The sequence below is a fragment of the Clytia hemisphaerica genome, unplaced genomic scaffold (genome assembly GCF_902728285.1).
Source record: "Clytia hemisphaerica strain Z4C2 unplaced genomic scaffold, Clytia hemisphaerica genome assembly, whole genome shotgun sequence".
Classification (NCBI taxonomy): Eukaryota; Metazoa; Cnidaria; class Hydrozoa; order Leptothecata; family Clytiidae; genus Clytia; species Clytia hemisphaerica.
Genome location: NW_027104591.1, coordinates 887,186 through 956,364, shown reverse-complemented (window position 1 = coordinate 956,364; position 69,179 = coordinate 887,186). Strand labels below are relative to the sequence as shown.

At 35.1% G+C, this 69,179-nt stretch overlaps 7 protein-coding genes across 7 annotated transcripts; 2 read left to right on the top strand and 5 right to left on the bottom strand.

Annotated features, from left to right (window-relative positions):
- Positions 1-10,144: 10,144 nt before the first annotated feature.
- On the top strand, positions 10,145-13,878 carry LOC136823724 (ras-related protein Rab-5B-like). Its single transcript, XM_067079896.1, has 6 exons — positions 10,145-10,298; positions 10,795-10,878; positions 11,353-11,504; positions 12,117-12,239; positions 12,642-12,735; positions 12,903-13,878. Exons 1-6 carry the CDS (start codon positions 10,217-10,219, stop codon positions 13,016-13,018), a joined length of 651 nt encoding a protein of 216 aa, XP_066935997.1. The 5' UTR covers positions 10,145-10,216; the 3' UTR covers positions 13,019-13,878.
- A 3,532-nt stretch (positions 13,879-17,410) lies between these two features.
- Positions 17,411-18,744, bottom strand: LOC136823656 (DNA damage-regulated autophagy modulator protein 1-like). Its single transcript, XM_067079830.1, has one exon. It carries the CDS (start codon positions 18,382-18,384, stop codon positions 17,548-17,550), a length of 837 nt encoding a protein of 278 aa, XP_066935931.1. The 5' UTR covers positions 18,385-18,744; the 3' UTR covers positions 17,411-17,547.
- A 258-nt stretch (positions 18,745-19,002) lies between these two features.
- On the bottom strand, positions 19,003-27,841 carry LOC136823627 (putative lysozyme-like protein). The gene is made up of 13 exons (XM_067079804.1): positions 27,722-27,841; positions 26,882-27,082; positions 26,386-26,547; positions 26,001-26,166; positions 25,402-25,544; positions 24,768-25,025; positions 24,324-24,589; positions 23,908-24,100; positions 23,252-23,381; positions 22,675-22,862; positions 20,656-21,255; positions 19,988-20,027; positions 19,003-19,576 (listed from the first exon to the last, which is right to left on the bottom strand). The coding sequence occupies exons 1-13, from the start codon at positions 27,774-27,776 to the stop codon at positions 19,549-19,551; spliced, it is 2,430 nt and encodes an 809-aa protein (XP_066935905.1). The 5' UTR covers positions 27,777-27,841; the 3' UTR covers positions 19,003-19,548.
- A 3,001-nt stretch (positions 27,842-30,842) lies between these two features.
- Positions 30,843-36,237, bottom strand: LOC136823623 (uncharacterized). Its single transcript, XM_067079800.1, has 7 exons — positions 35,949-36,237; positions 35,313-35,558; positions 34,320-34,552; positions 33,724-34,039; positions 33,164-33,468; positions 32,549-32,732; positions 30,843-32,106 (listed from the first exon to the last, which is right to left on the bottom strand). Exons 1-7 carry the CDS (start codon positions 36,004-36,006, stop codon positions 31,868-31,870), a joined length of 1,581 nt encoding a protein of 526 aa, XP_066935901.1. The 5' UTR covers positions 36,007-36,237; the 3' UTR covers positions 30,843-31,867.
- A 1,508-nt stretch (positions 36,238-37,745) lies between these two features.
- On the bottom strand, positions 37,746-39,355 carry LOC136823655 (serine/threonine-protein kinase mos-like). Its single transcript, XM_067079829.1, has 2 exons — positions 38,575-39,355; positions 37,746-38,055 (listed from the first exon to the last, which is right to left on the bottom strand). Exons 1-2 carry the CDS (start codon positions 39,257-39,259, stop codon positions 37,823-37,825), a joined length of 918 nt encoding a protein of 305 aa, XP_066935930.1. The 5' UTR covers positions 39,260-39,355; the 3' UTR covers positions 37,746-37,822.
- Positions 39,356-40,506: 1,151 nt separating this feature from the next.
- On the bottom strand, positions 40,507-48,659 carry LOC136823671 (26S proteasome regulatory subunit 7-like). Its single transcript, XM_067079842.1, is given in 14 exon segments — positions 40,507-40,765; positions 42,013-42,074; positions 42,448-42,544; positions 43,077-43,155; positions 44,686-44,809; positions 45,066-45,153; positions 45,468-45,527; positions 45,529-45,633; positions 45,815-45,910; positions 46,485-46,697; positions 46,940-47,031; positions 47,829-47,910; positions 48,089-48,126; positions 48,534-48,659. Coding segments are annotated over 14 exon segments (1,305 nt in total). The 5' UTR covers positions 48,607-48,659; the 3' UTR covers positions 40,507-40,669.
- Positions 48,660-65,788: 17,129 nt separating this feature from the next.
- Positions 65,789-68,051, top strand: LOC136823651 (cdc42 homolog). The gene is made up of 4 exons (XM_067079828.1): positions 65,789-65,941; positions 66,059-66,131; positions 66,664-66,773; positions 66,996-68,051. Exons 1-4 carry the CDS (start codon positions 65,837-65,839, stop codon positions 67,281-67,283), a joined length of 576 nt encoding a protein of 191 aa, XP_066935929.1. The 5' UTR covers positions 65,789-65,836; the 3' UTR covers positions 67,284-68,051.
- Positions 68,052-69,179: the final 1,128 nt, after the last annotated feature.

The following is a 69,179-nucleotide window of genomic DNA, read 5'->3' as shown; positions in this document are numbered from 1 at the left end:
TATAGGTACTTTCGCTTTCGTTTTCATGCTATTAATTCCTGACCCTTTGAGTCTTAGTAAATATTCCGGTATTCCAGCCTCTCCGGACGGACTGTTTTCAGCGCCGGGGTCGAGTTCCGTTGGTTGCGTTGGTTTCGATCGAAATCAAGCGTTTTGTGAGCTCGAATTATCAATGATTTCAAAGGCTATATTTGAACGATGAAAAACTTAAAAAGCTATAAAGACCCTAATTTGTAAAGTTTAAATTCTCTAAAGAAATAAAATTGAAAAGAAAGAGGAAAAATCGCATCGAAAACCCAAAACCGAAAAGCGAAGCAAGAAGACCATTACGGCAATCATTACGTCACACGCATGCGCAGTAAGGTCGGGAAGCACTCAAATTTGAGGAGACACAAAACATTACAAGACGAAACATTGAGGGAAAAGTCAATTTTTGTCAACTTTATGCTCAATGTAAATTTACATTCGAGAGGCAAGGAAAGTAAGATGGCTTTCTGCTTGATGATTCCTTTTTCGATGTTTGGTTTGATCTTCATTTTCGTATGCTGTGATTTAAAAAAGTTTTGTTTATGTTATATTATGCACCTTTTACTTTTTCTTTGCTCTTGGTAGGTCACTCCTCCTTTCCTTTTAGAATGACTTTTAAGCCTTATTCACTATACTTTATGATTCATTGCAGGGTGCCAGTGCAATGTTGAAAACCTCTAAGATGACGCCTTGTGGCTTTGAGACTTTTTGAAATTATCAGTTTTGTTAAATAGGAAAAACCTTTAAAATTCCCTGGTAAAATGTNGTTGTTTAAAGGCTACGGCAATGTTTGTTTTTTTATTTGAGTGCGATATGGTTCTTATTAGAGACTTTCATTTTACAGTTACAGGATAAAAGAATAATAAAATAACAAAACGAGGAATAAACTAATGGTCGGCTGCCGAGAGAATCAATGAATATGGTCGGCAATGAACTGCCGACCATACGCACTCTTTGGTCGGCTTTTAGGTCGGCACTGCCGAATGCCGACCTGAAATTCGAGGGCTGCTTTATGATTCATTGCAGGGTGCCAGTGCAATGTTGAAAACCTCTAAGATGACACCTGTGGCTTTGAGACTTTTTGAAATTATCATTTTTTTTTTTTTGCGCATAGTGGTTAAAAAATGAAGAAACGGGAAGCTAGCCAGTTTTCTGTCTGAACATCACAGATAAAACATCGGAAACATCCCAGAAAGATGTGTGAAATCTTCTCAGAAAGAAATGACAGCAGTGTAGAAGCAGTTCAATTTTTGATCTTATCAAAATCAGTTTTTATCAATCAGCCACTAAACAAAGGAAATCTTCAATAAAAAACAAAACAAAAAATTTATTGGTAATCATCTCAAGACTGTGACAATGGCAGTTACATCAATATGCCTTCTTACCTGTCTTTTAAAATATAAATAAAAGTAATCACGAAAAAGGACGCGAAAAAAAAAGACATAAGTGTGAGAACAGAGTAATCAAACTCGTTAGAAAAAGTACCATTAGAAGTCATAAAAAATCAACCTGAATAAATGCAATCGGAATTCCAGAGAACTTCATAATTCCCCAAACAACATTACATTACTATGTCAAACTCCCATTACATAAATTCTACAATAACGTCAGAGTAGACTATGCTCGCCACCGAAGAGGTTTATTTGGAAAGGGTAATTACATTTTATTGTTCGCTTCTTTTTTAAAGATTGGCCGGGTTGGAAAAGTATCAATTTCTTTGTACATATTTTACCTACCCCAAATATTTAGGAGGCTGAGTTTTAAACAAATTGTCAAGTTGAAACGAACGATAAATGTATCAAGGTCTGTTTTATTTACCCCCTGGTGACTTAACAAAAGAGACTTAACTCGATGTTACAATCCAATTATTGAAAGTTTTTTCATATTGACATTTTCGAGGCATTTTGATGTAACTGAATGGGTTGCCATATAAAACTTTCACAATGGTTATTAAGGAAGACTATGAAGAACCATGTCATCCCATATATAAATACAATACCGTGAGAGGTCCTAAAGCCGACAGCCCAGCCTAATCCCGACCCCCCAAATAACTGTTATGAAAAAAAATTCTATGTTTACAAACATTCCCTCTCCAAGTTGAACGATAAACTATTGCTAGAACTCTCGAAACAAAACATCTAGCAAGATAGCTGTAATGTCAAGATGTCAATTAATGTAATTAAAAAGTGCGAGTTGTAAAAATAATTACCTTTTATTCTGGATCAGTTGCTCATGTTTAAAACGATAACAGTTTTGTAATAAAAGTGACTTGTGCGGGAAAAATAAGAAACAACTTGGACTGGTTTCCATCAAGAAACAAACAGACTAAATTGTAAAAATGGCGCAAAGTTAAAAAATGGGCGGATGCGGTAGCACTAATTTGAATAACAAACATCGAATCAATGAGGCGGCAACTATCAACGCCCTCTTTACCACCTATAAGTCAGGATGTTTATTTACGGAAGGTCCGCAATCGGACAGCTCTTCATTTAAGTGTACTCTTTGACGACATATATTATCTTTACTAGAATAGGAGCAAGGTGTCATGTAATACATAATAATTGTAATATACGTCGTCTATTTGTATTCTTATCATGTAATATATAATATAATGTAATATACGTCGTCTATATGTATCCTTACACAAAGTCCTGGCCCCGCAATCAAGCCAAGTGCCAGTGTAAAGTAATAGAAACCAGGCTTGATTACGTAACGTTTCAAAATGAGCACGATCGTACACAGACCTCTTTTATATTTTTGTGTGCTTTGGAAAATCAAAACATCCCGTTACTTTTTATGATGCTGTTCTCAACTTCAGTTGAGTTAGAATCTGAGAATGTCTGTGTGTGTGTCTGTGTGTGTGTGTGTCTGTGTGTCTGTCACCAAAACTTTGGGGCAGCCTGGAGACTTCAAAAATGGTCCGATTTGGCTGAAATTTTGCACACTTGATCCTTAGGCAAATCCCTGGGGGTGTTTTTTTCATTTTTTCAAAATTTTAATTTTTGGGGCCTGGGGACGAGTTTTTCGCCAAAACGAGGCTAAAACTTTGGGGCAGGCTGGAGACTTCAAAAATGGTCCGATTGGGCTGAAATTTTGCACACTTGATCCTTGGGCAAATCCCTGGGGGTGTTTTTTTCATTTTTTCAAAATTTTAATTTTTGGGGCCTGGGGACGAGTTTTTCGCCAAAACGAGGCTAAATCTTTGGGGCAGGCTGGAGACTTCAAAAATGGTCTGATTGGGCTGAAATTTTGCACACTTGATCCTTGGGCAAATCCCTGGGGGAATTTTTTTCATTGTTTCAAAATTTTAATTTTTGGGGCCTGAGGACGAGTTTTTCGCCAAAACGAGGCTAAAACTTTGGGGCAGGCTGGAGACTTCAAAAATGGTCCGATTGGGCTGAAATTTTGCACACTTGATCCTTGGGCAAATCCCTGGGGGAGTTTTTTTTATTTTTTCAAAATTTTAATCTTTGGGGCCTGGGGACGAGTTTTTCGCCAAAACGAGGCTAAAACTTTGGGGCAGGTTGGAGACTTCAAAATTGGTCCGATTGGGTTGAAATTTTGCACACTCGATCCTTGGGCAAATCCCTGGGGGCGTTTTTTTCATTTTTTCAAGATTTTGATTTTTGGAGCCTGGGGACGAGTTTTTAGCCTAAACGAGGCTAAAACCCAAAATGCTATAATTTTTCTTAAGCCATTAAGTTTACAATTGGGCCTACGAATGATTTCAAAGATACTGAAGTTGAGCCAGTGCGGTTAGCACGTTCGACAGTTACTACTGTTGTCATTTATGACGTTGTGCATATTGCAATAAAAAAATATGTTTTGTTATGTTATAAATAAGAAGCAATTATTGTTATTTGGTTCAATTGGTTTAATGTATCAAATCTCTCAGTTTAGTTGACGCTTTGGTTTCTTCGTTGCATCACAGCGAAAGGTTTGTTTTTATTTTAGTTTGTATCTTTGAAAGACCCCATCGGCTTTTGGCTGGGCTGTCGGCTTTAGGACCTCTCACGGTATAGAGGAAATGAAGAACCTTTGAAAAGCTTAAACTTTCATCTATTAATTTTTATTAATTCATTTCTAAGTGTGACCATGACAGCTTGGTAAGTTTTGTTTGTTTCCATTTTAATAAATGACTCTTGAGTCAACAAAAGAAACCAATAAAAGATCAAAGAGAAAAACCGTTAGTGGGAAAAAATTATTGTTCGCCAATCTTCGGGATTTGCAATACTCAAATTAACTTATTGGGTTTCGTAAGCTTACCTATAATATTCTGTTTATAAATGGAGACTCCCAGGATTGGCAAACACGAAGAAATTGTAGAAAAGCTAGAAATTTACCCCTGGAAAGTGTTTTAAATTGTTTTATTTTGTTCAATCACAGACACTCATGAAAGCAATTATATTATTCAATCACTGAAATACACTTTTTTTATAATAACAAAGAGGCTCAAAATCTCAAAAAAATTAGAATAATTTAAGAACAATGCCAAGTCTGAAATTATAAATTTCAAGCAATTTAGAAGTCAAAGTACTGTCGTTTTTTATAAGTTTCCCATTTCCACATGGTATAAAGTTGGTAAGCTTTGGAAAGTTAAGCAGTTTTGTATGGGTAAGCACAAGATTTTTCTCACCTTTAGAAACAAACCCTTTCCAATCCAATGCAGGTTAGCCTGGGAAAAATAGTGGAAAGGTTTCCAAAAATTGATAACAATCTTAGTGCGGAAATGGGAAACTTATAAAATACGACAGTAGTGAAAATTGGATATAACGCCTGAATGAAATACCTCAATTACATCCTATAAATAAGAACAGAATAAGAACAATTTGAGGCTCAAATTGACAAAAAAATAAGAACGGTCAAGCTTTAGCAAAATTTGGCTCTTATTAAAAAAATTGTATTAATTGTTTTATTTTGTCCAATCAAAAAGTCAAGCACTTTCATTCATCCAACCAGAAAGGTCAACAATCTAACTCTTTCATCGTTGTTTAAAAACTAAAGATGAGAAAAAATTCAACTGTTAGAATCACCAATTGAAAAAGTCTGAAAAAATTAAAGATGGCGTTAATAGGGTGACAGTTCTAAGACCACTCAGTCATCCAAGGTGCAGAAAAGCTATCGCCAAAAATAAGGACCAGCAGGCATATTTCCAGGGGTTTTCTGCTACCGTTATCGTAACTGAATCTTTAATTGAGTTTTGGAACTCAATCTTTATGAAAAATAAAATTAGCTATGGAAAAAGGTAAATTAATGAAAAATGTCTTCAAATATTTAATATTATAGCACTTAATTCTGCAAAAAGGCATAATTTTCTTGGGGCTTTGCCCCATAGACCACACCAGGACTGTCCTGGAACAGTTCGTTTGGCTGTTTACAAGGCCCCAGACCTCCTGTCTGCTTTTTTCGAGCCTAAGGCACATTCTGAAACTCAATCTTTTGATTAAAAACGGTAGCAGCTCCAAATCCTGAAAATTTGCCTTACCAGTAGTAACCTTCATCATATGCAGCAATCTCATTGATTGAAATAAAAAAAGATTGTTGTCTGCTGTAATCTCAAAAAAACAACATATCAGCAGTGCTTCAAATAAGAAAATTTCAGTTGGCTGGTAATTTTTCAAGTTTGGCAAGAACTTGAACAGGGGGTCTGGAAGTTGCTCTATTCGCCCTCCAATGGGGGTTCTAGAAGGTGGACCCTCTTAGAAAATAGTCTGAAATAACCCCTAGATTGGCTAAGCACCTATTTTAATCTGTTCCTCTTTTAAATAGAAGTGCTATATATATGGTATGATTTTTTATAAAAACAAAACTAAAGAAAACATCTTAAACCAATGTTGTAAATAAGAAGGAACAAACTTTTTAAAGCAGTTATTGATGGTTATTGTCATAGTTTTGTAATACATACCAGGCCAAATTTTATAAAGGCAAGGCTAGGAAAATGGTCTGCACTGCATACTTAAGAAATTATGATTGACATGATCAAAATTACAAAAGAAGCCTGTAAGCCTATATATAGACTTATGAGACCATTTCCCATGCTTTTTTAGCGTTTGGTTATCAAAGGAATATCAAGATCAAGAAAAAAGCCTTTTTTATGAAAAAGTAGTAGAAAAAGTGCCCTTTTTGACTCTCAATAGGCGCTGCTCTGCCTTTTTAAAATTTGGCCTGTTTATATTCCTATAGCCTTCAAATTTTAACCGGGACAAAGTGAAAACTAAGCTTCAGAATGGCTGGTAGAAAATGCCAAATTACTGGTCATCAGCCATTATTTACATTGTATCACTGTACTGTATATAAGGCAAAAATAATCATCTCTTTGGATTTCAAATAGAAACTACAAGGGAATATGTTCAATGTTACATGGCTCGCAACCCCCCCCCCCGCTCAGAACCTAAATTTGCCATATAAGAGGTGGGAGCTGCTTGTTTTTTTTCCGACAGGGGGGGGCCTCTATCTTGGGGGGGGCTGCATTAGTTATGTAACTCTAGGCAAATAACCTCCAAATATTTTCTTACTGTTGGTTTTAATTTCTCTAAACCTTTATGTTTTCATGCAAAGGTGATCTGATCCTTAAAATGCAAAAATGAAGACATTCTATTGCATTCTCTAAAAGTGCACACACATGTAAAAAGAGCTTTGTGAATGCCATAAAATTTATCTTCTATACTGGGACCTAAAATTTTATCAGGCTGGAGGGACCTTCTTCTCAGGGGGGACCTAAATTTGGCGGGGGGACCTAGAACCCCAGTTGGAGGTTAAGAATTCACTTAAAAACACCAAGATAATCTTTTAGTGCACTTTTAAGTTTGTGTTGCGCCGTGACAGAAAATCCAGGTCGGTGTTTTAAAATTATCTCTTCTCCAAAGAGAATATCAATCAACTTGATATTTATATGACATGTTCAAACAAGTCATCTGATGATATTTTAGCTATCAAACTTTAATTTTAGACTTAGTCATACCTTAGAAATAGTCAAGGGAAAAATATTAACAGATTTTTTTTCAAAAATGTTTCACTCCAATTGTTTTCCAAAAATGTCCATTCTTTTAAAACAGTGCTAATTTTTCAGTATGTGATTTTTGATCTTGGAAAATACATGCCTTAGGAAAGATTTAACAGTTTTGATGACAACATGTTCAAATAAGATCAGTGTTTTTTCCAAGCACCCCAAATGCCCCAGTTAGACGGTGGCATTAAACTCAAATTCAAATTGAGTTCATTGATAAATTCTATAAATTCATTCAATTTTAACTGTTTTAAAGTGCTAGTTAAGACAAAAATATGCTCAGCTTTCTGAACCCCCCACCAGGGCTAGCCCTGGACCCACAGGGGGGCTCAAGGTGCCCCCAGCCTCTGATATCGCAGCTTACGCCTTTGTTAAAAACTCAATTTGAAAGTAAAAACGGAGGCATTGCTTGGTGCTTGGAAAAATCCCTGAAGATGAGAAAATATATTATTCATATTTGTGAATTTCACTGTTTCATCAAATTTGGGCCAAAATGGGCCATTTATTGACCTTTCAAGAACCAATATCTTTTCAGCACATTCACAAAACCCTGTGATGTTATATATCATTGAAAGCAAAATTTTAAATAGATTCTGGATATATAATTCAAAATTGACAATTTTGTTGGGTGAGAGCTATAGTGCTTTAAGTAGTTTTTTCAGCAGCTGGGACGAGCTTTTTGCTTATTGCTAATTTTATGTCTTGATTCGCGAAAGTTTATGCCCTCAAAAAATATTTTTCTGTTAAATTCGCGAAAGTAAATGTTGTGAATTTCGTCTGCGGGAAAGTTTCTGCTCGCAAAAGTTTGTATGCCTAAAGTAATTCCACACAAAGAAACCAACAGGCTGTAACTGAAATGCTCTGTTTAAAATGGACTCACCCTGGAGGACTGTGACTTACTTTATGTCATCCACCCTCTCCAACTATCTTTCAAACTAAATATTACTTTCAATTGTTATATTTTTTTCTTCAAGAACAATGCATCAAAATTATTGTAAATGTCTCTTGGCTGTTATAATGACCAAAACAGTCATATAATTCAGTGGTTTGCACTTTCTACAAAATCAAAGCGAAAGTTTTTGTTCTTAATAATTTGTGGATTTCCTGATTTTCCAATATTTGATAATGCGAAAACCTTATCTTAAACCCTGTCTTTGGTGAAAAATCAGGCCTAACCATAACTTTTTTCATGCCAAATTTCAGCTCTCGAGCATATTGGGAACATTATTTTAAACTCCCCTCAAGCAAAATTACATTAGATTTACTCAAGCTAAATTTTAACTTTCTTGACTTAAACAAAAGCTAGAAAATGACCTGATTTTTAAGCACAACTTGTCATGACCCACTGTTTGAACATGTTACCTTTAATAAGCCTACTACCATCTTTGAATCTTTGTTTAGATTTTGATGACGTAATTTTCAGTACGATTTCAAGTAGGTCGGACAAAATGTCCGATCAGGGTTTAGTAGAGGGCATTTTGTAAAATCGCTCGACTGTTCTGTTAGAAGCACTTGTTATACATTTTTGGAAAGCTAAGGGGTAGGGGAATCGAAATTACTATGTTTCCAATTTTTTTTTCGGACACTTTGGTGTGATTTTCGGACAAATATGACGGTCTCAGGCAAAAATCATAGGGTTAAAAATTAATGAAAATTTTAGCTCGAGAAAACTGAGACCTGTTGTATATTTTTGGAAAGCTCTCAAAAAATTAAGATTAGAGATATATTGCAAGTATAGGTGATTTCAGTACCTAACTCGAGATATCGAGCTTCAAAAAGTGCAAAAACTGGACAAAATAGCTGTTTCTGGCTGAAAAACACGGTTTTCAAGGGCTAATAACATCAAGCATAATTCAATTGTCAATAAAACTGATTTTTGCAACCAAAATTTTCTATTTATTTTTTCCCTACAACCCTTCCCTGTCCCCCAATCAACAATCAATGATGAATTTATTGCGTTATGCATTTTCGCTAAAACGCTATATTTTCTGACTGATTTTTTCCATTTTTCTCATCGCATTGCTATCTAACTTTCATCATCAGGTAGGTCCATTCAGCATCTAGCTTGTTAGCTTTAAAATAGTTCTAGATCAATAAAATACCTTTGGAATTATATTTTTGACATTAACAACCAGGCCATATTTTAGAAAGGCAAGGCAGCGTCCGTTGGTGGCCAAAAAGGGCACTTTTCCAGTGTTTTTCCACTAAAAAGGCTCTTTTTACCAATATTTTAGTAGCTCCAAGAGGGGCAGCGTCCGACAAGCGGACGCTTAAAGGGCATGAAAAATGGCCTGACAACTGTTTTTCAAACATTTTCTTTATGTTTTACAGTAATTGAAGCTGACCTGTGACCTGTAACCTGTAACCTGCAACCTGTAACCTGCGGTTTACACTTACCGCAAACAATTCATAAATCTTTGGGGGACTTAAAACTCAGGGGGACCAAATTTTTGCCTGGGACCTAAACCCAGGCTGACGCTACATGGGATAAATTTTTTTTTTTAATTTTTGCTGTTGAAATTTAGCGACTTGAATTAAAAGCTGCAAGAAAATGACGTATGGACGAAAGGCTAATGTTGGGTTTGCATAATCTAGGAATTGTACTATAATAGTGATGGTAAATACCTAAGATAAATAACTGAGGAATATTTCTGAGGAACTTCACATTTGCATTGGAAGGAATCCGAGCTGAGAAAGCAAGAAAATAAATGTTGGTTATCCGTGTAGAGTTTAACCAATAATGAAACATAAACTTGAGGATCCGAAATTTTTAAACTAATAATAATTTGGTTTCAAAACATTGGTTGTGATAGACAATGAAGCCACAACGCCAAAATTTTGACAACTTATTTTGTGAATACCGTGTCAAATCTTGATTTAAAAACTTCAGGTTCCAGTCTTCCCACAAATTCTGAGATGAATTTGGTGAAAACAAATCTTTTTTTATTTCAGTGATGTAAAGCCTGACTTTGTCACAAACAACCATGTAGTAGAAAATTACATATGTAGACAGCATAAATGCTTCTAAACTCGGCTTTGAACTCCCTAAAAGACAAAAGAATCTGAAAGAATGCTTATATGTATAAATTTAAAATGAATTTTTCTTTTTAGAAAAAAACAAGCATAAGTCAAAAACCGAAAATAACAAACCTTATACATAAAAATTCTTATATATAATATATTATGTCAAGACAGGGGACGCCACAACGCCCAAATGGAGGAGCACCACAAGGAAAAATACAACCATTTAAGCTTGTTTTACTCGGTAAGTCTTGTTGGACTCTCATAATGATGATGGACTCTCCAGTTGATTCCCATGTAGTTGATTTTTTGTGCATGTCAGGTATTGAAGTTAGGCCAACAACCTGCATTGTATGTTTGTTTATGCTGTTGTCAACTTGAGCTGTGCTAAACGCAGCAGATCACGATGTGTAAACCAGCTTTACACCAAGATACCTGTCAACCCATGTCTTATCCATGTGACCCAAATTACCTTATTTTTCACACCCACATAGGCAAGCATCTGGTGTAATTATTGTATGAAATTTTAAAATGTCAAGTGCCCTTTGTCCTAAATTTCATTTCTTTGCCATTCTTTGTCACTGAAACAGACTGAAGTTATGCAATGTTACCAGATTAAAACAGAAGTACGGGCTTTCTAACAAATAAGTTTAAAATGTACAGTTTGAAAACATAACTGGAAATTTTACTCTGTCTCTCTTATAATTTGAGACTAATTTTAACCTCTTCTTACCTACCAGGTGAATCGGCTGTTGGAAAATCCAGTTTAGTATTACGGTTTGTTAAAGGACAGTTTCACGAATATCAAGAAAGTACAATTGGAGGTTTGTAACAAACAGCACATCTATATTTTTCCATGAGGACCAATTTTGCAATACTGATAAAGATAAAATAGTTTTAAAAAAATGCAACATTATCGAATATTAAAATTAGGAAAAGTGATTAATGTTGCATAATCTCCCTGGATTCTGGGGGAGGGTTGAGGATTTTCAGATTTTTAAAAAAAGGTAGGGGTTGGGTTGAGGAAAAATTTCCAGTGGGGGTAAACCTATGTAGTTGGGGTGAATTTTTCAGGGGGGTTAGAGGGGTCTTGCCCACTATGTGTTGGAAAAATTTGGAAAATTTTTTCTTGCCACCCACAGCACTCGCAAATTTTACTCAAAATTTGCTTTCTAATCTACAGTCGACCATTTTAAACGTATGCTTGCATGTGCTTTAGCCTCTAATTCATGGTTAGATTTGTGCTATATTATGTGACATGGCATCTTTTTATGACATTTTTTTCTCCTTTTCTACAGCTGCATTTTTAACACAGACAGTATGTTTCGATGACACCACCGTCAAATTTGAGATTTGGGATACAGCAGGACAAGAAAGATACCACAGTCTAGCGCCAATGTATTATCGTGGATCACAGGCTGCAATTGTCGTATATGATATCACGAATCCAGTAATTTTGATTATATTTTCTATACCAAGTATAACACATGGAAAATTATTAGAGTTTGATGGCTAACCATGTCCAATGTGCGTAGTATATGCACCCCCCCATACAAGGGGAGGTTTTGTTGATTTCAGTTTCGAATCTTTAGGTGGCAACTGATTTTTTAAGGTGGGTCTAACGTGATTTTGTAGTAAAATTGATCATCATCACTCTCTTTTTCCATTTTAATTTTTCGATTTTCAATCTCAAAAGATAGCCATCAAAGCCTTATTCTTTTTACTGGGCCACCTGGCACTAAACTTATCCTTTAAGACCTTTAAGAGTGTTCTACAAATTGTAAAAATGACCTCCCTTCTGTAATAATTTCAGGAATACTATTGCCCTGACTTTGTCATTTTTCAGACCAACACCTAAATGGATATAATCCAAAGTTTTAGTACAAATTCTTTTCCAAAGTTGAGATACTTTGATTTGAAATTTGTACAAATAGAAATACAAGTCAATACAAGTCTTCAAACCATCTTCATGTTGAATTTCCATTGGTTTTAAGCAAAGAAAATTTCAAAATGAAGTTATCTATCCAAAATTATACATTAACGTACTGCTCTTCAACCTTAGGAGTCATTCACACGAGCGAAAAATTGGGTCAAAGAATTACACAGGCAAGCAAGTGCTAATATCGTAATATCTCTGGCTGGAAATAAAGCTGATCTTGGAAATAAAAGAATGGTCGAATATGATGTAAGATGGCTTTATTTTTTTTGCTGACTTTTAAGATGTTGGATTTGATTTTGTAGAAATATCAGATGATATAAGTTAATATGATGATCTTTTTTATAATACCTTCTTGCTCTCTTCGTCATCAGATGATGCTTTTAGAAATAGATTTAGCTTACCCTCCAATAATTATTGATTTCATTCATGACAACAAGTTCAGTTCTCCTGTATTTTGTTGTCAACCAGAAAAACAATTGATTGATTGATTGATCAACGATTGATTGATTGATTGATTGATTGATTGATTGATCAACGATTAATTGATTGATTGATCAACGATTGATTGATTGATTGATCAACGATTGATTGATTGATTGATTGATTGATTTTTTTAATGGACAGTTTTAATTTTATTTTATTTTATAGGAAGCACAAGCATACGCAGAGGAAAACGGTCTACTGTTCATGGAAACGTCTGCAAAAACGGCTATGAACGTCAATGATCTGTTCTTAGCTATTGGTATGTGCATTGAAAAAAATCATTTTCTCAAAGATTCTTTTTTTACGTCGAAAACTCTCAAATTTGCTTTCTTCGATTAATTTCATTGCCAAGTTTAATTTTCGTAAGCCGCTAAACTTTGACATTTGGCCTTATGGTCTATTTTAATTTTCTTTTTTTTTCTACAGCCAAAAAATTACCCAAAAATACAGATTCACAAGGTGGTGGCGGCCAACGGGCGGGAGGACCTGGTATCGCCCTAAACGAACAAACGGAACAGCAAAAGTCTGGTTGTTGCAAGTAAAAAAGGAGATGAAAACAATTGTGGTTTGTTTTTACTGCTTTGCTACTGCTGCTGAATCTATTTTTCTTGTATCATATTAATATAAATATTATTAAGAGATCGAATATCGAGTAAAAAAAGATCAACACCATACCACGATGACTTGGTCGTTATCATTTAAGCTTTCTTGATAGACTATAGAAAGGGCAGAAAAAATCGGAAACCGGACTTGGATAAAATGCCATTATAGATATCAATTCAATTACACATGTTTCAAGATTTTTAGTAACTTTAACAGTCATTATATTCAAGAACAGCCTTTTTCCCTAAACGATATTACATGCGCTGATAATGTTTCTTGTCCATAAAGGGTATGCGTTTTTTTGTAAAAGGTATTTAGTGTTTTAGAGGTTATTGTTTTTTATACAAAAACTAACAATTCCATTTTTTTTGTTGAGTCAGTCCCTTTTTTTAAAGGACAAAAAATTTAAAAGTTGGTAAACATTCCCAAAATTTCATCCACACAATCATAGAAATTACTTATATTACTTTTAGTATTAGTATATTATTTTTGTTGTTTTTTGTTTCTTTGTCAATTTGTTTTCATAATTTTATTTTAAGATTTTTTTTTCAGAAATTAAGTTTTCTCGCTCCCTTGTCATGTAAGGACTTCAATGGCATAAGCGCATTCATCCCTTAACTAAGTACGCCCCCAACTAAATAACAACAAAAGTATAACATGTATAAAAAAAGTTGTTTTATATATATTGCCATTTTTGAAATGTTATTTTTCGTTGCTTACCTGTTGTTTTTTCTATAGCTACATTTGTTTTATTTTTGTTTGTGCCTAATTTTAATGACAAAGAACTTAGAAACTATTAGATCAATGAATGTTAATTCGATTTGAAATTCTAACGAAACTGTGTATAGTTGATTAAAGTCAATAATTGATATATAAAAAGGGATGAAAGAATCTTAAATCTACTGTCAATAAATCCTACAGACAATAAAACAAAACAAAATAGCCTATTGATCTTTTAGTTTTCATTCTTAATTATTCTGATTCTGCACTGCTTAGTTTAGCGCTATTAGGATAAAGGAAATATAAAAGTTGTAGCTTAAGGCCATGTTGATGGCTAACTGTGATTTAGACCTTAACTTTTAATTCTACTTACACGCATGTGGACCTATAGATTTAGAATATCTGGGGACGATAATCAGGGGGGGGTCGGTAGTAAAATCTCAGACATATATGAGTAGTAAAAGGATTTTTACGAATTTTTACAAACCACCACCCAGACTCTTGGAAGAGGTATTTTACTACCCTGGTAGTAAAAGTTTTTGGGACAATTTGTCATAGAGACCACCAATTTTTTGGTTGCTTTTCAGAATGATTTTACAAAAAAAGCTAAAAAATGATTATTTCTGTGACACATTTTTCACTTAGTGCAAAAATTAATGTTTTGCCCTTAGAATTCAAATGTTTTTTATATTGACAAAAAATTCGAGAATTTTTTGTTTACAGCAAACAACTTTCCAACAGAAAATTTTTTCAAATTATAAAAATTTTCAGATTTTTTCATAAAAGTCATCTAAAAAATTAAAAGAATTACAAAATTAGCAAAAATTTGCTAATTTTACCAGTTTTAACTACCCAGGTAGTTATTTTTTTTCAACATTTAACACATAGATACCACCCATTTTAGTATTTAACTACCCTGGGTAGTAAAAGTCTTTTTCAATTTTTCGTCACACCACCACCGTAGTAAACGTCATTATGTCTGAGATTTTACTACCGACCCCCCCCCCTGCGATAATATGCACAAACTTTTGATTTTGACATTGATATTCGAGAGTGATTTTTATATGCCTGTCAATATAATAAGCCTTCCAACAGAATTCAAGTGGGATTCAAACTTTTGCACAAAGAGATAGAAAGATCCTTTTTTATAGGGTGGCAATTATTTTTTAACCTTTTCAAATATTATGTTTTTTTTGTGCCGTGAATCAATTGTAATTTAAGAGAAAATCAATAAAATCGTCAATTTTCTTCTATTTATTATTGTGTCATTTTCTTGATTTTCAATCCTAAATTTTTAGTTGTTAGAGGGATGACAGTCCACCATTTCTTTCGTAAGATCATGGAGGTAATAAAGATATAGATTGAGAGAAAACGTCTCGGTAATGATCTAAATGGTCGTTGAAATCTTTTATAAATCTATTCAAAGCGGCTTTTCTTTGATGTACCATCATTGGAAGAAAAAAACATCAATTTATAACTTTATAAGAACAGAACGAGACTATTTGGTTGATTTTGAAAAACTTAATTTTGCCGAAAATCCTTGTTAAAATGCGATTCGAAATAGTTTCAACTGATGTAACACTAACAGAGTATATTATTTTCAAAAGGACACATTTTTGGGCTGGCATTTTGTTAACATTGAGAGTTGCATAACATTATCATTGGAAGTTTGTTATCTTAAAATCTTCACGTCTAAGTAGGCAGCGGTTTTCATACTCTGACAAAATGATCGATACAAGGTTCCTAATCGTAACACGTAAGTCTTTTTTAAATCTATCGATGGCTTTATGGGCAGCTTCCCCTAGAAGTTTGGAGTATTGTGCTTATTATGTGAAGTTTTTTTCAATTTTTCATGACAAGGCTATTATATTTCAAGATACTTGTTAAAAATGTAATGTCTTTTCATTCATCTTAAATATTCCCACAAGTATACCCAAAATTATTATCCATATAGCGGTCATTAAGTAAGCCATTAAAGATTCGAGCGGCGGGCGGTATTGAAAGGTTCTATAACTCAAATAGTCATACCCGCGCTGAGAAAACTAAGGCGTCGTGCTTCAGAGGGCTGAAATATCATTAACCGCCCTGGGCGATAACGTCATTTGCGGCCCGCTCGGAACTTTATTGAAGTCGTTGCATTGAAGCGGTGAGACTAAACCGACGTCAGAAAAAAATACTTTTTGGTCATTTGCGGCCCGCTCGCAAGGGTACTCAAAACTTGTTGAAGTCACTGCATTGAAGCGAAAAGACTTGGCTGACGCTAGAAAAAAATGTTGTTTGAATTTACGATATGGATAATAATAGTAATAGCGTTAAGCTTTCGTTCGTAGTTGTAATTAATTCTGCCCTTGCAGTTTGATTATTAGCCCTCTAGTGCCATTTGCGCCCCCCGCTTAGCGTCGGGCCCAAATGGCACTCTCGGGCTAATAATCAAACTGCACGGGCAGAAAATAACAACAACGACCTCAAACTGAACGCTATTGGTATATTAATCATCTTATTCCCAAAGCAACCAAACAGCTGTTTGCTTCCGATGATAAATCAGAATAGAACAAAAGGCATTGACTCTCCATCTATATTTTTATTACCTCCATGGTAAGATATTTTTCACCAGGTTATAGGGTGAGATCTGACTTATGGGCCCATTTCTTTTTTTTTTTTACGTCGAAAAATTTCGAATATTCCTAACTTGAGTTTTATTAGACTAGTAAACTAATCGGTTATTATTTATTGCCTTATAATAAAACTGTCAATCAAATAATGTAAACGCTAATTAAATATTCAGCGCGCGTGAGAGAAAAGGAAAATAACCGACTAGAAGCTACTTCCAACGCCTTTTTTTCTTCACCTAAAATCGTAAGGAGAGACATACAGATTTCTGTATGTCTGACCCGTGCGGGATTGCATTTATTTTTTTTTCTGTTTATTGTGTTTTTGGAAATACTCATTTATTTATATATTCCCATGTTCAATGTTACTATGAAATATCATTTAGTCAAAAAAGTTGGCTGGATTCTCAAAAACCTAAAAAAAGTTGTAAAATTAAACAACGTTTTTGGAGGGAAGAAGCTTCTAGTCGTTGAAATTCAGAAAAGAGACGCAACTTCACCCCTTCGATTCTTTTTATTTGGAGCTTGATTTTTTGTGTATGGGTCTGTTTTCAACGACTAGTTTACTAGTCTAGAGTTTTATTTGAAAGCCTAAAAGTGTTTTTATTTTCACCATTTTTTTGACACTATTCTTGAATAGAAAGAGTTTGTACTTTAGTAAGTGAATTTGTTAAAATCATCCAAATATTGGAATTTCCGGGTATTTGAAAATTTTGTAGGAAACACCTCACCAAAATCCGGGATTTTCATCTCGTTATTTGCGTAAATGCGGGTGACGTCTAGTATAGTATAGTCTAAAAATTGTGAAGCCTGTGTCTTTTTTTTAATAAAATATTTTACATACAGATATAAATCATAAACATAGAAAATCAGAAAAAAAAGTCAAAATTGAAATCTGGAAATCTAGTCAAATGTGTCAATTCGTCAATACCCCCACTTGGAAAGTTGTCAAATAAAGGAAATAAACTACAAAACACACACACTGAAGGAAAATTTCATAACTCAAGGAGGCTTTTCCCAAGTTGGGGCAGGTAACGGCATTATTATTTTGTTGCAAATAACTGTATCTGTATAAGATAACCGCAACTATGATATGTCATAAAGAAAAAGTAGATAAAATGTCAAGTATGTTTTTGTAATCAGACTGCAGTACTGTTGTAAACCATTGGTTTTGAGTTCAAGTTTAAGGTTTCATCAATACTGACGTTGTCATAGGAACGAGGGTCCAGGCTCTCGTACGATTTTTCTTTCACGTGTTTAGCATCAAGGACAGGAACAATATCACGAAAATCAATCCAAAAAGTTAACATGAAAAGCATCTTAAGAATAGCAAAAGTCCATTCGGAAACCTGCGCAACATTGTACTCTAAATATCGCATTTCTACAGATGGTATAATGAAAACAGCAAAGAGAAAACCAGTGATAAAAAGTCCAAAACTGCATATAAGACGAAAGATAAAAAGTCCATTGTGGTCTTTATAAGATATGCGGGCTTGAAGACAACAGTAAACAAATGTTCCGAAAAAGTATCCGGTCGCCCCGAAAAAATGAATCGGTTTATGACTCGATAGTTGGAATGAAATTGCCATAAATTTACCAGTAATTAGTATAAATGCTGTGATAATCGAGGCAAGGTTTGCACAATCTCGATCGACGTAGAAATTGCGGACTTGTAGATACCGGATGATGAAAATCAACAAACTGACACATCCACTTAGAATCATACCGAATGTAAAATAACTGCTTTGTGGTTTACAGTCGCCAACATCAGATATGTAAGGTGGGAAGTTCGTATGTAGAGTACAGTTCCGACCAGGATTTTCAACTTCTCGTTCGTAAGTCGCTACGATGTAGGCAACTATAACAGTTATAACTGATATTGAAACTGTAACCAAAGGTAAAGCCATTATGATTCGTCTATATCGTATCAAGGAGGGTTCGGTTTGATTGATATCTCTGCTGACATGATTTGACATCTTTTTAATTTCCTTTTTCCGATCGTTTGAAATTTTAATGTTGTATGTGCCAATTTTTCAGTGTCAGGTCGCGTGTAGAAAACTTTCCAGTTGTTTGTCCTTGAATCAGCGTCTACAACTTCGTCCTGTTCAAATCACTCATGTATTTTTCTTCTTGAAACAAATCCATGTTATAACATTTCGTCCTCTCCTCTAAAAAGCTATCAATGTACCAACATAACACGATCTCCTTCTTGTTTGATTTTTTCGAGATTCGACTTGTTTATTTTTTACCAACCAAAACTTCTTTCAAAAACTTTTTAAATGGTTTCGTATTTTGTATATTTGCATATTATGTTTACTTGCTAAAGAGAGCAGATTTTTGTTAATGATTTCTCAACCACAGAGGAACACCCAAAGTTTGTTTTTGCAATTATAGAAAAGCATCTTTAGGTTTTCCTCTGATCCTTGGAGTAAAGATTCACCACTTGGCATTATAAGATCACGAATTTTTCCGACACACTGTAAACAAAATAAAAAACGCTTCTATTTCAAATACCCCTGCATCAGCAAAAGTATTCAAATTATCCTCAATTAACAAGAAGCAAGGCGTTACAAGGGCTATTAAACTCAACTTTTCGAGGGCATTTATCAATTTATGGTATATTTTCTATAGTGTGCATTAAAAAAATCTGTAAAATTTACAAAGTGATTAAAATTTCATCTAAAATAATTAAAACGTAATAACCAAAAAATTATAAAAAATATTAGTCTATCTGTCCAGTCTACCCTGTTTTCTTTATAAGAATATCCAGAATTTTTGAAGTCTTTGAATGTTCTTAACATTATCAATTCTATACCTGCTAAAGTAATCCATAACTAAAATTGAAATATTCAAGTAATACTTCTATTGCTTTCCCACAATGCTTTTCGCTTCTTGCGTGCTAACCATATCAAAGAGTAGCATTTTACAGCAAATGGTTTCCGCTGAGCCATCATTAATCATTCCCCATTAATTAATCCATTCAATTACTCCTTTGACCCATTGTCATAATAAGTAATTTAATCAATAGAAAGCCATTATCGATGCTAAGTAATTAATGCAATATATATGTCAGCAGAAAGTTCGTCACGAAGTGGTTTAGACGTGCGACGTCATTATATAGAGAGACGTAATACAGTATTTTAATCTCTGGCGATCTTCTTCGAGAATCTAAAAATAAAAATGGTATCATCGTCAACATTTATCGACATCACTTTGATGGCATGAAGAATACCCAAGCTCTGATTAGTCTACAACAATGTTTTTCATCCGCAGACAATAGGTTTGCAGCTCGACAGCATGCACGACTGAGATATAGGCTTTCAAAATTGCACTCTTTAGTAGAAAAAAAAATCGTTAAGATTTGTAACCTTACAATGAATTTTTTTTAACTTTTCGCTGACATTAAGTGCTTTTTGACTATCTTGAAAACACACCCTACCGCTGATGCTGTCGTCATTTTGCCTAGCTGCCCCTAGCTGAGTCTCTATTCCATCTAATGGAGAGAATAGTCGGAAGTGTATCACACACTTATAAATCTTACCCTAAGAAGATTATGATGTGTTTTAGGGTCAGACGTACCTTCTTGAGTGAAGTTTATGTAAAGTTGATCTTCGTCTTGCTACAAGAGAAAATAGTTAGGTAGGAGTAGAAGCTAAAGAGATAAATTGAATCTGCATTCATCAGAAGAATATGTCACTTCGTTGTTACAGAATTTCCATCTCTGGTTTTTCATCTCCAAATGGTCACGTGATCAGTAAAAAGTAAGTATATTCATCTGGTGGCTGTCGGCGGAGCCGGGAGTGAGGGAGTCTATCCCCTTTTCTATTTACGCTAGACCTGGGAGATCGAATGCTGAGGTGGAGCGCCACACCTACTCTCAGCTCCCATTAACTTACCGCTTAGATCAGATTACCCAATCTAAGCTACTCATCCGCTGAGTTGGCGGTGACCGGGGATCGAACCCACAACCCTGAGATTGTAAGGTGAATGCTCTACCGACTGAGCTACCCAGCCATGTGATCAATGCGAATTCAAATGGTCACGTGATCAATGCGAATTCAAATGGTCACGTGATCAATGCGAATTCAAATGGTCATGTGATCAATGCAAACTTCAAAAAGTCTGATCTTTAAAATTTAAGGATTGCTTTTAAACAAAAGTGTTCGTTTTTATGAAAAATAAGAAATTAAGTATATAAAGACTTTTGAAAACTCCAGCCTGTAGACATCGAAAATAATTTTTTTTACCAGTTGCAGCTTTTTCTTTCATTTCCGTGAACAATGTAGCCATTCCGTCATCTCCAACAGAAAGTGCTGCTGGTGATTTCTTCTTATTCTCCACGACTTTCACGCTTGTTGAATTGCTCATATTTGACACTTTCCCAGAAACCATTGCAGCATGTTTGAGTACATTCTCTGATTTCTTTTTAGCATCAGTAGTTATATTACTAGATGTACTGGAATTGGTTTTCGATGTCAACAGCTTGCCCACTGATTGATCTAGAATAGCTAGCGTCTCATTTATATGGACCTTGCTTTTGACCACAGCATCCCCAATGGAGGAGAAAGTGGTTGTATTCTTCGAATTTGAAGAAATAAAGTCTTTAGTTTGGTTCGAATTTTTAATCTCTGGTACTGAATTATTTAATTTGCTTAATCCAGCATTGAGTAGATTGCTTTTGGATGCCGCATTTTCGTTTTTAGTTAAATGGTTGACTTCTTCTTCAGCTTTGCGACTAAGTTCGGTAAGAGGTTTCGAATCTTTGAGAAAATCATTATCTGAGATGGTACTGTCGGCTACATCGTTTTCGGTGACTTTCATGCTGTCTTCTTTACGTTCTGAAGCACCTGTGGAAAAATGATTTAATATCCAACTCGGGTAAATTAATGCGTGTCCAAATTTTCGTTAATTCTTCGGACCCATCATCACCCCTCCTAGCATAATAAATTATACCTTTAAAGAAGCGCATTACGATGTAGAACATGAAAATCGGTGTTACTTAAATTTAGGTTTGGCCAATTTTGCGAAAAACCGCAAAAACCAAAAAATGCTGACGTCAGCAAAACTTGTTTTTTAAATAACTCCAGTTTGGCTAATGGTATAAACATGAAATTTGGACCAAAGTTGCATATCAGTAATAAAAACATTTTTACATAATCATTTTTTTCAAATTTTGCTGATGTCAGCAGAAATCAGCAAAATACGAAAATTTGCAATAAAGTGCAGACATCAGCAAAATTTCAAAAACATTTTTTTTCAAAATGATCTTTTTAATAATGTGCAACTTTGGTCCAAATTTCATGTTTATACCATTAGCCAAACTTGAGTTATTTAAAAAACAAGTTTTGCTGACGTCAGCATTTTTTGGTTTTTGCGGTTTTTCGCAAAATTGGCAAAACCTAAATTTAAGTAACACCGATTTTCATGTTCTACATCGTAATGTGCTTCTTTAAAGGTATAAGTTATTATGCTAGGAGGGGTGATGATGGGTCCGAAAAATTAACGAAAATTTGGACACGCATTAATTTATCCGAGAATACAGTGAACTCTCTCTTATTCGATTTTCAAGGGACAAAGAATCTTCTTCTAATTAGAGAAAGATTCGAATTACAGAGAGCATTTTATACCACTTTTATTCCAGCTGAAGTGACCGACGATTTAAATCGAATCATAGAAAGATTCGAATAATAGAAATTCGAATTAGAGAGAGGTAACTGTACTCGAATACTTTTACAGATCAAAGAATCCTACCCTACTGGAAAGAGGCCGAAAGGAAAGAGTGCACCCAAAGACAAGAGCGCCAAATTACCCCTCAGATACTACGATACTAAATCAAGAAAAATATGACATATCAACGTTAGGTAAATGTAAAATCAAATTGGCGAAAGTCTTATTATGATTTAAAGGGTACGCTATCTTGAATCGCAAGTGAAGTATCGGATACTGTATAATAGAACCAAGATTGAATCTCGCATTTAGTGATTAGTAATAAGTAATTAGTGTGCTCACATACTTTGTGTCCCAAAAAAAGCGGAAAACGAAAAAATATAAATCTTAATTATTCTAAGCTCGGTTTAGATAATGAGTTTTGAGGATTTTACTTCTATTTAAAAATTTGTCCGCTTTTTTTGGGACACATTTTATGTCAGTGCTTGATTTGTCGATTCCAGTCTATGGTATAATAAAAAAGACTCGGACGGCACATGGTCACACGAAATCTTTCAAAAAGGCCCACAAGCGCAAATCTACAAAAAATATTAACTTACTAGACTGAAGTGATCTAGCTTTAGTTTCTTCCAGTTGTATTTCTTTGGTTGCAATCATAGCTGCTAGTTTGAGGTTTTTGATGAGTAAACTTTTGATGGCATTGTTTCTTGCTTTTCGTGGACTATGCTCGTCTGCAGTGCTGGTTGATTTCTTGGCTTGTTCGTCCTCCAGTTGAACGATCTTTTTACTGTTGGGTAAAAAATAGAAAGCCTTCATGCAATATTCTTAGTTTGGTGTGCCGACTCGACAACTCTCATTCAATCTTGAACGAAACCTTGATTTTTTTAATAAAGACTGATGTACATGAGAGAATTGCAATAGGTTCATTTTCCTCTAAGCTTTCATCTTCTTCTAAATTGTTATCATCAGATTAATGAGACATGGATGTAACAAAACCTTGATCGATCGGTGCATGCGCCGAATTTTTTAACAATAACAACTTCGACAACGTGTTTAAATGTCAACACCTGATACTGACAACAATACACCATTGACATAAAAGTGTCAAAATCTATTTTTCATCAGAAACTTGAGAGCTTTTATCATCATGTTAAACTAACAGGTAAGTTGTCTTACTCGAGTAACTTTAGACGTTGTCTCAACATTACTAGTTTCTTATTGTGGTCATTCTGTTGATCTTGGTGAACTTTTTGGGCATTCTTCGTTGCAGCCAAACTCAAATGAGCGCTTCCAACCTTAGACGTACCTAAAGGAAAGGAGATTGAAATAGTAAATACCATTATTTGCTAGAGTTTCTGCACCTGGCACTGACTATTTACTGAATGAACTCCAATGTAGCTCACTAGACAAATTTTTGAAAAAAACAGAACATTCTTTAGATAACTTGGAGTTTCGTCATGAGGTGGAAATAGCTTTCCAGCGGTGTACGGAGAAATTGGTGACAACAGCAGTCTATGCTCGCTAAACCAAGTCGCACTGTTGAGTCCTGGGAAGAACGAAACACGTGTCTGCGGATAGACGTGTCTACGGAGAAATTGTTAGAAGACTAAAGTGTCAACTTTTTTGAGACAGACTTCAAATACCTAAATAAATAGATAGACTGATCGTGGATGGAATTTTGTTAATTTTTTAAAAATTTTTGAATGCTCTGTGGCACAACCCCATTGGTCGCCAAAGATATTTCTTTGGGTACATTTTAAGAAACGGTGAATTTTAGTTAACTTTGCTGTTGAAATTCCTTTTTGGGTTATTTTTAGGACAACGTTTCATACCTTGCTTATCAGAAGCATGCTGATGTACAACTGTATGTTGAATTTGGGGTAGCGAGTCTTGTTGAGGTGTTTGAGACAAAGCTGATCCAGTAGGTTGCTGATTGGCTGTTTGTGTTTGACCACCCAGGGCGTCGTTCAGATTGGTCAATTGTTGTGGTGAATCAGGATACTGGTTGGCCATCTGGTTGTTCGTCTAGAATGAAAAAAAAGGAACCAAAGTTGAGACTAAGTTCACGCGTTCACGCGTTATAGTTTCAATTTGAGCATGATGAAATGAGCCTTAATTAGAGAGCTCTTAATTAGATCGGACCGAACCATTCATATAAAAGTTTCAAATACTGAACGAAACATTAATATCTCTAGACATCCAACAAGGTTAACCATGACCCAACGAGGGTTAATGTTTTGAAATCTACCTGTGTCGCAAACCCATCAGCGCCATTCCACTGGCCGCCCATACCACCAGTGTTAGATGTACCAACGCCCATTGATGGCATTCCATCCATTTGCATTGCATTGCCCATCATATCATTCCCACCTCCGCCCACTGCATTTCCATTTCCGCCCATTCCGTTTCCACCCATTGTAAAGGATGATGAGTCGGAATCGATTCCGCCCTCTAACATCTTTTCAAGCTTTTCATCAGCTGTATCCAGTTGACTCAACTCTTTTGATAACAAATCTATGAGTAAGTAAAGAAAAAATAAGTGGAAAAGGTTTCGCAATGTGACGGAAAAGTGTGAAACTTTTAGTTTATCAGTTTGTAATATAAATCGATGTCGGACAACATAACCGAAGAATAAATTAATATGGGACCCAAAAACAAAAACTTCCTAATACGGAGCATTGAAGAGACAAACCTTGAACGCCTTCCAGCTTAGATCCAATATCCTCTTTAGTATCTCCGCCAGTTTGATGTTTCCCTTGTTGTTCTTGAGCCTTAGTTCTAGAGCCTGCATCCCCTGCAGAAGAATCCCCCATCGTGTAACCACTGTTAAGTAATTTATCAATGTCCGAATTCCCTCCTTTGAAAGCATCCATGGAAGAGAAATCCGGTTGTGATGCAAAGGATGAGGATGTACTATCACCAAGATTGACACTGCTTTCGAACTTTTTACCTATCCGAGATAGAAAGTTAATGTTCAAAAAGATTAGAAATCATGTTCACGACCAAATTGCCATAAAGAATTGTTTCTTACAGTTAACCTTTCGTCATACGGCGCTTTCGTAATAGCGAGCTTATGTAGTGGACTTTTGAGAACGGTGGCTTAACTGAAGCAATTTTGAATAGTACACAGTTGTAACCCGCAAAATCGAGGACGACAAAAGTGCTTGTTTACCGTCGTCCTCAGTTGAACAGGGTCTAGGCAGATTAGAAGCTAACCGTCTCCGTCGCAGAAAACTCAGATACAAAAACTCGCTAATATGTTATTTGCAAGGACTATTAGGAGATCTTGGAAACCAACAAGTGAAGGAAAATTTTATGTTTCTTACCTAGAGGGTCTTCATTAAAGGCAGACAGGATATCTTCGCCGCCAGCCCCACCATTACCACCGCCATCAGCCATTGGCGCACTTTCACTCCCGCCAACACCACCACCAAGGTCTGATGGATCTGAATTAAAACTTCCTGTGAATCTGATGAAGTAGATCGTATTGTTATTTCAGTGTGCGCATTACCAAGGCAACAGAGAACGCTGTCAACGTTCATTTAATGTTAGATTGGTGTTACATAGGTAAAGGGCAAAATTCATGAAAGATTTTGTTATATGACAACCTCATACTACCTGTGTGTGTATCCAAGACTTGTTTACATAAGTAAGCATTCCTAGAAAAACTGACGAAACGCTGGGAACGAGATTGGTTCTACTCAAAAATACTTGAGATAGTGCGCTGCCCACTCTTGAAACTTGGAACACCCGCCAATCCTCTAGTCTGAATCACAGACCTACAAAAACGCAGGTAGTATAAGAAGCACGAATCCGTTAGTGGATGCAAGCAGCCTACTAGACCTCTTTATTACAGTGTAAGATTAGAATTATAATCTGACTGGAATCATATATGGTTTTCGATGCGTGAAATACCACAACTTACCCATTCATTGATGGTAAACCACCACCATTTTCACCCTCCGCATTTGGTTGTTGTGAACTTAATTGAACTCCTTCACTTTGTCCTCCTTGAGCTCCAGCATCACCATCTTCAAGGCTTGAAGTATCTTGGTTGATCAAAGATGATATGGTGTTGGAAAGACCACTGTCTAAAATAGTCAGATTGAAATGATTAACTTGAAAATGTTGTTTAAAATGCTCAAAATTATAACAAGTGACTTTGTATGGTTACTATATGAAATTTTTTCATCTTCTTCTTCTTTTAGCCTTTACTGTACTGTATCCGGAAAAGTTTCCTGTTTGATTATATGTGACAAATCATATATTTTTCTCCATTGACAGTGATGGAAGAATAATTCTCTAACTACCTTGACTGTTACTCTGGCCATCGGTGGCAGACCTTGCATCGCTTTGAACACCTTCATTAGCCAGACCTGCTTCATTCAACACAGCGCCACCATTCTCCTCAGTATTTCCTTGTTTGCCACCTGCGTTCATGATCGTTGCAAGTTCTTCATTTTCACTTTGGCCTAAAATGGTTTTAAGTTGATTTTTTTTTGTCTTTTCAATATCATTTCTCATAAGAAAATCAGAGTCTACTGTGAACATTAAAGTTTAGCTTTTCCTTTCGTTCCCGCTGAATGCGCCTTGAATAGAATTGGGTTTTGTTGTCACAGCGTACTAATCATACGTTTTGAAACTCATACTAACCAGGAACTGTATCATCTATGTAGAACCTCAACGAGATACTAAAAACAATCATGATAGGTTGAAGATTATAAACGTATAAATTTGCACACGGCATTTCATTACACTGGGTACATGGTAAACATGAATCTTATGAAAACAAAAAAGATTTCATACCGATGGGTTGTTCATTACCGCCAAGTCCACCTAAGCTTGCTTCACTATCTCTTGTGCTTGCTTGCTCTGCACCAGCAGGGAGGCTTCCATCCTCAAAGTTGGAGGGAGCCTCCTCAGTCATGTACGGCGACTCGTTACCACCATAATTAACAAACTGCTTTTTTACAAGCCTCTTTGGTTCATGTTTCGTCCCGTGAACAGCTAAAGAAAGAATTCACTCATAATCTTGAACACCCCTGTCTCACAACCCCGGTAAAACTTTTTTCTATAGCGGGGATAAAAATTTCGATTGAAATCTCAATGGGGATAAAAATTCTATTGTTCCAAGGTTAAAAATCCAGTTGGGATGGTTTTGGAGTGCAATTTCTAAACAATGAATTTCGAATGGGGCTGAAATTCCAGGGTATTTTCTTACCGGGATGAGGTTTTTACCTAATTTTCCAGTGGGGCTGGGCATCTTGAGAAACCTATCATATACGACCTTATGGTTCAGATATTATGTGATTAAAGGGAGTGCCATTGTCCCCCTGAATTCAACTCTCTGATAATTATGATTCAGAAATAATTAAAAAAATTCCGGCGGTGTATTTTGAATTTAAAACAAGCGTTAAAGTATTATCGAGTGAATAAAAATCCTACGAGTTGCGTTGATTTAAAATTTAAGGGCGTTTTGTCCAGTTTTGGTGAATAAATTTGGGAAGTCATTATAGGCTTTAATCATGCACGTGATTTTGATTGCTTTTCCAGACAATATTTGCTATTCGATCAATAATCAATACATTTAAATTAAAGAATTCCAATTAGTTAATAAGAAGCATAGAGAGGATTTTTGATACTTACAACAAGCCACCAAGAGAAGCAAAGAAATAAGAATTATTGTGAGCCGATTCTTCATTTTCTTTCAATTTCCTTCATTCTACCTATACAACATTTATACTTTGTTTTCGTATTAATACACCTGTTTAAAAACAAAGCAGAAAATACAGTGTGCCTGGAAAAAAGCAAAAAAAGTAAAAATTAACCCTGTATAATAATAATTTTAATACTGTCCCCAAGCCCCAAGTCACATACATAAATTATAAGGATTATTGTTCCACTTTTATCAGACACATGTAATTAATATAAATGACATCCAATTAAAATACTGTAAGCTATTAGAAAAATCACTCAGAAAACTGGGAGGCTAAGAAAAAGCCCTTTCCAGTTGCAGAAGATACACCTCGAGTTGAAAGAATGAGCTTTGCTTGATAACTAGCCAAGCGTGAAATGAAATAAAGAAATATTCGGCATGATCGAAAAAGAGTAACATTCAAATTTCATAGAATAGGAAATTTCCCGCCCGCGACTAAATATAAAGAGTATTCTTGAAAGTCACTATAATGCACCTCATAACTGACCTGAGTATCACAATGTATGAATGTATACTGTACTGTGTTATTGCAAATCCAAGTTTGATTCATCATAGACAGAAGGTCAGACATCATATTAATTTTACACCGGGGGGGGGGGGGAGGGGGGATTTTCTAATACAAGGCTGTTCCCACTTTTTCGTAGCTCACATTAGAAATCGGACCTTTCAGTTTTGTTGCCCATTACACGTTCTTTTTTATTAGAACACCTAAAACTTGGCTGAGCCTGGATGTGCTTATTTTTTTAGCAATTTTCAGCCTAAAATGTTCTTAAATGGGTTCTTAATTTTTCAGACTACTCTAAATCGACAATATCATGCAAAATAAAGAGCACTTAGAATTGGTAAAATTTGAAAAATTTTTGACTCTTGATTTTAGAAAATATATCCCAAAGTTCGGTTAAAACTGCTTAAAAAGAGGAAAAATTGTAGTTTCTTGTCATTTTTTTCTAAACTGAGGCTGGGCACGTTCTTAAGATGTTCTTATTTTTTCGACGAATTTCAGCCTCAATGTTCTTATAAACTGGGTTCTAATAAAAAAAACGTGTATCCATGTATGAGTGATAAAAACATTATAATACCTTACAGCTATGTTTGATTTTGATTTAACAAAAACTTCCTAATACCTTTTATCTGAGAGTAAGTACTTATACTTACAAGTAAGAGACTTATACTTATACAGAATTAGCAATTTGGTCCAAAAATAATATTTCAGAAAGTTGTAGTTTTAGTAGGGCGCCAAGCCTGGGGTTGCGTGACATCTTTTCTACGACCTAACCATTTTTAGTCCATCTGAAAAAACAGTATATTAAAAGATATTTTTGAGAGGGAGGACGCGGATTAGGCCCGGGAAAACTTTTTGTTAACCAAAATAGTGACGCCATGGGTAAAGCTGCAAAGGAAAATAAGGGGAGAGAGTCAGAGAGTTGTTGTAACACATTTTTTGCTCAGAATTTCATGCTCTTTCAGATGACACCAATCATCTTCGTTTATTTTGACTTTTAAAAATCAGCTATTTCTCTACCCCTTATTTTCCTTTGCAGCTTTGCCTATGGCGTCACTATTTTGGTCACAAAAAGTTTTCCCGGGCCTAATCCGCGTCCTCCCTCTCAAAAATATCTTATATTTTACAATTTTTTTTCGAAATTCACGCATTCACGCAAATTTTCCTCGAGTTTCACGCGATAACCCGATTTTTCAGGAAATCGGAAAATTTTCGGGGAACTATTGGAAAACCGGGAAAACTGCACATTATTGGCGGAAAAAAGGGAAAATTCACGTATTCTCGCTCAAAATAGCCCAGATTCACGCATTCACATTCACAATCAAAAAGTGAGTTTTCACGTTCGCGCAAATTTTTTCAATTCACGCATTCACGCATTTTTTTTTTCAATTTTCACGCATTCACGCAACCGAAAATGCCCATTCACGCAAACCGCTGGGGGGGCTGAAGGTAAGATTGTTTGGAGCTCGTGATGCCATACAATTATAATCAGCAATTAAAATACCTCGATTTCGTGGAAATGGTATTTCTTGAAATTATAATTTATTCTAAAAATAACGATGTATAATGAGGATTATAATTCAAAGAATAATTTTCGATGTGGTGTTGCTGAAGGTAAGATTGCTTGGAACTCGTGATGCTTTACAACTATAAATCGTTCCAAAAATAATTATGCATCATGATTGATTCTCAGATTTCATAGAAAATGCACTTCAAAAAGTGTATACCGTATACGCTCCTTCTAAAATCACTTCTTTTATTCTCAAATTTATTAATTTATTTCAAACACAGCAATGTCACGGACCCGCTAGGCTCAACATTCAAAATTGAAAAATTGGACTAGCAACCTTTATTGTCATTCCAACTGTCACAGATGCGTAATAAACCAGGGGACCTAATTTACCTCAAAATTTAGAGCAAAATAAGGGACTCTTCTTTTGCCAGTTGAAAATATTTTCAAAAATTCATAAACAGGAAAGGGGGTCCGAAGAAATTCCCGGGAGAGGGTATAAAAAAACTTGAAAATTTGATAAGCGGGGGTGGGGGTTATTATAGGCACCCGAGAGTACACCTTCTCTAACATCACGTTCATCTTTCGTTAGTGCACCATGCGGCGTTATTATAGTTACAGTGCGCGATGTGTGGTTTCGCCTATACAGTAATCTTCTATAAAAATTTTCAGATCAGAATAATGACAACGAACCAACGAACCTCCTCCAGCTAAGCAAGGTTGCAATTGTCATAGAAGTCGGGTTAGATACAGGCAATATATTAAAATGAAACTTTTTGATAGTGAGCGAAGTGTGCGAAAATTCGTTAACTACAACATTCCATCGGGTTGAGTTATTTTTCCAGTGGGGTTGGTAAATGAGCTACTTTTGAAAGAATTCTTCATTGGGGTTGCCAGTGGGATGGATCACACTGGATCACAAAGACATGCGTGTAAAATGACACCCCTTGTATCAAGATCCTGACTACGAACAACGTAACAACAGAAAGCCTTTTGATCCGTGCAATAAAAACCGGAGAACTAAACAAAAAAAGTAAAATCTTGTTGAGAATTATCTCATTCTTTTTCTTTTTTAAAAAATGTGCAAATTTTGATAAATTATATACCCCTGTCTCAGCGCCCTATATAGTTCTTAATTGGTCAGTTCAACTAGATGAAAAGACGTTTACAACAAGTTTTAATTATGGTGAAAAATCAGTTGTCTCCAAAGTGAATTTATAAAGGGGCATTGAGACAAGAGTTTGATTACAAGAGCTTAACCTGTTCACCAAGTCTAATGCCACGCTATCTGATAATCAAGGCTGACCTGTTCTACATCCTCTGATGCATAATAATTAGTTTTAAACTTACAAATTTTATCTGTTTTCAATATATAGATTACAAATAATTATATGTATTTTCAAAATAATTAAATTTTAGGCATTTCATCTTTCTGATTTGATAAGCCGAAGCAACAGAATTAGTTCATGGAAAAACTTAAATAAAGGAAAATTTCAGCAACGCCCAATTACAGACCACTAAATTCTTACAAATTAGAGAAACGGTAGAGCGACATTTCATTCAAACACGAACACTATTTACAATCCCCTAATTTCCAAAAAAAATATGTACAAGAATACAAAAAAATGTAGATAATACCTAGGTAGACCAAGAGGAAAAGCAAATAGCTAACAAATAATATCGTGTCATTGATTTACAACTTTAAGTTCCAGACGTTCAAAACACGATGAACCTCTTGGTCACCAGGTTGAGTATCTACAAAAAGCCCTAAATAAAGTGCATATCAAATATATATTACATATCCCTAAAAAATAAGTGTGGAATCTTAACCAATCGCTCCGCAGTAATGGAGTTACAAAAATCAGCTGATTTTTTCAATAGTCGGGTATTCTGTCCTTTACAATTTTGTTAATTGAAGCAGCATACGTAACATCACTTCGTACTACTTTTTTCCAGTTTCATGTTGTATTATGTATGTATCAGTCACAAAAAGTCAAAATGCAGGTTTAATATTAAAAAGGACAAAATGGAGAAGTTTGAATTAAATGATCAGCAGTGATGGATTTACAGTTTGATTTTTTGTTCATCAGGTTGTTGTTGGCTGAGATCCAAAACATCTGGGTCACCACCTTTCTCATTGATACCGTCATCTCTCAAATGTCGTTTTCGGATGTCTTCCAGTTTGCGGTTGAAAGCTTTATAGAAAGCCATGACTTCAGTGATCATAGCATCTTCCAATTCTTGGCATTGGGCGGCAACCAATTCTTCGAATGAGGTGTGAGGTGTCAATGCACGATCTTCCTCTATAATAATAAGGAAAAATGACACGTGAATGATTTTTATTTATTTTTGCGGAAAGAACTCAAAATGAATTTGCCATCATGCTGACTTTTTGGCTAGTTTGACTGGTGAAAACTTCGGTTGACATAAAATGGAATGTCATGAATATTAATAAGCTTCCTTGAACATTACTACCAGATATATCTTGAGTTATTGAGACCACTTTAGCAGCATGTATGTCAAACAAGGGAAGATAACAAAAGGGTAACAAAATGTCAAGTCCGAAAGAGCAGAAATCCATCTAACATAGCTTTATGCTTGGGGTTTCAATCATGCTAACTCAAAGTCTCCAAAAAATACAACAAGTACCTTTCCGCAATTCAAATCTTCATCTAATCTGAAAGAAAATATTTGGGTCCTGGGAGCTCGAAAATAACAATAAGGTCAAAAGTGCTTTTAACTTACGGACTTTCTTGACCGGGTTTTCCCTCTTTTGTTTTGGTCTCCAGTAGCAGTATTCCCAAGCGATACCACACAAAGTCAAGAAGACGATCAAACCCAAGCAAACAAAGACAGCTTGTTTGAAAATGTCACTGTTAGGATCGAACAAATTGGATGATTTCTCTTCAGCTGCACTTTTTTCCGGTTCCTAAAAAATATATGCCAAAAATTAAGAACAATTTTCATAGTAGATACTATCGTGCTTTTACTTTTAATCTTTAGACTTGTAAATATCAATCAAATTATCGAAATACAATGCCAAATTTTGAATCGTTGGTTACTTATCTCAAAATTTTCATAAACTTGGTCGTTCGTAGAATTCAGATAATTTGTTTTCAATACGCCAAGCCTCTAGTTTCTATAGAGCTTGATTGATTCAAAGATAGCAATCAGGTCCACCTGCTTATATACTGGAAGTGCCTTCCACTTCTGCTTTTAAGATGACGATGGCCAAAATAGCCGAAGGTTCGAGCCATACTGGACACTAGTCTATCCAAAATTCTTAATGACATACAGTAGGCTGACAGACGCTTATGGACATTGCCAGATTTTAGCTCAACTCAAGTCAAATGAACTTACTGGCAAGGCTTTCATGTCACTTTGGATGGTTTGTGTGATCAATGATTCTTGTGTGCTCAAAGTACGTCTCAAGCATCGTTCAATATTTTGATTTCGAACCATCTCATTGGTGATGACAAATCCATAAGCAAATTGATGATCAAAGACGGTACCAACACGAAGTCCAACAGATTCATCCAATTTGTCTTGGAAAAAACCAGCAACGTAACTGTCAATCAAACCACCATCAACAGTGACGTCATCTCCAGTGTATTGTTTACTGTTACCAAGAATGGCTTGTGCGAAATCGTCAACAGTTGGAACAGCTACAAAAGAATAGACACCTTTAATAGATGCAGTAGCAGATCTGAGGGGCTTCAAAATTTATGACGAAAATTGTAATTGTTTCTGAGTGGACTGGGCTCTAGTTTCCTTAAAAATCAGAAGTTCTTGTCGTGTTAAAAGTTTTGTTTTTAAACAAGAGTGATATCGTTTGCTTACTCATCAATCTTTTTCACAAGCTTTTTAACATTGGATTGATACAGATGTAGAGCAAGATTGGTCGAAACATAAAAACTTACGATAAACTTTAGCGTTATTCTTGACACCATAACGTTGTTCTTCAGTGTTATTCAAAGCGATGATGTTGCCTCCATAGAGATTGATATCATTACTGAGAGAGAGGGCAGTCAATGAGGTAGTGACGGTGGCAGTGAAAATGGAAATGATGACAAGACCAACCAAGACCCAGAAGAAAGCAAAGATACGAGCAATGAAAGATTTTGGTGCACGATCACCATAACCAACAGTTGTCATGGAAACAAAAGCCCACCAAAAGCCTTCCCATGATCCTTTGAAAAAGGAGCTTGGAAATTGATCAGGGTTCCAGTACGAATCCTATAAAATGAGAAAAATAAAAACTGTTTTGCTTTGAAGTTGCCAGATGGATAGAGCGATAGAACGGGTGAAACCTAGAGTCAATTTTCAACAGCTCTTGCTACCATTATGAGACCATGGCGCAATCTTCTCCATGCAAAAAGTCTACCACTTTACAAAAAGACACTGGCCGGCTTTAACCGATAAGTTAAGATTATTATAAGGATACCTAATACCTATTCAAGCTTTTTTAGTTATATTTTGTCTAGAATTACAGTGTAAAAACCGGTGTTAATCTTACCAAAGCCCACATGATGATACCAGAGAGGGCAGCCATGATAAGGGTCAAAACCAAAACAGGCCATCCACGGAAGACAGCTTCCAAGACAGCAGATCCTGCATTCGAAGCATCCTGTGGTTTCTCAATGTAAATAACACCTGGTGATTCAATGACGGGGAAGTATGGATGACTTTGGAATTTGACGCTGGTCATTTCACCATAAACTGGGAAACTGATGGTTGAACCATTCTTGCCTGAAAAAGAAGCAGAAATAAAGTAGCCATGATAACGTCATGATGAGATTACAACCCCTTCTCACAGACCCGGTGGGACCTCCGAAACTGGAACAATTGGCCAAAAATCGTCCTCAGTGGAAAAAAATGCCAATCCCGTTAAAAATATTCAAATAAACAAATCCTCAATACAAAATACCTTAAGTGGATCAATTTTGGTGACCCAAAACCCCGCAAAAATTTCACTCGCCAAATTGAATCCCCGCCAAATTTAACAAAAATATAATGTGTGTCTTTTTAGTATATTTTATAGTAATTTCACCCATTTCATTGTCTTAAAATTTTCAATTTACCAAATTAAATCCCCGCCAAATTTTACGAAATTGATCTCTAGTCAAAATTTAATCCCCGCCAAAAATCGTATTTTGACCAATCGTCAAATTAAATCCACGCTAAAATCAATACACTTAAGGTATTGTGCTATTTTTTCCATCCCAACCTAATTTTCTAGCATGGGAATAAAGGAATTCAGATCTCATGCTATAAAGAATATGGGAATATCGATCATCATCGAGTTTCAGCCTGTTATTTTTACCCCACTATTTGAAAAATCCTAATGGGTATGTGAGAAGGGGTGAAATAATAAAAGCATTACGACAGAAATAACATCATCAGTGGGTAAAAGAGGGAAAAATCGTGATGAGATTCTGGATTATTTTAAATAAGCGACCACATTTTTTAAATGCCTTGTTCTGTACATAGATAGGGTAGAACTACGTACCAATTTTGGATTTCAAGATTTCAGAATTATTGGACGGGTTCAATGGACTATCGTAGACGAAATCGGTACATTCACCACAGCATGTTTTGACAATTGTTTCGACAATCTTCCTCAGGATACCATTAACTTTTCCAGCGCTATCTTTGGAGATGTATGGAGGAACATCCCACCAGTTGACCTTAACGACTGTCGGACAATCCGGGATCTTGGGCACAAAGTTTGTACAGTTTAAAACTGCTGATGAAGCTAAAAGAATGAATCGGTCAAGATGCAAAATTACGCCCCTGAATATTTTTAAGAAGTATGATGCAGCTGACTCATACTACCCCAGCTGGCACACAACGTTTATCTTACGTTATATGGACGTTTTGAACATTAGATGAACGTTGAAACAACGTTGTGTGCCAGCTGGGACTGTAGTTGTAAAAAAGATGTAAAAAGAAGATATTCCTATAAAGTCTCATCCCTTTACCTCAATTTGACTCAACAATTTCCGATTTCAAGTTGTGCGGTACACCCGGTGTTCGTTAAAACGCTTCAACCGTTTGCAAGAATGAAAGAAAGACGAAACTTGATTACACAAATCAATTCCAATGATAGAAAAAACATGAAATAAAACAATAGTTTAAAACTTACCAGTGGCTTGTTGGTAAAGGACAAAAGTGACACAAAAACTGAAAAGAAGTTTCATCATTTTTGTTCACTGTAAACCACCAAACCAAAATAATAAAAAGTCAACAAAAACCAAAAAAGGTCGAGAGTATCCTCTCTTTATATCAAGAACAAAAAAATCGAGTGTGTGAATAATTTTTTCTTGCTTTTTAGTCCATACGAAATTTTATTTTTTTCCTAATTTTTTTTTATTTTGTCGAATCCATCTTTTCCACTCAAGTGTGAAAAAGTTCTTCAAACAAAATATAATATTAAAAATTCGAGAAAGTTTTTTTTTTTTTCTCCTTCTCCTCTTACGTTTCTTCAATCTACTCGATTCAAGCCGAGAGAAAGGTTGAATTGAAAATATTGAATATAAGATTGAAACATTAGTATTCATGAAAAAAAAGAGATATTTACTTCACTCGATCCAGCCTTTTTAATTATTAAAATATATTTCTAAGTTTATTTTTTTATAAAAGTATTTTGAAATTGGTTTTAAATTTCATAATTTTTCACGAGACGTTAATTTATATTTTTTGCAAATCTTACAGACTATCTTGAAGTGAGGCAGGCAAAAACAGCAAAAGTGCTATAAAGAGATTTGACAAAATACTTTTTTCTTAAAAATATATTCCCGCAATCACCCTCGTATGAATAATTAGTTTATTTTTTAAAAATAGACACAATTCAAATTGTATTAATAATTCAATAAAGTTACCTACAAGTGGCCGAATTCAGTATATTGATTATTCATCAAAGCGAGGCTATCGTTGTAACTTTGGCAACATAACGATTCATTTCGAATGTTGATATATTTATTATAGTTGCTACAGATATTTTGACATAGTAAACATAGCATTGAATCGAGCTCAAACAGAGGCGATTTGACAATTGTGAATGACTTGATTTATATGAGCCGTACTTCTCGTCAACAGCCAATCAGAACAACGTAAATGAATCTATTCAAAACTGCGCATGCGTCCACCATGGTGCAAGAAAGAAAAAAATCAAAAAGAAAAAAAAATTATTCCATGAAAATCTTTGTCAAAATCATTTCATTGTTTCAATAATTTATGAGACCGAAAAAGGTATATTCGCCGGAGAACCATTTACTTAGAACCACCGTCCCCCTACCACAGAGACTTTTAACTAAATTCGATTAGTTAAATCTCAAAATATATGATGTACTGAATTAAGCAAATTTATCTAAACGTGTTAGGGAAATTATATAGAAAGAAGAGCAATAAGAGGGTATTGACTAGCGCAAGAAAATATATCATTATAAGCAGTCCTCGCTCTGAGGGTCATGTTTGAATACAATGAACAGGGCTTGGTTTCATAAGAACTACAAACAGAGGAAATAAGATAATGAGACATGATAAGTTAGAATTAATTATTTTTATCTTTGGTTTGGATTATGATAAAATAATACAGGGGTTAAAATATAACATCCTTCTAAAAATGAGCGTGTCTAGTCTAGAAAGTTTTTTTTTCCTTTTTTGACTTGCAAATTTGGGGAAAGTCAGTGGAAAAAATAGATCCCATAGATAAAAACCAAATATTGACATTTTTACTTGAAAAACGAAACACTGTATGGGAAAACAAAACTGTTAAAATCAAATAATTTTTTATATCTAGATAATTTTTCAAATAATATTCTGAAAATGCATAATATAAAATCTCTATGTAATACCATTACGAAAAATAATAATTTAAAATTTATAATATGTAACAAATCTATAATACAAATATAATGAAGATATAATTTTTATACTTTGATTTTATATCTCTTAATAAAATATATAATTAGACTAATTAATTTTCAAACAGCAAAGTAAGAACAAAACAAGATATAATTAAGACGATAATGAGCTTAGAGTCTCGATAACAGTACAAAGTGTAGGTCGATTAAATGGTTCATTGGACCAGCATTGGGTTGCAAGTTCTTTATAAGTCTCGTTCGGGGTGTCGATATGGTCAAGCTCAAAATCAGGTCGTAAATTATTTTGAACCACATTATATATTACAACATGTTGGTTGGTTCCACCAAATGGCATCTCTCGACTCCAAAATTGCCACAAGCAAATTCCTAAGATAGAAAAAATTCGATTTTTAAGATGTAAAACAACAATCACAACTAGACACTTTTTTTTAAGAATATACTTTATAAGAATATTGATAATGAAATTGACTAAAAATATTTAGAATACGCTAAAAATAACACCATCATGGAATTCGAAAGAACTTCTTAATTGTTAATTGTCAGTTATCACCCAGCAAAGCTTAATACTTTCACAAAAATGCCATTTATGCTTCAGGTGTGTATTACAGGTTGAATTTGGATTCTAACTTTAAGAATACCGTCCGCAAGAATTTTTTGTGATTATTTTCTCCAAAAGTTAAGAATATCTAGACTGTCCTTTCAGGAAAAACCTTTTTTGTCAGCTATACTTTGCCTCGATCTTTTGTAGATCCCCGTGGCACTAACCCAGTCCGCTCTTCAACCTTTGGAAAAATCGGTCAAAAATCATCTCGTATGGAAAATAACACTGGAATTTCATGCAAGATTTACCAGGTCTATGACTGAAAGAAACGGAAAATATCTTACCTACGGCGTAAACATCGCACTCTGGCGTGGGTGATAAACCCCGATGCAGCTCCGGTGCTCTATATGCGAACGTTCCAGTTAGCAAAGATTCTGACTGTACTGGATCGCTTTCCAAGTACTGTGAGCAGCCAAAATCTGCAAGCTTACAAACATCTGTAGAGGTGACCATTATATTGGAAGGTTTGACGTCCAAATGGATGATCCCTTTCTGATGAACGTAATCTAAAGCTGAAGCAATGTCCTGTCCGAATCTGCACATGCGCGGGAGATCAATAATTTCTTGTTCGTCTTCCAATAGTTGATGTAAATTTTGACCCGGAACATACTCAAAAACCATTAAAAGACTACTTAAATCTTTGTCAAAACTGTTAAAATCTATTGAAGTTGCTGCAATAAGTTTGACAATGTTTTGATGCTCAAAATCAAAGAATTCTGACTTCGTCTCAGCATTGTAACTTTGCAGGGCGGCATTTTTCTTCGAAGTACGGTTTATTTTCTTAATGCAGCATACAAATTGTGTCTTTTTGTATATAGCTTTGTAGCAAGTCCCAAAACCACCTGAACCGAGTGTTTTGAGTGTAGTGAAATCTTCTTCATGTTTATTGATGATTGTTGTTGTTTGGTTGTTGTCTTCATCTTCTTCTTCTTTGTATCTTCTTAAAATAATATCAACTTTTATCGTCATGTTCGCTTTTCATGAAACATCTTGTCTACTGTTATTGATGTCTTGTCTTTCCTTAAAAAAATGTCTCTATAAATGTTCTCCACTTTTCAAAGACCAAATTTTGTATTTGATCATTTTTGCAACTTTTAGTTCGTAAGGTAACTCCAGTTGCGTATCAAGGGAATACTTTAATTAATGACTCTTTTTGTTGTTTTGATTAATTACATGAAATGGGACTTTTACAGGAACGAAATAAATGTTTAATGACTTTTGATTGCGCTGATTGTTGATATAATGATTCTTTAGTGAATTGGTGCAATCCTTTGGGGAATTTTCAGGTTACACACTTTTTTAAGATAAGAACAATTTCAATATTAGAATCGTATATATTTTATGCCTATAATTAATTAAAACCAGAACAGGACCAATAATAGAGATACTGCCAGGGAATTTCAAAAAAGGAGTACGGGGAGGAATGCTATGTGCCCGAATATGCACTGTACATAAAAATGAAATAAGATTATTTTTTATTTTCCAAAAAGGAAATACCTGATTGACAAGTATGTCTTATAAGGAAAACAATTACATGGCTTTTGCAAAAGGGAAAAACCAGGTGAAGTCGAATTATATGCGCACGAGTGCTGAGATATCTGAGGTTATGAAGGGACTTTTAAATCTCAACGCAATTATATGGGAAATCATGGATGTATTTGGTCATTTTAGCCGAAAAACTACCTGGTCCAACAATATCAATGATATTGAGGGTATTTCTTTTTTCACTTAGTAACCACCCATTACTATATTCTTATAAAAAACAAACAAATATAGGCCTGTTCAAGACTTGAAATAAATGTATACTGTTACAGTATGTGATTGTCGAAATATTTATTGATGAGATTTTCGAAGAACTAAAGCGAATAAACAAAAAAGAAGGTGAACGAAAGGCTTATGATTCCGCTTCAAACAAATAGGCGCAGTTTATTTTTTATATCGATTACGTGTGAATTTTTAAGCTTTGGAGGTAACACAAAGGCAGGTAACTCATTGGTCATTAGAAAACAACACTGATTGGACACTTTTCTCTCTGGGATAATTAGTCAAAAATTGGAAAACTACATTGAACCCTCACCCTACTGATAAAGATAGTAAAGCTGCGAACAATACGATTTGAAATCCCCACCTCTATTGAAATTTCAAGCCTAATTTCAAATATCGTAACAAATTATCACTGGGTAGTTTACTTGGTAAGAGAAGAATATAAATAGTAATTTATTGAAAAATTGCATCGTATATTTCTATTTTTAACAAAGGTTAATGAGTAGATTGAACTAAAAAATTTTACAATAAATAAAAGACAATGGTTAAAAATAGAAATAAAAACACTACCTTTTATAAAGTATAAGCAAATACTTGTTTCAATTTAAACACTATCTAATTATACGTCATGTATTTGGGTGTGGCACTGAACTTAGCGTACGCCTTGATGACCTTTTGGATAGCGCTTAAGAAATCCTTCTCCGTTGCAACCTAAAAAGAAATGAAAAGGAAAGAAAATGCAAGGTCAGCTAAAATCCAACTTCATGCTCATTGGCTAACACAGAAATTGCTTATGCAGCAAATTAAAGCAGAACAGCTAGACATGAAAATTTATTAAAAAGAATTGCACCACTACTAGTATGTACGTCTATCATTTCACAATTTTGATGAAGTCGTATTTTCAATATAATAATCACAAACGGAACACGTTTTCAATAATGGGAAGAGACTGGCTCTTACTGATAAATGTCTTTCATACATACCTATCTAACTGCCATGAAAATTAATCCCTCTTCTATTGAAAGTGCACACTCAAGTAAAACTCGTGTGGTGATTATCTGTTAAGCTTATATACTTGCTTATCCACCCTTTTTCGTCTAACTGCATTGCTTCGGGTCTATATTAGTGCTTAGTGACTTTTGCGCCTACAATCTTCGCAGATTATTTCATGGGTTATAGACTAGGTTCGTTATTAACAGGTTACAGTCCTCAGGTAGAAATACCGGCATACATGGCGTTAAGATAGATGGTACAAATAAGCAAAACTAGGTATGAGTTGTAAAATTGCCGAGGGAGAGGCTTTTGGTAATTTAACAGGGTATTTCTTTCGTTCATCCAATCCTTAGTATTATACTGACAGGGTATGCGAAAGGTAGTCAAATATCTATGGATTGATGTCACAGGAAAATGTCGTTATATAATCAAATTTTTTCTAACAAAGTGATGCATGTATTTAGAAAAGCTGATAGCTGTTTTTAATACTGCGAGTTTTCTAACAGCAAAAGGGTTCATGCTTTTTCTTTCTGACAGTATAAAAAGGTATTAAACGATAATCTCTATAGAACAACGTGAAGATACCATTTTAGTTTGAATAAAATAAAATGCAGAGATTAAAAGTTCAAATAAAATGTTAAGAATTTTAAGCATTAAAGCTCAGCAAGACATAATAACTTTTAATAATACATATGCCTCATCATTTAGGAATTGAAAACCAGCATTCTGTCTTACTGACCTTATTTGCTACTTTGCCAAACTTTTGAAAATCACTAATACCATGTTTCCTGCCTTAGAAACACACATGCCGTTCTTTAAAATCTTAATACTAAACATCTTGGTTAGGTATAGCTGGTATTTAAAACTCTAACAACACAGTTCTTATGACTAACATAAGAGAGACATATAGGAAACATTCTTGTGCATAATATAGATGAAACTGGCGAGATATAAACTTCACATACCTTCCTTCGTTCACGGATAGCGAACATACCAGCCTCTGTACAAACACTTCGAATCTCAGCACCTGTCAGCACAAAGAAGAATCATTTAGAAGTTGTTTAGTAAAATGGTGAATGCCAGCTTACGAAAAGAGGTCTTTTAAAAATGAGGCTTAGAAACCAAGGGTTCGTGAAAGAGCTGTTATACAGCGATAAAATCCAACCTGTACGACAAAAAGGGCTAGGTCCGAGTTTACATTTGCTAATTTTTCGCTAATAAACAAAACAGTGACTTAGGTCAATTGCAATCTCAGCTTTAATTAAAAACAATCAATTTACAATAATCTCCACTCTGCCAAGGTTGGTAGTTTTTGGACAATTAAGAGGAAAAATCTTCAGAGAGATATATGAATTTGACGGGACCTGGGGTCGAAACTAATAATGGTTAAGAGTTTTTACCTGTACTGTTAGGACATAGACGAGCCAATAATTCGTATCGAATATCACGGTCAACACTCATCGAACGTGCGTGGATTTTGAAAATGTGTGCACGACCCTAAAAACAGAATAACATAGGATGATAACTCTTCAGTTTGGCATGAGATAATGGATATGTAGGTCCAGCAGCCTTAGTTTCAATAGTCCAAAAATCCTCGAAAATGAGCTTAAAGTCATGCCACGACTAGCTCGCAACACCTCGGACTCGAAATGCTTCCGTAGTGATAGTGTTTTAAAACTCATTTCGTTCGACTGTCCAGAGGACGAGTAAGTCTCTTTGAATTCCATGATACTTTGAATCTAAGGGGGTTCGAAGGAGACGAAACACTTTGTTCGAATTATATGATAACGAATTATTTTACCCCTCCGTAAATTGATAGGCAAGACGCAAAGGAGACGACTCTAGAGGGACTCGAGTAAAGTGGAAGAGGTCCATTGCAAAAGAAAAAGATAAACTAAAATTTTGATGCGTCATTTATCAAAATTGGTTCATTTGATCAAACGTAATCCTCAAACGAATAAAAAAGTTAATTTCAGAAAATGTTGGAAAACGTGTGTGCGTGGACGGAGAATAAATTACTTTTGCTGACCTCTAAGTCGGGTAGAGAGAATTCGACTTTTCTATCTAGACGTCCAGGACGCGTTAAAGCGGGATCCAATGTGTCTGGTCTGAAATAACAAAAAACAATAGTTGAACAATGGGTTCAAAACACGTATAAACAGCTTATGGGAGAAAGGTTTCTAAATTTATCAAACCTAATATTGGGTGAGAAAGAGGCTATTAAGCTATTAGTGGGGTTGCAAAAAGATTGTATCTTTATTGGATCTTTAGATCGTCAGGTCAGATAAAAAGTCATTTGAACATCACCGATGGAGTATGCATTTCACTGGTATTTCCTTATTTGGAAGTGGAATGCACTTCTTCTGATGGTGTTTCAATGGTCACGTGCATAAAGTACATTAAGGGCGCGTGAGATTAAGATCAGAAGGTATTTTTTTCCAAAAGAAAAGAAAAAAGATAAATCTGATAATATGTCTGTATTAAAAAGTGGAAATTTTTTTTTAAACAATAGCTCATTTTATGGGGAACAATCATTATACCATAGCATTTCTTTATGGAATTCTTAAAGTAGCTTTTAAAATTTATAAAAATTATATCCAAGTCTATTCAACGTGTTTCATAATCATTGTATAATCATGAATAAAGTACTTTATATAAAATTCATGACAGAACAAAAAGCTCATAAATGGCGGTCAAAGCATTCTGTATTATACAATGACAGCCAATATTGAAATTTTAGTATTTTCTCTTTTAAGACGGCCCGTGTATTTGAGTAAAATGCTTAGATCAGCACTTTTTGTAGTTGATATCGTTACTAAGGGCAACAACAATTGTCGGGAAATTTGTGTCGAGTCTATGTTCCAGGTAGGGACATGCTTTTTTCACTAATTTCTTTTACTCTTTAAAACACAAGAATAGATATATTGAAAACAAATGTTTCTGAAAACGACTCAACAGGTAACATGCTGGGTTTAGAGCATCTCTTTAATTTGTTTTGTTACAAAGGATGCGAATCCAACTCCAAAAAACGCTCCCGCTTGCTAAGTAAGTAACGATTCCCAGCTCAAAAAACTTATTTAAGAAAAAATTACTAAGCGGACAAGACTTTTGAGGTTGATTCGCAGCCCTTTACAAACAAAACTAATCCGAAAATGCTGACAGCCTAGTAACTTGCAAGAGCAATCATGTAAACGACAATGTCTCCGGTACAGCAATATAACAATGTCTAGAGGATGACTGGGCTTGGATACATTAATAGTGGTTATCGGCGATCCAAAAAATATCTGCAATCTGATTGGTTAAAAAGAGTACAATATATCTTGTATTTTACATGTAAAAATATAAATTGACGAAAAGATGTTGTTGCATTGTAGTGGTAGCAGCAATCTAACGTCACTTTGCTACAAAAGTGCCCTGCGCTTTATTCCAACACAAAAAGTGCATTTTTTGGGTCACCGATAAACCAGTTATCAGACATTAGCTCGTACAATATGGAAATATTTTACTCGTTCCGTATTTTCCGTATATTTTCCTCGCCTAAAGGCTCGGAAAATATTGTACGGAAAAATCTCGGAACTCGTAAAATATTTTTCATATTGTACTCGCAACTGTCCGATAACTATTACATATTGTTTTACCTGTTTGTGGCCATGAGCACTTTGATGTTTCCTCTTGGATCAAAACCATCCAATTGATTGATCAATTCTAACATAGTTCTCTGCACTTCATTGTCTCCTCCAGCACCATCGTCAAAACGAGCACCTAGTACAGAGAAAAAAGAAACGTCAAGCTAAACTAAATGTTTTGTATATAAGCCTACAAACCTGAATTCGTTTCAAAATAACTAAAACTGTCAACTGCTACAAGCAAATACTGATTTCGTACCAAAATAGCTAAAACTGTTGACAGTTTTACCTAAGTTTGCTAAACATGCTAACGCATGCATAATGACCATTGAATGTATAACTAATTAGGAAATATGTGTGAATTAGTACTATTTTTCATTGTAGAATCTTACCTCCCACAGCATCGATTTCATCAAAGAATATAATGCAAGCTTTTTTACTTCGTGCCATCTCGAACAATTCACGCACCATTCGAGCACCCTGTAAAGAAGCAGGAGTCAATTCAAGTTATTATGACTTTATTAATGATCGTTTAAGTACACAAGATAAATCTTCCACATAAAAATAGGCAAAAAATGGATGGTAATTTACATTAGTAATTCCCATAAACTTTCAACGCCCACTATGAATTTCTCCCATCAAAAAAAAGAAAGAAAAACATCTTTTGCATAACAAAATTCAAAAGTGTCCGTTTTAAATGGGAAGGTGTTGTGGCAGACCAGCATTTCATACTGCTAAAAGCACTGCATAATAAACTGAAGCAAGCAGATTAATGAATATTGTGTATTCTATACCTCTCCGACATATTTTTGAACCAATTCTGAACCAATAACTCTGATAAAGCAAGCATCTGTTCCTGTTGGCAACAGCTCTTGCACATAACGTTTTACCGGTACCGGGAGGGCCGTAACACAGAACACCTTTAGGGGGATCGATACCCAGGTTCACAAAACGTTCAGGCTGAAAGGAAAGAGTATAAAGTAAAGAAATAAAACCAAATTTTAGAGGATATTGAGCTATTTCTATAGACTCTAATTATCTCCATTCATTCTGAATCAAGAAGACTACAACGATGGACTTTTTTTCAGTACATTTAATCGATAAATTCATTTTCACAGGTTCATGACAGAGAGACACTTACATGCAATAATGGTGTTTCAACGACTTCACGTAATTTATCGATTTGTTCTTTACATCCACCAACGTCAGCGTACGTCACATCTGGTTTTTCTTCGACCTTAATAGTGAATATGTTTACTGTAACCAAGTCACTAACTTTATTAAACCATTAAGGTCAGTATCATTAAGTGAAAAACATTCAGCGAGTCCTTGGACTTATTTTTGATATGTAATAGTTATCTGATAACTGGTTTATCGGTGACCCAAAAATGCACTTTTTGTGTTGGAGGACACTTTTTTAGCAAAGTGACGTTAGATTGCTTCTACCGCTACAATGCAACAACATCTTTTCGTCAATTTATATTTTTACATGTAAAATACAAGATATATTTGTACTCTTTTTAACCAGTCAGATTGCAGATATTTTTTGGATCGCCGATAAAACTATTTACAGGGAGTCTGCCTTATTCCATTTTCATTTTCAAATATTTTCATTGCAGTTGTATCAAATTGCATGAGCTAATTCCATTACTTTTAAACCACATGAGAATAGAAATTTTCCTCTAGATGATGACATGTTGAACAACTAATTAGACCAGGACAAGAACATTCGGCGAGTCTTTGCACTTATCTTTGATATAAATACTTGCAGGGAGGATAAAAGATATTATACTAATCGACTCTCTCTGTACCTGCATCATAGTAACTGTAGGGTCAATTTTAGGTGGTAATGGAATATGAATTTGATATTTATTACGGTCCACCCCGACCCTCATTCCTTCCTCTATATCTGTTGGTGCCACTTGATCACCAAGGTCCACCACAAATTTGGCAAACTGTTTGACATTGATGATGTATTTTGGATCGTCCGAGTCAGCATTTATAATTTTTGTACAACGAGCAACCTATAACATCATAGAAAAATACAAGCTAGATCATGAACTAACTAAAAGTAAAGCTGAGTAAAGGCGTTTTGTTATTTTCTTGTCGCAGGATATATACGCTTTAAAATTCTTAATTATATGAAAGTTTTTTACATATATTCCATTATATTCAAAAAGATAACACAACAAAGCTATCATCTGAGTATCAAATTCTGTAAACAACCTATTGTACAGACACATTAAATGAAAGAATGAAAAATTACTTGTAGTGGTTGCTCTGAATGAAGTGTTTGTTTATCAGCCGCCAAATCCCACATTGCAGGTGGTGCAAGGCCAGTGTCTGATTCTTTGATACCTAAAGAGAACACGAAGAATAATATAGGTTGATGTTGACTGCGAAAAGACTGAAATAGGAAGAACCAACATTACCACTTTGTTGAAAATTTTTACATACATTGTTTATGTTATAATGCTTGAAACTTGAAACGAATTTTTTGTATAGAAAGTTATAACTTCATCTTGATATTGGTAAAAATATTGCTCTTTATTCTTAAAAATTGAACTAGTAATCGGCAAGAAAGGAAAAACAAATTTTCATTTTTATTGTCAAATGATGTAGAAACCGTCCGATTTGTATGGACTTTCATTTAATGACCTAATCAACGCTTTTACAATAGAATTTTCGATAGAAGTGATCATTGAACTTTGAGTAATCAGAAAAGCTGTTTTCCATCTCTTTACATTCCTCTGGTTCCATGAAATATTAATTTATAATAAGCAGGTTCTCTGGATTATTGCATGAATACATAATCATTTTAGCAATCGTAGCGCAGTGGTAGAGCATCCGGCTGCGGTGCGCAAGGTTGTGGGTTCAACACCCAGTCGGGTCATACCAAAGATTCCCAAAATGGTACTTGATGTCTCTTTTCTTGATGCTCAGCAAGTAAGAGAAGGATCAAGGGTAAGTGGAGCAATCCAGAAAGAAAGAGTGGGGCCCTCCCCTACCTTCGGCTAGACAGCTATCGAAAGAGGAGCCTTCGGGTCACCTCCGACTGCGGTCGCAGACTTACTTACTTACATGATCATCAATCTGTATTTATCTGATAATTTGTGGCTGTGAGGAAAAAAAGTTGAATAGAAATGAAAATATACCTGCAAGTTCGTTTACTCTTTTTGTGATTTTCTTTATATCTTCTTCCACAGATTTGATTGATTTGCTGTATGAGCCAGCTCCCTTAAAAAAAAAAAAAATTCTATGATTTCTTTTCTTTTCTTTTTATGAATTAAACAATATGCATCTTGGTGAAGTTAAGTTTAAAGTGAAGTTTAATATTAAATAAAGAAACAAATCTTCTGAAAGTCCCAGAAGCAATTTTACAACATTTTAAAGATAATAATAGAACACAACTTACATAAGTCTTTAATACAGCGATATCTCCTTCATCCAATGCTAAGATAAAGAAAATAAATTCTTCAATGTAACATAAGATTCTTTTATTAACTATGAAAAGCCCGAGGGGGAGGCTTTCAACCTTTGGACCCTTAGCGGGACTAAAAAGGAAGAGTAATTGGAAATTTTGTGAAATTTACTACCCTTATTAGGACTAACATTACCAAATTTGGATTTTTTTAGGAGCAAAAAATGGCAATCTTTCTATTTTTTCAACCCTTAATAATGGGACTAAGATTTCATATTCTGATTAATCCAACCCTGGCAGGTACTCCAAAATGGCACCCTTAAAGAGTGGTGTATACCTTCACTTGCCTAAGTACCTCCACATGAAGAGTGACATATCATGAACAAGCTTTGATATGAACAGAAGTAATATTTGAGAGCTAAAGCAACCATAACTATACCTTGAATAGGTTTCTCATCTTTATCATCCTCTTTTCTAACTTTTCTTTGATCAGAACCAAGATGGTCAGGCATGATTGTTTATTTTTTAAAGGATATCTTCTACAAAAGAGTAAAATGAAATGCACATGCCGCCTTTACCCTCTACTCTTTATTCATTTAAATTAAAGATTTAAGATTCAAGACCATGAACACTGATTTTTGCCTCCTCTTTGAGTGAAAATCTTTAACATTTTCTCATTTGGACAGTGCTGCTAAATTGTGGATTGATACCTTTCGTAAAATTTTTTAAGACTTCCTTCCCTCTTACTTTTTTTTGTTGTTTATTTTTTGCGCAAATTATGTGTAGTAGCTCCTTTTCTGTGTTTGCAGAACTACCTGAATTTGTTCTTTTGGCCTAATTTAGAGCAAATTTTTTTATTTAGGTTATTTATGAATCACATTGAAAATAAATGGTGTTTAAATATTTGCTAGTGCCACCCCTTGTAATTATAAAAATCAATCTATTAAAAATAATAGCATGACATGTTTGAATTTTTGAGACTTTCAATACAGATAATTCATGAAAATGCACCCTTTAATGCTTGAGATTTCTGGGATTTTTTGGGTGCTTTTTATGAATGAATTTTAACAATGAAAAGATGAGTTCTCAATTTCCATTCTTCATTGACAGAAAGCAACTTGCTTAAGGTTTGTTTTGATAAGAAATTTATAAGAGAAGTGGCCAATATGGTTGCCGATGTCAACAGGAAAGAAACAAGGGTAACAGAAAAAATATTTGAAAAAGAAAACTCTCTGGTAAAAAGGTAAAGATAGGTCTACTGAACGAGAAGTAAAATGAATCCATTCCTTTTAAAACTCTTTCAGCAAACCTATCTTTATCTTTTGTGCTTCAGAAAAACCTGCATGTTAGATGAAATTCGCTGAAGCCTACAGTATAAACCCCAGTAGCTTCTCTGCTAGAGAATCGGGAAAGAAATTTGGATTTCTGTAGAATGATAAAAAAAGGCTTGGCTGGAGAATGAATGGACACCTATAACAACAGTGGCCATTAAGGCTTACAACCCTGTCTAGGCATTTTCAGAGTGTCTCTTATTGCAAAGCAAATTTATGAGCGAAGCAGTTTCGCTACATTGTGTACACGTACCTTTAACTTCTAATCCCAAACAAAAATTTGCTATATAATCAAATCTTTAAAACAGTGATTTTGTTAAAATGACCTTCAACGGTTTTGCTTGAAGCCATGAAACTTTTCTCGGTCTGGTAGCTAGGACTGCGAAAAATGCCATTTTGTACTCCCGGCAAAATAGCTGCCGGAAGCCGAAACATTAACGCACACGAAAACGCATCTAGACAGTGGTTCTTCGGTTTTAAATGTTTGTTTTACTATTAAATGCTAAGAAACTTAGTTCGAACGATGACAGAAAGGATCTTCATCATTCCTGGACTTTAAAAAGCAAGTATCAAGTATCAAAATAAGGTGATTCAATAAGAGGTTTTTTTAAGGTACCAGTTAAATTATAAGAACTACAATCTTTCAAGAAATATATTGAGAATTCCGGTTATTTTGACGTTTTTCAAGATTTAAAGTTCAGGCGAAAAAGCCGATTTTGGGCTATCTCTTTAGTTTAATCGAATATTTCAATTTGAGACTGGTAGGCAGACTTCCAGGCTATATTCGGAGCCGTACTGGACCATTTTTGAACTTTTGGATCCTAAGATCCTAAGGTCATAAGTCTTAAGTCTAGCGTTAAAACTCAGAGTTAAAACTCTACCCTTCGAACCTACTTTAGAGCACTTACAAATCGATTGTGGTTTCAAAACTTCCTGGGGAATTTCCCATTTGTCTCAAATATTTCTGGAAGGATTGTCTGAAAAACTGAAAAATGCTGATTTTTGCTCTGCGGGGGGTCCAAAATTACCTGAAAACCTTTAAAATTCGTCTTAAAGCATGTTTCGGACCATTTTGAAGGGTTTACTCCTAGCCAAAATCACTTTTTTATGAAATATTTAATATTTTGCAAAGGTCCAATTTACGAAAAGTCAAAAACGTGAAAATTTCAGGAAATTTTGACTTTTTTTCGAGTTTCAGCTGGTTTCAGCCCTTAAAATTGAAGAAAGGGGATTTTTGAGCCAGAAAAATTGCTTTAAACTTGAAATAAGAACCTCTGCTGAGCAGAATTTGTCATTTTTCAGTTTCTCAGACAATCTTTCAAGAAATATATTGAGAATTCCGGTTATTTTGACGTTTTTCGAGATTTAAAGTTCAGGCGAAAAAGCCGATTTTGGGCTATCTCTTTAGTTTAATCGAATATTTCAATTTGAGACTGGTAGGCAGACTTCCAGGCTATATTCGGAGCCGTACTGGACCATTTTTGAACTTTTGGATCCTAAGATCCTAAGGTCATAAGTCTTAAGTCTAGCGTTAAAACTCAGAGTTAAAACTCTACCCTTCGAACCTACTTTAGAGCACTTACAAATCGATTGTGGTTTCAAAACTTCCTGGGGAATTTCCCATTTGTCTCAAATATTTCTGGAAGGATTGTAGAAGGAAAGCGTTGCGCAGGGCGGCGGGTGTTGTGCCACCATGGTTTGTGTGGTGTGTTTGGGGTATTATAAGAGGCTTACGACCCTGTTTCTTTTGGGGCTTTATATCAGAGTGTCTCTTATTTTGCTAGCATGAAGCAACTTGCGAATTGAGGTGGAATCGTCTGTGGATTGCTTTGCAACCTTTATACAATACGATATTCCTGTCTCTAAAGAAAGGTGTCGGAATTAGACGAGGGATGTCGATATTAGACCAACTTACGGTATACAATTCAGCTAGTTTATAACCTTAAAAAATAAATACTAAATATTTGAAATGTTACAATTGGGCTTTCGAATAACAAAATATCTGAAGTTGAGCTCAGTGCGGTGTGCACGGTCGACTATATATACATAAGTATTCGTTCGGTTCGCTACTTTATATATAGAAAATTCATATAACAATACTGGAAAAGAAAAAGAAAACAAGCAACATGCTGAATGGACCTACCTGATGATGAAAGCTAGATAATAAGGCAATAAGGAGAAAAATGAAAACAATCAGTCAGAAGATATAGCGTTTTGCAAAAATGCATAACACATTAAATCTTATCATTGATTGTTGATGGGGGAAAAGGGAAGGGGAGTAGGGAAAATAGAAATATAAAGTTCCGGTTGCAAAAATCAGTTTTATTGACAGTTGAATCATGCTTAATGGTGGGATTTGTTATCAATAATGTTTTTGTGTGAAAAAACAAAGAAATAAGGAAAAAGCCAAATGAAAATCTGCAAAAACGGCGATTACCGGCATATTTCCGGCATTTACAGCCGGAAAAGAATTTTTCGCAAAAAGCAAACTCGATCATGTCTTGAGCATTGCGAATACGCATCTTTCTGCATAAAATCAGAAAAAACTAAGAATGAAAATTCGAGAAAATGTCAAAAAACTGGTTTTACCGGCATATTTCCGGCATTTTCAGCCGGAAAAAAATGTTTTTCGAAAATCGGGCTCCATCACATTTTAGGTATTGTCATCTTGCATCAGTGTGCAAAATTTCATAAAAAATATAAAGTACAGCTCGAGAAATTCAAGAAATACTGTCTTTCCGGCGAAAATAGGTTGTTCCGGCGATTTTTGAATAGTTCCGGCTTCAAAAATCAATTTTTTTGAAAATTGAAACATGCTTGGTGGTGGGCATTGCTATTAATAATGTTTTTGAATGAAAAAACAACCAATTATAAGAAAAAAATCCAATGAAAATCCAGAAAAACGGCGATTTCTGGCATATTTCCGGCATTTTCGACCGAAAAAAATCTTTTCTCAAAAATTGGACTCGGCCATGTTTTGGGCATTGTTAATACGCATCTTTGAGCAAAAAATCAGAAAAAACTAATGATAAAATCTTGATAAAATGCCAAAAAACCAGTTTTTCCGGCATATTTCCGGAAAATTTTTTTTTTCGAAAATCGGGCTCCGTCACATTTTGGGCATGGCCATTTTGCATCTTTATGCCAAAAATCAGAAAAAACTAATGAGCCAATCCTGAGAAAAGCTGGCAACAGACGAACGAACGGAAGGACATGGGTTAATTTAAAGGACCTCCACCGGGGTACCCGGAGGTAGGTCCAAAAAGAAGGGAGAATAGGGAAACTTTCACGAGATATAAAAAAGAAAGTCAGTATAAAGATACGAGCGCAAGAAAAAATACATGAGGCCTCTGAAATCTTTATTTCATTGACGCCACACTCCCATTGTTCGATCTTTGAAAAGTCGATTTTAAAAACAAACAATCAGCGCGTTTGTGATATTTGTAAAAATGGAAGGGAAAGAGAATCTTTTGATTTCACTATGTAAATAAAGAATTCCATTCGTTCGATCATTCAGTCAATGCGAGTTGTTTTCTTGCAAAAAGTCTAAAATTCTTTGAAAAGAGAGAAAGATAGGAGTTTTTTTGTGTGTGAATGAGATCAAAAATAATAAGAAACAATATTTCAAAGATATGCAACATGTAAGGAGGCCTTAAAGAAGAGAAAAAATTGGTGAAACTTTTTTAATCCTTCGTGAAGCCTTACAAAATGCCACCCCCTCTACGCTATTTTCGATATGCGAGTGACCCCTTAAGATCCAGTAGGGATCCTTGTAGGGGCACTGGTAGGGTTGGGAACGACCCTGCCGATTCCACGGACATTTGCCCCCCAAAAAAAAATTGTATCCCCAGACAAACAAACCCCGCAGCCAGATAAGTGAACCCGTGATTTACGCACAGACGACACGCGGTTGACAAGTTTACATGAAAGCAGGGGGAATAGGGATGGTGAAATTGATGCCAATGCAATCACCCGATTGTTTAAGTACGTCGCGCGGACCACACGTTCAGTCTGGGATAAGTCTCAAAAAGTAATGTTAAAATTCCTGGACACGCAGCAACAAGAAAATCCCTGGAGTTCAGGGAATCTGTCTTAAGTATTTGTAATGGACCGCTTTCTCAGTCAATACCTTTAGCCAAATTAGGAACATTTTTCTTACTTTTACCAGGATTCCTAATTAGGAAGAAAAAAATTCCTAATTAGGAAGAAATATTTAAAAGTTTAATATCTCTGAAATGAGCTACATTTGCAAATTCCAAGTATGACCAATAGATTTGGTATACCAAATATGATAACTGTGCAAAAAATTGAAAAATTTCATTCGCGGATGGTGGAATTATTAACGCCCCAAAAAAATAATTCCAAATTAGGAATTAAACGAAGTACCGTTTTTATTATCACATCACGAAGAAAAACAGAAAGCGAGTTTCTCGCGTTTTTATCCGTAATGCCCCGCTTACACACAAAGTACTTTTTCAAACAGCATATAGAAAGAGCTTTTTTAACACGTAATTCATATGTGTTTTGCCCGCGTTTTCCCGCAGGAGAAGTGAAGTTTTTTCTAAGAATTATAAGTCAGTCCCCCGAGCATATCAAGAGCTCAATCTTTCTTTCCCACCTAAATGGAATGGTATGAGGTACTTTTTAACGTGCTATTTTTGGAGAAAATCTAGGTATTTGCTTCATATTCCTAGAGTCAGTTCGCCAGTGCACGGACAGTAGAATCCTCAAACTATTCCTTGCAATCTCTCCAAAAATTAAAATAAAAGGAGCACTAGAACAACACCAACCGATTTTGAACGAGGCCAAGTAAAAAAAATCACGAAATTTGGGATTTTTGATGGCTGATAGCGAGAGAAAGCGCTGGCGATCTCAATTAAAAAAGAAGACACTACATTGCCGCGCTTTTCGATGAGCAAAACTTGAAAAGGAAAACAAAAAAATGGACGACAACAAAAAAATGGACGACAACAAAATATTTACAAAAATGTACAGGTTAGTAAAACACTAAAGTTCTTATAAAAAAGACACTTTTTAGTGAAAAAGCGCGTGGTTTTGAAAAGTTCAAATATCCCTGTATCATCTCGGAAGAGAGTTAAAGTATTACCTGCCAGCAGAGCTCTAATTTTTTCTTTCAAAAGATCGTTCGCGAACTGGTTCCTCGTTCGCGGACTGGGTTCGAATAGCGCTTGCTTTAACGACTTATTATTCCAAGAAGAAGCTTTCAAATAAAGTGAAAACAAACTGAAAGAAGGACTTCAAGCTTGTTTACGAGATGGTCAAAAAGGATGTAAAAACCAAAAGTAAGTGAGAAAAGTGAAAATTAAGTTTGCCGTTCGTGCACTGGGCACCCTCCTCTAATTAGGAATAACATTCCTAATTAGGAATACTAACTAGTAGTTGTCGTGTCTCGTTGGCGCAAGCAAGCAGAGACCTCTTTCACCGGTACGGGAAAATTTCAGAAAAATATTTAGAAAACAGTCAGTTAGTAACACTAGCGTCCCGCCAAAATGCGTATCAAAGATTAATGCTGTGAAAGCGCTATATCGTTTACCTGACTCTCAAGCAAAAAATGCGCCGCAAAACTTCTAAAGGGATTCATGGAAAAATAACCCGGTTCTTTTTAATGAAATTAACATTCTCAAAAACTATGAGACATTGCCTATAATTTGAGCCATAGATGAAATAATTTGAGCCAAGCCAACCTTGAGAACTAATTTGAAGATCAACTTCCCAAGAAAAAGATCTACGGAGGAGACGGAACCCACCTAGATCCGCGCACTGCCGGATAGGCTATTTCCCGGAAATTTTGCCGGACCTCAAACACTGACCCATTTACATGTGCGGAATTGTTTTTATTTATTTTAGCATATAAACTAGGCCTTAAAAAAGAGAAGCGCTGTCTTGGGAATTGAATGACAAATTTTGGTTGGTTGATTTTGGCTTCTGCACGTTTTATTTTGTTTCAAACTTTCAAGTTTTAATTATTGTCTTGCTAAGGGGTCACTCACATATCGATTCTTCCCACGACTAACGTCAAATTGACGCTAATTTGAAAACCCCCCCACCCCCACCTCTTAACGTCAAAGTTTAAAAATTATCAAAAATCGATGAAAATTTTCTCCTTCACTTTCATCGTTGTTTCGTCAGCCATCTTTGCTAAGGCTGCTCAGGCAGTTTACATTTAAAAAATAATGGAGATAATTTCTAAACTTTTTTCAGAAAGTTGCCAGAATTAATTATCTCCATAATCATAATCAACAGAAAAGCCGCATTTCACAAAAAAAGACTGACCGTCGGCGAAATTCAAGGGCCATGCGAACCGTCTGAACAAAAGGAACTCGAGACGTAAACATCGGGCCGTTTGTTTTGGTTAAAATTTCTGTAAAATAGTGAAGCGAACGAATATTTAGGTATGTCAAAGGGAGGAAAAGAAATATGGAAAGTAACATTTGTCACAGAATAAACGTATTAAAAATCAATATTTCTGGTGAAATTTCTTAGCGTCAAAGACTCTAACCCACCCACCCCTTCGCGTCAATTTGACGTTAGTCGTGGGAAGAATCGATATGTGAGTGACCCCTAAGCTAACTTGATTCAGGTAACTCTCATCCTTGTTGTTGCAAATATACATCCTGTAGATGACTGATGTTGTTTTTTCTGAAAGCTAGATTTCCTAGTGTGACTAACTGACAGTTACAAACACTCGAGAAATTTAGAAAATCAGGATAGAAGATAAGATCTGATGATAGAAAAGAGGAGGATGATTCATCCTGGTGGTTTGCCAACTGGAATAATAGGGCTAGTTTGAAAATGTTGACAAATTCTATATAATTTCCAAGGGTTTAAATACAAAATTGAGCAGAATTTCCGTAGCACTTTGAAAAAGTGTTAGGTATACGTGCTAGGTTTCTTGCAAAAATTACCTACCGAAAAAAAATTCTATCAAGACGAGTTGTTTATTCTTTCGCTGCTTGATCTACCATTTTTGAGTAATTTTTTGCGAAGTCAGCGACCGGGCCGTTTTTTAGAAAAAGTATTTTGCCGAACCAGAGCAATCAAAGTCCTTCGTGATGCAGTTTTGCTTTGTATTTATACAGAAAGCACAAAATGTAAAAATTAGCTCAGATTTTGTATAATTGCTTTAGAAATCAAGATTTTCTGGTCTAAAATGCAAGAAACTGGTCAAAAATATCAAGAATATTTATTTGTTTTGATTCCATTAAGCTACCTTGCTGGCAACTAAGCTCTCAGGGTGTTAAATGGGCGGCTTCTTAAGGATTTTTGTATAATTAGAAAAATAGTGTCCTATGGGCTATGGCTTTGATATTTTTGTCATGAAAATTGAAAAGTTTATTCGTGCGGGTACTCTAAACCTCAAAATTCTCTGAGGGCTTGTAGTTTTCGAGATTAAATTTGCTCGTACTTTCAAGAGCAGACTCTAGTTTGGCGGCTAACATGGGTTGAGACGATGTTGCGGATGAAGGAAAGCGTTAGCGCATGCGCGAAAGACGCTACAGCCGACTCAAACCACCGCCCGTTCACTGAGCGAAGGAATACATTTTTTGGTATTGTGGATGCAGTGCCCAAGGTAGTTTCTTATTGTGTGATAGATTATACAATAGTGTGCTTCATATCTGTAAGAGAGACTTTATTTGTTTTCAGTTTGACTGTAAAGATGGTTCTTCTTGTTACACAAATTACTCAGAGTGATTTTAATAGTCTTGACAAACAGAGAATAATTTTCAAGTTTGTCAAGTTCCTTATTGATCTATTTGGTATATAATCTAACCACCTTCGACTTCGCAGGTACTAGAGTCAAGGCTATGAATCAGGATTCTCAATTTATCATTTGATAGGTCCATTTTAGGGTTTGTTTCGGTTTGTGACCATCAGACAACGACCCTGCCTATGCCCCGGACAGTCCGGGGCAAATGTCTGGGGTCTGAAAAAAATAACTTTTTCCCCGGACCTACGTCCGGGGCTCCAATTTTTGCGCCATAAATTTACCCCGGACGTATATCGCCGAGCACACTTTAAACCCCCGGACATTTTATCCAGGTCTAAAACTCACCCCCTCACGCCCAAATTCCGAGATTATGTATGTGTGTTTTTAGGACCCTGTCGACGCACCGGACTGTCCGGTGTACCGTAGAGTCGTTTAATCTCGACATACGTCTTGCAATCTCGACATAGCTGTAGGCTGGTCTTCGAAATAAAAAATCAAACATAAACAAATACATACCAAAGTTATCAATCAATCACTAAAATGTACTCTCTCTCTATCACGTCACAGATTGTTAATATAATATGAGAAATGTGAAGTGTTATTACTTATACTTATATTTGAAAAGAAAACTTTAACGATGTAGTAATCGCTAAAAACTAATTAGCATGCTTTCAACGAAGATGTCTATAAATCACAACAACACAACATTTTGCACGCGAGGAATTTTTTAGTAGACATTTTTACCGTGAACCGAAAATAATAAAAAGAACCCGGTTTCCTTTTGAATTTAATGTGACCGCCATACTGGCCATCACGGCGTGCGGCCTGTTAGCGCCTAGAGCGTGTGTTTTTATATATAAGGAAGGGGAAACCAGGCTAAGCGCGCGAATTATTTTTATCACGTGACTTGAAGCGTAATAAAGTTGTAAAATTTTAATGATGGACACGATAATTTGGCTTTCTTTTTAATTGAAAGGATTGCAATGTTTACTGAACTTCTAGTTTGATGGATGAACTTGTTCGATAAGAATGATACCAAGAATTTCATTCAAGGTTTGTTTTGATTATTCTACAGATCCGGTGTCGAGATTGCAAGACGTATGTCGAGATTAAACGACTCTACGGTATTTGTCCGGTGGCAAAAGTATCCTCTCGCTACACCGGACGCAATAAGTCTAGTGTCAGTCCGGTGTTGCATACAGGGAATTTTGGACGCCGGACATTTATGAAACAAAAAATTAAGAAACACCGGATGCACCGGACTGGTCATGTCCGTTGTTTTGATTGTCCGGTGGGAAAAATATCCTTCTCCGACACCGGACATCCGACTTCCTTAAGTCCGGTGTAGAAGTTGTCCGGTGGTAAAAAAAATTCTAATTTTACACCGGACTTTCGCGTGTCCGGTGCTCGTTAAGTCCGGTGCGTCCGCAGGGTCCTGTGTTTTTCAGCGACGGAGACGGTAAGGTTCTAATTTGACTAGATCCTGACCAGCTGAGGATGAGATTTTTTTTATAAACTAGGCAAGGTTTAATAAATTAATTAAAAATAAAAAAACTAACTTTACTTACCTTTCTCTGTCTGATCAGGATCCATTTTTCAGCTTTCGGTTAGATTTTAAAATTTGATTGCTGAACAAACCACGCTTGAGATTTAAGGTTCAAATACAGGCCTCACACACGAAACGCCAAAATCAGGACATTACAAGATCTTTTGGAAGACGGCGTTTGTCCACTGAAGAATATTTCAATGAATTAGAAAAAAGCCCGCGCGGTCAGCGATTCTATAAAAAGCGACCGCGCGGGCTGTCTGGGGCGTCAGGGGTAGTCTCTCAAAAACAAATAATACGGACCCCGGGCACGCATCAAAAAAACCCTGGACTGTCCGGGGCATAGGCAGGGTCGTATCAGACATCTTTGCACACAACTCCAGACTCAACTCTATCCTATGCAATTGAACTAATCGAACTAGTTATTCTAACTTAATCAAACTGCATGGAACACTCAAAGTTTTGAATGATTTACAGGATCACTCACAATTTTGGAAGAATAGGAGCTCTATCAGTATAGACTTAAACTCGTATATCACAAGATTACGGTAGGGCGGTCGGAAGTCGCGTATTTTCCCGTGTGACAAAAGACGCGGAAACAAAAGAAGGATAAAAATAAAATTCAGAGTTAAATATCTAAATTATAAAGAAAGATATCTGCATGATTTTTTGTTCCGAAATGAAAAGAATTTATTCACCTTTACAGTGCAAAAAACCAGAAGTCTTTAAAGTTCTTCGTTCATTTGTAATCTTCGATTTTCAGAGCTTGGGTTGCCCTATTTGTTGTGAACAAGATTACGGCACCGCAAATTTGGAAAAACCATGGATACTTTTGTTAAGATCACGAAGGAGCAGATCGGTCCCGTAACAAATGGTTTTTTGTGTTTGAAAGATGGTAGATCAAGCTTTCTTTTGAAACCGTTCGTTCCGTGGGGTCGTGCATTGTCTTCAAGCAAATGTAATTATCAAAGAATTAAATCCAAAATTTTTCAAAGAATCTGTCAAATTTTTATGTTGCGAAAGGTAACAGCAGAGAGCTTAGACCTTCCTCTTTCATGCTGTGCAATTATCTTTTGTGTATCTATATCTGCTCCATTGTAAGGGAAGTTTAATGGTATAGTGACCCCCGTCTCTATGGCTTGCACTACGGAAAAACACTCTCGCCCCAAACTTCCTGCGCAGATTTTTTTGTAAAACACTTTCGATTTCAGTGCCGTGGACATGTTACAAGATGGTAGGAGGTTTTTATTTTTTTTGAACAGGAATCTTAAAAAAAATGGAACTTCAAAATGGAATATCTGAAAAACTACTAAAGGTTGAAAGATAAGTGACCCCTCATTTTTTTTCTGAGGATAAGGGCTTTTCATTAAACTTGGTTTGACATTATGAAAATGATTTTGAAATTTCGACTGACCCCCCTAATTACGGGATTTCGAGTACGGGCCAATTTTACTTTTGTTTTGAGTGGTTTCATCAGGCCATTTTTCATGCCCTTTTATTGCCGGTTATCGGACGCTGCCCCTCTTGAAATTACTAAAATATTGGTAAAAACAGCCTTTTTTGTGGAAAAACACTGAAAAAAGTGCCCTTTTTGACCACCAACGGACGCTGCCTTGCCTTTCTAAAATAGGGCCTGTTCAATCATTTTCGATTTCAAGCAAACATCTTAGCAACGGGGTGCTCGCCCATAGTTACAGGGGTTTGTGCAAAAAACTAAAAATAAAAAATTTTCCAAATCCCTTATTTCGATTAATGCAATGAAAAATGAAACTTTTCTATGTTTCACTTTTTTGCACCTAATCTTCAAAATGAAAATATTTAAGATTTAAGTTCTTCTTTTATTCAATGATTTTTTACGGCACTTTGTTGACAATCTAACTCTCCCATCAAATTCCCGCTTTCTTAACCTTTTCCGGACGCACGGGCCACTGGGTGGCCCATTAATCGTGTTCCTATATGACGCACGGGCCATCGGGTGGCCCATAGCTTTGTAAAAGATTTTAACAGTTTTCGCGCCAAAATACAATAACATGGTTTTGAATAATGATTTTGAGATAAATTTCCCGTAACCTGCAAAAAACCGCTTTTCGATATCTTGTTTACAACAAGAATTATAAATTTTCAATGTTTGTTGCAAATTTACTCAGGCTAAATCTGTAAGGGAAAAATTGCTCAAAAATTTGGACAAAAAATCACCATACTCAGATTCTTGGAAAGCTTATGACATGAAATTTTTTTTACCTGGTCACTAATTCAACTTTCTAAATCATATTCCAAGTTCAAGGCGTAAAGCAATTGCCTTTATTCTACTTCTTTATTCAAGTCAAAATTTTTGCCTTTGCGAAAAAAAAATCTGCAGATTTTTCGGTCACGTGACCAGGTGTCAGCCATATTTAAAATTTTTTTTTGGTATTTCAAAACCCCTATTACATGTGGAAAAAATGAGGTATTACTTATCGTGATATCTTTAATCAATCACTTTCTATTGCAATTTTAGTGAAACCAGTCAAAAATAGAATTTTTGTTTGTGTCATATAGCCATGAAATCATGCGTCCGGAAAGGGTTAAGTAAATTGAAGATGGGAAAAACCCTAAGCCAAGGATCACGGATTGAAACAAATATATGAAGGGTGGGATTTTACAGCCGCCCGTCATGCAAGGCACTGAAAGGCCACGGGTGCCAAAAAGAAGGGCCATTTGAAATGTGGCAACCTCATTGGTAGAAATTTGATAAACAGCTGCGAAGGAGCGCTGGAAAGCAATCAGTAGAAGAGACCTCTTTCGTTTTTGTTGCAGATTTTTTATAAAAACTTCTCTCAGGGATTACTTGTCAATGTACATGTACACATGTGTTGTGTCAACTTGTCAGCATTGTATTGTTGTAAAGGAAAAGATAAAAGAGGTAAGACTAGCCTAGTTTCTAATCCTGATATAGGAGTTTAAGTTTAGACTGTCTATTATTACAGTAGTCAGAAGTTTGATCAGTTTAATTATTCCAGCAATCTTCACCTCTTCCTTCAAAAATTGTATCACCGCATTTGACATTCTTTGAAAGTGTAAGGTACAAACCTCCAGGATGGGAATTAACTTTCTTTCTATTTTTTCTATCTTTACTCACTTCCCTGGTATGTTTCAACTAACTGAGACTTATTTTTGAGTTTATTGTAATTGTTCCATCAAGCTGTTAATCATCTTTCTACAAATTAAACTATTGCACTGGATAAGATTCTAACCATCACCAAAAACAACCCTAACTGGTAATGACCCAATATCCCTGAAGGGTGGAATGGGTATTGGTTCAAATTTGCTCAAATTGGCATGCTAACATTCTCCTGAATTAGCATGCAAAAACGCTGCAAAATCTTCCTGTGCAATGTCCCAAAAAGTATTAGCTTGAGTATTACAGGCATCGAAATAAGGGATAGAAAGTGCATCGCAATTTTTGGATAAGCATGATTTTGCATCCTAAAATGGATCAATTTTCAATTCTTAGCTTGTAATTAATCTAAAAACGCATTGCGAAATGCGATACGCTAATTCGATCCCTGTATTAGGGTTTTATTTTCGTAATACAAAGCAGATGATTTCCAGAATGAAAAAGTGAAGTAATTAAAAATGCAGAACAGTCCATAGCTCCTCCCGTTCTCCCAAACGACTTGCCATAGAAAAAGTTGATGGAAGTTTTCTCTATGAACCCCCAACTCCTTCGATGTGGCAATAAAGTTTTTAAATGTTGAAATCTCAAGATATTCAACCCTTCATCGCTGTTTCATTATGTAGTTGTTGGACCTACCCCGGTGGAGGTCCTATAAATTAACCTTTGTCCGTTCGTTCTTCTGTTTCGCCGTCTGTTCGTTCGTCTGTTCGTTATTAGCTTTCCTCATGATTGGCTCGTTAGTTTTTTCTGATTTTTTGCACAAAGATGCATAACTATAAACCCTCGAATGTGACGGAGCCCGATTTTCAAAAAAAAAAAATTTTGGACAAATTTGGGCCAAAAAACAACTAAAAAACAGGTTTTTTGGACTTTGTGAAAAATTAGGTCGTTAATTTTTTGATTTTTTGCATGAAAGTAGGGTACCATCGTAGGTAAAAGATGGCTTAAGCGAATTTTTGCAAAAAAATTTTGTTGGCTCAAAAAACGCATGTTTATCTATAAGAATCACTATTAATAAGCATACATCAATGTTCTTAGTCAAATTACTCAATTTTTTTATTAGATAGATGTTTTTTTTGCCCATGAGGGCTTACTTTTAAAGAATATATGTGTTTAGACATGAAATTTTGGTTGTTTGGTTTGTTTTTATAGAAAAACTGGCCAAATTCGATATTTTTTTATAAGCACACTATCAATTACTTAGGTATTAGCGTTTCTCGAGATTGGCTCTTTCATTCTTTATGATTTTTTGCACAAGGATGCATAACTATAAACCCTCGAATGTGACGGAGCTAGATTTTTGGGGAAAAAATTTTGGGGTAAATTTCAGCTAAAAAACGGATAAAAAAAGGGTTTTTTGGACTTGTTATTTTTCTGACTTTTTGCATGAAAGTAGGTAAAAGATGGCTTCAGCAGATTTTCGTAAAAAAAGAATTTTTCAGCTCAAAAAACGCATATTTATCTATAAGAATCACTGTAAGAATACATCAATGTTCTTAAAATTACTGAATTTTTTGATGAGATGTTTTTTTGCACTCGAAGTCTTGAATATGAAAGAATTCTTCAAGAGTATGAAATTTTGGTTTCTAAACGTGTTTTTTATAAGAAACAAACGACTAATTTTAATAGATCATCACTATTTGTGTTCTGAATGATTGTTTAATGGTCACGCTTATGTAGATATCAATTATATATGTGTTAAATGCATAACCAGGTAGGTCCATAAAAGTATCACTTGTTATCTTTACTTTTACTATGGTTTGCATGTCTTTTAAGTTTATTATTCGAAAATAATGATTAAGAAATAAAAACTTCCTACTCCCTCAAAGTTATCCTGTTTTCAAATCAAAGATTAGTACTTTTAAAGAACAAGCATCCAACCTCCACCAGCTAAAAATGATATTAAAATACAGAACCTAAAATGACCCGTAATTGTAGTCTTTTTCTTTTGGTGTGGTCTGAAATTGGCTAAATCATTGATAGTCTTTTACTTATCACTTGTGAGCTGGAAAAAAATAAATTTCACTAATGAAAAGCTAGAATCCTTAGCTTTGCATTGATAGTTTTGATGAAACTTTTGAAAATATTGAAGAAAAAAACAAAATTTCTGATTTAAAGACAGCTCATAGATTTTTGTAATGGCAACCATGTGACAAACTGAAGTACTATCTTTCCCATGTTAAGAAAAAAATTGAAAGGTTAAATCTCATTCAGCCCATTAGGGACCTGAAAGATAGCTAAAAGAATGGTTGAGAATGATCCTAATGTGCTTTTTTTGGTAAAAGCTATGGAATTTATTTTTAGATTTCTAGAAAGCCTTTGGTAGGTCATTGTAAATAAACTTTTTATTCGAAAGTGATTGCTTATGAAATAAAAAGCAGTCAATTCTTTCAGGGCTAAAATGGTCTGTCAAAATATATTTCTTATTTCCAATTTTCAATTAAGGCGAAACCAATTTGATTAGTTGTTTAACAGGCCCGGCCACCTTGAAATTCCAAAAATCCAAAAAAAAATAAAATTGATTTTGGTAGTACATTTTTATTTTTATGACCTTATTGACGGCCAAAATTTCAAATTTTTGGTAGTTTTTCCAAGGTTTTGAGAATTTCATGTTCAATTTTTCATTTCATCCATGGATTTGAGCTTTTTGTCTTTTTATTTTCTATTTCCCATTTTTGCCAAGATATACTTTAATCGTAGAAATTTTAGCTAGACTAATTTTAGCGTATATTAGCGAGTCAGGAAAATCTTGATTTTTTTTGGGTTTATTTCAGCGAATATTCGTATTACATTATTGACTGAGTTCCTTTTCTAGCATTTCTCAGATCACTTTTATCAACCCGCTTTCTTTGTAACTTTTAAGGGTGTTTCTAAAATTACTTTTGTCAACTTGCTTTCTTCGTAACCTTCTTTGTTTTGAAAATCACTTTTATTGGCTTGCTTACTTTATAACTTTCTAGAGTGTTTCTAAGTTAACTTTTGTTGACTCGCTTTCTTCATAACTTTCAAGAGTGTTTCTAAGATCACTTTTATCAATTCGCTTACTTCATAACTTCCAAGAGCGTTTCTAAGATCACTTTTATCGGCTTGCTTACTTCATAACTTTCAAGAGTGTTTCTAAGTTAACTTTTATCAACTCGCTTTCTTCGTAACTTTCAAGAGTGTTTCTAAGTTAACTTTTATCAACTCGCTTTCTTCGTAACTTTCAAGGGTGTGACAGGATTTCACTTCTGTCTGACATGATGTTCCGATTGACTAAAAATATTTATTTGCAGCCCTGTATACAAAGAAAAATCGTGATTCAAACGAATCAAAGATTTAAGAAGAAAAGTGTGTAGTAATGTGTACAAAAGTAAGCAAAAGTCTCCAACTTGACAAAGATAATTGCTAATCGAACAACGATGTACAGAAAAAAATTTTTCTCCTGACTGACAACGAAAGAAATTTTCACTCGGCCAATGGACCAGGTGCTTTTAACCAGGTCGACTAGCTTTGTCAGGCAACCCAGCATCCTAATACAAACTTCTAGCAACTTGTTGTGTATTTAGAAATGTTTGGATTTAGTTTAGTTGAATTTAGTGACAGTTATCTTTTAATAAAGTTACAAGCTATTTTTTTGAGAAAAGAAATTAAGTTAAGAGAAGTAAAATTCAACAATTACTTTCAACAACTGTCTAAATGTCATAATCTCTTTTGGCTAAGGTTAGGATGGGGAAATAATGGGTATTTGCTTTTTTGATGATAAACCTCAATAGTTAAAGATATTATATAGATATTATCATCATAATCCAAAGCAGGAACTTGTAATTGTAGGATTTCAGTTTTGTCTGGTGTTTCTGACAGGAAAATTATGTAATAAAATTCAGGTTATCTTGACTTTAATATTTGAGGAATTTGACTCCTGGAATTTGTCTAGTGAACTGAAAAATTTAATAAAACAATATTTTCCCTTTAGAATTTCAGTAAACTAAATAATAAAATGCAGACCATCAAATGCGTGGTCGTTGGTGATGGTGCCGTAGGAAAAACCTGTTTACTGATTTCTTATACAACAAATAAATTCCCCAGTGAATATGTACCGACAGTAAGTAAATATTTATTCTTTTCTATACTGGACAATAGAGTATACCTTTGGAAAATGCAGCTTTTATGCATACAAGGCTTTCAATTAAAAATGATTTTGTTTTTATTTTTTCTCAAGGTATTTGACAACTATGCTGTAACGGTCATGATAGGAGGAGAACCATATACGTTAGGTCTCTTCGATACAGCTGGTATGTATATTTGAATCATGTTTTTATTAGTATATCAAAAAAGATTTTTTGTCCACCTTTTCCATTTTCCAGATTGATTGAGAACTTGGACTAAAAAGCTTTTGACATCTTTCTTTGTGTTAAAGCAGTATCGTAATTCTTCCATCTGTCGAAAGAAATCCATCCAGTTGAGATTTTTCACTTAGATTTCCGTCCCAATAGCACACGAATCTAAAAGTAGTAACAAATCTGCATAACTATTTGTTTGTATAACTTGCGATCTCGTCCTCCTTTGCGTTAACTGCTCTTGCACATTAGTCAATTACAATATTAGAGGTAATAACTTTCATGGTTTTACAATCATTTCAAAATGAACTGTGGGATTGGAACTCTACAAATTTCTAGTTGAAATAATTATGACGTGTTAGATACGAAGGGCTATTGCAAGCCTTTGAAGCTTTCGTCTAATTTTGAACCTTCTATCCAGAAAACCAAAATAGTTGCGAAACTGGTACTTGATTTAAAATCCTATTTATCACTTTGTTATTACCAGGTCAAGAAGATTACGATCGTCTCAGGCCGTTATCATACCCACAAACAGATGTTTTCTTAGTCTGCTTCTCTGTTGTCGCCCCTGCATCATTCGAAAACGTAAAAGAAAAGGTACGTTTTACTAGTTTAAGATCTATTGTGATATTTTTAACTTATGATCCTCAAATGTTTCTGTGTTGTTCCATAATGAGCAACCAAGAAAGAATTTCAAAAATTGAATAGTCGCTCTAACAGGCCATTGGTTACTGCCCACTTAGTGTGAAATAGTTTTAAATTCTTGATAATTCCCAAAAAAGTAATTGATTTTATAACAAGTTTTTCTTTTCTTTTCAGTGGGTTCCAGAAATTACACATCATTGTCCTAAAACACCATTTTTACTAGTCGGTACACAAGTCGATTTACGAGATGATGCCGCCATCGTTGAAAAACTCGCCAAAACGAAACAAAAGCCAATCTCTTTCGAACAAGGAGAAAAATTAGCACGAGAATTGAAAGCAGTAAAATATGTCGAATGCTCCGCTTTAACGCAAAAAGGATTAAAGAACGTTTTTGACGAAGCCATTTTGGCTGCATTGGAGCCCCCAGAGCAACCAAAGAAAAAGAAATGTGTTTTACTCTAACTTTGGTTAAAAAATTAATTTTTTGTTGAAACGACCTTAATATAAAAATTCCACTCGCTTCCGTCGATCAATAATGCACACTGCGCTTATCGATAGAGAGAATCTGCCAGTGGAATGAATTGTACAGCTTTGCTTATATGCCAAGAGAGGTGAATTCATCATAACATAAAAGTGTGGAATACCTTTCAAAGGTTTTGCGAGGGAAACTGTTCATTGTATCGTTAAAAACCAACATCAAAATAAACCTCTATTTTATAGTTTAAAAAAAAGTTTAGAAACATAAAATTGAATGAATTAAAATATTGTTACCCAGGTTTTTTCTATAAATTAAGGGCTGGGTTTATGTACTATATCTGGATATGCAACTTTTTTTGTATGTATTCTTATGTACCTCTTTCGAAAAAATAGTAATTTTTAAGACTTCTCATAATGAATGCCCTGATTGAGCTCAATTCAACTTTTAATTTTTTTGTTTATTTATTGTGCTGATTTTTTTCTTCGTTGCTTTTCAGGGGATATTCATTTTTGTTTCAATCACTCAAACGATTTTTTAAATATGGCCAAAGTCTTCAGTTTTTATTCTTTGCTCAATCAGGGTGTACACCGAGAAACTATGTCACATTTTTTATAGTTGATTTCTCATGAATGAATTATGGGACCAACCCCCTTCTATATTTTGTTTTAAAAGAAAACTAAATTGGCCACACGATTTGTACTTATCTATCTGATTTTATACTTGTGAAAATATCAACTGTCTAGAACTTTAAACACATCTTGCTCAGATTTGTTCTTCTTTTAAGAAATATCAGGGCAGAGTTCCAAATTATATACTTGTCAACTTATCAAAACTATTCAAATCGTTTATCTTGTATAATGTTCGTCAGCAAATAGATTGTTAGTTTTGACCTCTTTTTGACTATTTTGATTTTGTAGGATTATAAACTATATTTTTTTCGTCCCCTATGTGTTGTCTGTATTCTTGAAAAACAATGTTCAATATACAGACAATTTAAAAAATTTGCCTGTAATTTACTTCAATACTTCATGTCCTCCTTTATCTCCATCCCCTTCTTGTCCGAAGGAACTTTACAATTCTTAATAACCGAGTTCCAAAAGCGAAGTGGATTATGTGGTGTGTTTGGGGCATTAAGGCTCTTACGAACCTGTCTCCATGGCGGCTTTTTTATTAGAGGGATTTTTAGAGTGTCTCTTATTTTGCTAGCAACTTGCGAATTGAGGTGGAGTCTAGATCGCTTCGCAACCCTTATACAATACGGCTAGTAGTGAACTAAACTTACCTTACAAAACCAAAAAGGTTTTTTGTTTCAATGTTAAAAAGATACGGAGGAAATCATATTTAAATTTGTCGAATTTGTCAAGAAAACAAATCAAAACTGACCAAGAACCAAAATAATTCATCTCTGTAGATTTTTCTTTTGATTTTGATTTCGACAGACGATTCGAATAAAAGTGTTCGAACGTTTGACGAATATCGCTCGATTTTTAAGGTACCATTTACATTAGAAGAACTAAAAGGAAATAAAGAGCCGCCGTGGTTTGCGTGGTGTGTTTGGGGTATTATAAGGCTTACGACCCTGTCTTTTTTGGGGTTTTATCAGAATGTCTCTTATTTTGCTAGCAACTTGCGAATTGAGGTGGAGTCTGGATCGCTTCACAGCCCTTATACAATACGGCTAGTTCTTTCTGCCGATCGAAAAGCGCTTCTTGGGGACTCCCCCCCCCCAGGTTTTCGGGCTATAAACATTCGATTTTTCGACGTCACTTTTAACTTTCGAAGCTCCTGCGCAGTAATAAAATAATCGAATTTGCGTCAAAACGCTTGAAAGGCTTCTATTTTTCGAAAATCGTCAAAGTGGAACTCACTAAAGGGCTACT

Excerpts from the sequence above, each read along its gene's own strand:
- LOC136823724 (XM_067079896.1), top strand. The coding sequence starts at position 10,217 with ATGTCAAGACAGGGGACGCCACAACGCCCAAATGGAGGAGCACCACAA. Across the intron at positions 12,240-12,641 it reads AAAGAATGGTCGAATATGAT|GAAGCACAAGCATACGCAGA; the intron begins GTAAGATGGCTT and ends TTTATTTTATAG. Across the intron at positions 12,736-12,902 it reads TGATCTGTTCTTAGCTATTG|CCAAAAAATTACCCAAAAAT; the intron begins GTATGTGCATTG and ends TTTTTTCTACAG.
- LOC136823651 (XM_067079828.1), top strand. The coding sequence starts at position 65,837 with ATGCAGACCATCAAATGCGTGGTCGTTGGTGATGGTGCCGTAGGAAAA. Across the intron at positions 65,942-66,058 it reads CCAGTGAATATGTACCGACA|GTATTTGACAACTATGCTGT; the intron begins GTAAGTAAATAT and ends TTTTTTCTCAAG. Across the intron at positions 66,132-66,663 it reads AGGTCTCTTCGATACAGCTG|GTCAAGAAGATTACGATCGT; the intron begins GTATGTATATTT and ends TGTTATTACCAG.
- LOC136823623 (XM_067079800.1), bottom strand. The coding sequence starts at position 36,006 with ATGATGAAACTTCTTTTCAGTTTTTGTGTCACTTTTGTCCTTTACCAA. Across the intron at positions 34,040-34,319 it reads GTATCATCATGTGGGCTTTG|GATTCGTACTGGAACCCTGA; the intron begins GTAAGATTAACA and ends CTCATTTTATAG. Across the intron at positions 32,107-32,548 it reads AAACCCGGTCAAGAAAGTCC|AGGAAGATCGTGCATTGACA; the intron begins GTAAGTTAAAAG and ends TTATTATTATAG.
- LOC136823656 (XM_067079830.1), bottom strand. The coding sequence starts at position 18,384 with ATGTCAAATCATGTCAGCAGAGATATCAATCAAACCGAACCCTCCTTG.
- LOC136823655 (XM_067079829.1), bottom strand. The coding sequence starts at position 39,259 with ATGACGATAAAAGTTGATATTATTTTAAGAAGATACAAAGAAGAAGAA. Across the intron at positions 38,056-38,574 it reads GTGCGATGTTTACGCCGTAG|GAATTTGCTTGTGGCAATTT; the intron begins GTAAGATATTTT and ends TTTCTATCTTAG.
- LOC136823627 (XM_067079804.1), bottom strand. The coding sequence starts at position 27,776 with ATGAAGAATCGGCTCACAATAATTCTTATTTCTTTGCTTCTCTTGGTG. Across the intron at positions 25,026-25,401 it reads CTTTAATGAAGACCCTCTAG|GTAAAAAGTTCGAAAGCAGT; the intron begins GTAAGAAACATA and ends TATCTCGGATAG. Across the intron at positions 24,590-24,767 it reads TAAGCTGGAAGGCGTTCAAG|ATTTGTTATCAAAAGAGTTG; the intron begins GTTTGTCTCTTC and ends ACTTACTCATAG.